The 72089-nt window shown below is 35.3% G+C and overlaps 1 protein-coding gene and 1 non-coding gene across 2 annotated transcripts; one reads left to right on the top strand and one right to left on the bottom strand.

The window, feature by feature from the left end:
* Nucleotides 1-58728: 58728 nt before the first annotated feature.
* Nucleotides 58729-58835, bottom strand: LOC131181048 (small nucleolar RNA R71). Its single transcript, XR_009149675.1, has one exon. It is a non-coding gene; the product is annotated as a small nucleolar RNA R71 (small nucleolar RNA).
* Nucleotides 58836-59570: 735 nt separating this feature from the next.
* LOC131180643 (uncharacterized) lies at nucleotides 59571-60875 on the top strand. The gene has a single exon (XM_058147990.1). The coding sequence runs from the start codon at nucleotides 59571-59573 to the stop codon at nucleotides 60873-60875; it is 1305 nt and encodes a 434-aa protein (XP_058003973.1).
* Nucleotides 60876-72089: the final 11214 nt, after the last annotated feature.

Here is a 72089-nt window from a genome sequence, read left to right as displayed (position 1 = left end):
ACACTAAAGGCCAGAAAAGACCATAAGCAAGTCAAACAGCTTGTACAAGTTCGGGTCCAAAAACTGGCCGAACCTAAAATGACCTAAAGTGACCAATTTTGATGCAATTTGACTAGCAATAGTAAAATGACCATAACTTGGTCTACATAACTCAGAATGACCTGAAATTTTGCCCCGTGTTCCATAAGACATAGATCTACAAGTTTGTAGTTTAGACCAAAACCCAAAAACTGAGGGAACTAAGTTGTCCGGCTAGATCAAACTAATATCCCGGAATCCAGCAAATTGCAAGAGAATGCAGTATACACGGAAATGAACTTGGTAACTTGTACCAATCCTAAAATACTATCGAATGTGACATATTAATAACATTAAAACCTAATTTAGCTACAATGCATCGAGGGTCAACATCTTAGGTTGACTAAGCAAATAATAGAATTCAGTGAATTAATTATCGAGCATTATCGTTAGAGACAGTTTAAATGAATACTGAAACACTTCAAATTGTGTTTCTCAGTTAGCAAAGACTCTGGGAAGGGAAGGAAACACTGAGTCAGAGCTAAGAGGCAATTATCAGAGGTTTGTGCATAATAAGTATTTCTTTTAAATTTTTCAATTGAAATAAATTATGATTATTTATATGTTATTGTTTTAAATTGTGTTTGTGCATAATAAGTATTTCTTTTGAATTTTTCAATTGAAATAAATTATGATTATTTCTATGTTATTATTTTAAATTGTGTTTGTGCACAATAGCTATTTCTTCTGAATTTTTCAATTGAAATAAATTATGATTATTTTGTATGTTATTGTTTTAAATTGTGTCCGTGCACAATACTTTTATATTCACTGCTTTTACTAGCAAATTTATTTGGAGAAATGAGTTATAAATAATTTTTGATTGTTTTGGTTTTGTGAATATTATTTGGAACTTATTGTATTGCCAACTTTGCAAATGGAAATTTTGAGATAAAATGTGATTTATGGTTTGTATGAAATAGTGTGATTTGAAATTGTTTTGATTCACATTTGGCATGACACTGTTGATATATTCCTCCCTCTTTGACCTATCAGTCTGGGCTGAGTGTGATTATGTTCCTCCCTCTTTGACTTGCCAGTCTGAGGTGAGTGTAGATGAGTACTCATTATTCAGCTAGCTTCCTCCCTCATTGATTTCGATTATTGGGGTGAGTGTGTCTTGTCGTGGTGTACAACACGGCATGTGCGAAAAAATTGTGTCATGGCCTAAATTATGTTATCGATTGGCAACATTGTATTATTCAGTTATTTGATCGAATTGTGTTATTGATTTGCAAAACGGTATTATTCAGTTATTTGATCGAATTGTGTTATTGATTTGCAAAACGGTATTATTCAATTATTTGATCGAATTGTGTTATTGATTTGCAAAACGGTATTATTCAATTACTTGATTAAATTGTGTTATTGATTGGCAAAACTGTGTTATTCAGTTATTTGATCAAATTTGTATTATATGAACTTCATAAATTTTGTGGACTATTTGATTTGTGAATTGTCAATAAAAGATTTATATATATCGCATTTCAAATTGTTATTGTGCACCACTGAGTAAATTTTACTCAGCGATAGCTTTTCATTCTTGTCCGCAGTAGATAGATCGACAGTATAAAGCAGACTAGGCTGCTAGTACTACATTGAGAGATCATCGGGTATATTAAGTATACCACATTTTTCATTTTGTACTGTAATGTATGTTCATTATATGTATATATTGTTCTTGGTTTTGAGCAGTTGTAAATTAAAATTGTACATTGAAGTTGTAAAGTAAATTATGAGTTATTTTGGCTTGTAAAATTTGTACTTTATTTCTTTTATCTCAGTCTTTGAAAAATTATTGTGGATTTGAGTTGAAAAACATATTGTGTTGAATTACGTTGGAGTTTGAGATTGAGAAAAATATTGAAGTGCTTTTTATAGGTTTTTGAAGAACTATTTTGTCCAAAATACAGATGGCACTCTGCCAAAATTTTTACAAAAATTATTAATAGTCCAAGTGTGTTAGCTGTTTTACTTCAGTTCAAAAAGGTTTTTAACACCTGTAAATAGTGCTCACCACTATAAAAAGAAGTAAGAAAAGTTTTAAAATCCCTTGTAGTGTATTTAATGGGTTATCAGTAGGCGAAGTTGGTAATTCATTAGGTATACTATGGGATCATGTTATGTCTTACAGAGGGGTAGGGTGTGACAATGGGTAATGACACAGGTATGTTGACAACTGTAAAGGTATGGTTGTCAAATACATTCTCCATGAAAGACTTAGGAGAGGTAACCTATATTCTTGGGATTCGCATTTATAGAGATAGAGCAAAAAGAATAATTGGTTTATCCCAAAGTCTATACTTGGAAAAGGTGTTAAAGAGGTTTTACATGCTTGATTCCAAGAGAGGATTGTTACCAGTGAGACATGATATCCATCTTTCTAAAGAGATGTCTCCAAAGACACCTGAAGAAAGAGATAAAATGGCCAGGATTCCATATGCTTTGACTATTGGAAGTTTAATTTATGCAATGTTGTGTACTAGGCCAAATATCGCATATGCTGTTAGTTTGACTAACAGGTATCAATCCAATCCAGGTTTAGAACGCTAGATAGCTATCAAGAATATCCTTAAATACTTGAGAAAAACTAAGGATTTATTATTGATCTATGGAGATGGAGACTTGCAATTGGATGGTTATACTGATTCTGATTTCTAATTAGATATCGATGATAAAAAGTCTACCTCTGGATATGTGTTCATTTGTAATGGAGGTGCAGTTAGTTGGAACAGTTCCAAACAGAGCATGACTACAGATTCCACTACAGAGGCTGAGTATATTGTTGCATCAGATGCTGCAAAGGAAGGTGTTTGGAAAAAGAAGTTCGTGACAGAACTTACAGTAGTTCCTTCCATTGAGTCAGCAGTTCCACTACACTGTGACAACAATGGAGCAATCATATAGGCTAAGGAACCAAGGCCTCACCAAAAATCCAAACACATAGAAAGGCGCTAACACATTATCAGAGAAATAGTTGGGCAAGGTGATGTAGCCATGCAGAAAATAGCATCAGCTGAAAATCTAGTTGATCCATTCACTAAGCCTATGTCACAGACTCAGCTAGACCGTCATCTTAAGAAGATGGGTCTAAGATATTGTAATGAATGGCTCTAGTGCTAGTGGGAGATTGTTAGTAGTATGCTCTAGAGCATATCATTTAATATGTATCTTGTACATATTTTTATTAATAAAAGGCATTTCCACTTTTCCGTTTACATAATATATTTATGTGTAATAGAAAAGGTCCATTGATATTTTGTTAGAAATTCTATTCTTAAGTTGTTAAGAATATGAGTGACAGTATTTCTAGTATAAAGTATCATAAATAGGTTCACAATCGAGGATACTTCATAATAAGGACATGACTTATCCAGAAAGATTGTACTCATGTTTGTTCCTAAGTTATTTATATGAGATATAAATAAGATGGAATGATGAGTCTCATGCCATATAGCAAACATGATAGGCACTTATAAATGATAAGTAGGCCAAACCAGTGACACTTATGACATGCACATGGAGTTTACTCTTGTCAATGTTTTGTCATAAATCATATCAGTGCATATAATCTTTAGACCTGAGATAGCACAGTTGTAACACCCTCCCTGTAGCAACTCCGTACATTCTACTGTTCCGGTGACCAGTGTCGGACCGGACAGCTTGAACGTCCGGAAAAATATTTAAACTAAAGTGAGGAACCATAATTAACTCAAATATTAATAAGAAAAATTTAGGAAAAATTTTAGAAATAAAATACAACCAAGTTAAATGAGCCAGTGCCCAAGCGATGGGTAACCTAGTAGGAAATTGCGGTTCTCGCAACTAGGAGCCCTAGACTTGGGGAAAAAATTCATAAAATAATTTTTGAGACTCCAGAGAAGGGTCATTGAGGTTTCTATGACATTAGAATGCCAAGAAAATACTTAGAAAAAATTTTCAATCGGTACAGACAATTTTGGTTTGTTAAGCCAAACGGAGGGCATTTTGGTCATTTCACCTTCAGAGGTGATTTTTGGCCGACTTGTCCAGTTAAGTAAATAATTATTATAACATAAAATATGAATAAATATTGCTAAAAATTAAATTGGAAATGAGTAGAGAAGAGAAGAAAAGAAAATGAAAGAAAATACCTAATTATAACATCATATGATGTCATTAAAAACCTATCCACCAATCACAATTAAGCACCACTTAAATTAACCTATTAAAGAGGATAATTGAGACAAAAAAAAAACAAAAGCCATCTGCTCTTCCTCACCCAAACCAGGCGTCACTTTCTCTCCCAAAGCCATTCCACCATGAAAGCTCACTAAAGCTCCCAAACCTCACCTTATTGCAACTTGAAACCACAAACTTGCTTCACAAAAAATTAACCTAGCAACTTGAACATCCTCTAGGCAGCCAAAAGAGGAAGAAAAAAAGAAGTTGGGTAGCTTGAAATTCTGCTCCATTCAAGGTTAGTGCCCTAAACAATTTCTTTTCTTTCTTTAATCTTGTAAGCATGCTAAATAAAGTAGAAATTGTGTGAAATTAAAAGAAAAACTTGAGTAAATGAAATCTCTAAATTTGGCAGCCATGAGAAAGTTTAAAGATTATTGGTTTTTGATGAAATTAAGTGGCTTAATTATGTTATTGATGAGTATAGATAATGGATAAAGTGATTTGGTATGAGTTTGGTGTGTGTATGCCATGAATTGGAAATTGGAGTTAGGGTTTAAGCATGAAATTGAGACTTTGATCATGTAATGATAAAAGTGAGTTTTAATGGTCAATTAGTGACCATTTGGTTATGGGTAAACAAGAAATGAAGTGTGTTTAGTGATAGGATTTAGGTTTAGTGTGGCTGCGCTAGGTGACCTGCAGAATTGGACATGAGTCCAGCAGGTTTGGGCAGCCATAACTTGAACTGTAGAGGTTCAATTGGTGCAAGGCCAATTGTACATGAAACTAGACACATAATGGCACAACTTTGGTGAAGAAACCATGCCCATAAAACCAAACCAAGTGGACCAAAAGCTTACCCAAATCCGGGTGACCTGCAGTCTGTTTCTGCAGAATGACCAAATAAACAGTGATTGTTCATTTGGCCATAACTCAGTGTAGAATGGTCCAATTGACCTGAAATTTTACCAGCAACAAGTTGAGATATAGAGCAACAACTTTCATGAAGAAACCTAACCCAAATTATGACGAGAACCTATCCAACAAGTGAGTTGCAATCACTGTTCACTGCACTGTAGATATGGTCAGTCCAGAAAAATTCCAATCCGGCCAGTTGTGGTTTTTGGACCATAACTTGAGCTAAAAAGCTCCAAATGGAGTGATTCAAAAAGGAAAATTCAACTAGACAAAATAAAAAACAACTTTCATGTCGACCATTTTGCCAAATTCCCACTGTAAAAATGACTAATGGAACGGTAAAGATAAGGTATGAAAACTGAAAATTCTGCTCAATTAACTTTAAACTTAGAAATGGTATTGGCAACCAATGCCAACAAGTTTTGAATGCAAAATGTGGTGTGTTGCGAGTATTAAAACCAATGTACCTATTGCCTATGCAAAAGTCAACATTTTTGTTGACCAATGAATGGAATAGTAACACTAAAACTTAATTCCAAAAATTGTGAAACTTAAAATTGTGAAATGCCCTAGTATACCTAACAAGTTTGGTTTGGATAGATTGGCATGCCAATAGGGTTCAGTTAGCAGTACTGCACATGGCATTATGCCATTCTATGATTTCATGTCTTTTATCCATTCTGACATTATGTTGGTACTTGGCCTTGTGCCTAATGTTATTACAGCTTATTAGTCGCTCAAGGTAATAATCGAGACACATATGTGACCGATGGTGTAACGGCCCAAGGTACTTGATACCCAGTGCCAGTTTACCCGTTTATCCAATCCAGTCATCCAGTATAGGTTACTTGGGCAACCAAAAATGAAAGTGGATAAATTTAATGAAATAATGAATATAACAAGTACAAAATAAGTAAGACTACAGATACTCAGTGAAAATTTATTTGCAATGAGACATCAATACATTCACTGCATATTTATTTTCTGTTATTTCTTTTTATTTTATTATTGGCACCACTAAGCATTATTGCTTAGCCCATTGCTTTTGCCACGCGTAGGTTCTGGAGATATTGACCGAGAGCCCAGTAGACCACAAACTGAGTGAGACCTCCTGCAGCTCTGCATAGTGTCCGTGTCACCTCACCATCTTCAGTGCATTGGTAGGACACTAGGTTTCATTTTGGTATTTTGTAACTAACTTTTATTTTCTCTTGTGTAATTGAGACTTATGTAATATATTTTGATGTTAATGTAAATAGTGAAAATTGTGTTTATGAATGGAAAATTGAGTATTTATTTATTGCTTATATATGAATACCATGAGAAATGAATGATTGAGAAATGGAAATGTTGTTGAAAAATATTGAGATTTTGATGATTATTGAAGTTTGAGAATGATTGGAAATGATTATTGGAAGTGATTTTCACAGGTTCTGAAGAACTGTTTTCTCCATTTTTAGCCGGTACTCTGTCGAATTTTCTATAAAATTTGCGGAACCTCAATAAAATTATGATTTCAATAAATGACTGAAATGAATATTATTTCACAAATTGTACTCTATAACTATGAAAAAAAAATTAGGAAGAATAAAAATGATTGAATTAAAATAGGGTGTTCCGGTACACTGTGTGGCATATCTTGCTCGGCTACACTGTAGACGGGTAAGGGGTGTCACAACAGTTATCTTGTACATAGGTAGTTTGAGTTTGATACTGCTTTCATACTTGTACAGTGTATGGGTATATGGGCATGTGTTGGACTACTAGTTATATATGGAGGTAGGTGTTAATCAAGATGGAATTTGTTCCTCTAAGTAAATAGAGATAAAATCCTATGTTCATTTAATTATTCTTGATGTTTCAAGTTCTTGGCCAGGACAGATAGATTTATTCAGAAAAGAGTTTTTGATGAGAAAAATCTTTTTAATCAAGAACTGGAATTAAAAGAGAACATAATATTCATAGCAAATGGAGTTTGACATAAACCATGACTCCAGCTTGAGTTGGGATTTTGTAACAGAGAGATTCCAGTGCATGGTAAAATATGATTATATGTTCATTTAAGGTAAACCTTATTACTGATTGGGTGGCCACGGCATGCTATGCTAGGTGTTAACCATGATCTATGAGGTGCATAAAATGATTTAGAGAAATCATTTATAGTAAGAAAGAGTTCTGATGATATTAAGAGTTGATATCATATCTCATTGCCAATTAGTGATGAGCCTAGTAAGTCACACACATACACAAGTTATCACCTAATTAAATATGATTTAATTAATTAATTAAAGAGTTTAATTGATTAATTAAATAGGTTTGGTTTGCAATTAGATTGCAAAGTCCCTAGCATGACTTTAAACCAATTCTAGATTATTGGATGTATAATATAAGTTAAATTTATATTTAAAGTGTTTAAATATGAATTTAATTAATGAGAAATTAATTAATAGAGATTAATTAATTAATTTATATTTGATATAAATTGATTAGAAGAAGAGAAATAATTATTTTGGGTTGAGAACTCAAAATTAAGTCACAGGGGCATTTTGGTCATTTCATAAGGTGACACGTGGCACCATGAGATGGTGACACATGGCATTACACATAAGCTTGCCAAATGTCTTTTAATCACGTAAGATGATTAAAATTAAGATTAAATATAGGTTTGACACTTGGTACAATGTGATTGGGTCAATTAAACCTAGAACCAATCAGAGGGTTTAATGTGGCAAGGGTTTAATGTATTGACTTAGCAATATAAGTGTTGTTATGAATTAAAAATAAGACAACCAGCAGCCACTCCTCCTTTTTCATGCCATTTTAAGGCTCTCCATCTCTTCTTCTTCATCGCTCATCAATTCAAAGAGATTAGCCATCAATCTCTTGAATTAAAAATACTAGAAATCGTTTCTAGTGTCCTGTTTACATCTTTAATCTTTTAAAAGGCAGAACTTGATTTTCTAATTAATAGAAAAAGTTTTAGAAGCTGTTCAAGGGCTGCCATAGGTGTTCTTAGTGTGGACAAGCTAGAGGGACAACATTTGGTGTCCTGAAGACGAATCTCAAAGGCGTAAATACGCTGCAATGCATTAAGAGGTTAGTGTAATCGTTCTTGATTTAATCTAGAGTTCTAAAATTAATCTGATTAATTTTAAAATCTTAAATGGAAAATACAGATCCAAAAACATATTAAAATAGTTTTAATACGTTGTTTATCATTGAAATCAAATAGATAAAAATAAATCTTGCATGATGCATGTGACCCTAGGTAAAAAAATTTTTGAATTCAATGGTATAAACTTCTGTTTTTCACACTTCTGTTCCTTCAGTAGCAGCCATTAATCAAGTGAGGTTAGTGTCATAACTCTCTTTTTTTGCCATGGTTAAGTAGGGATTTCTTGGATACACTAGGATAGAAGTGATTTGGGACTTAAGGAAGTGTTGAAAACCCTAATCTGTCAGTCAAGGATTCAAGACCAGATTACTTTGAAAATTCATAACTTGAGTTAGGAACATTGGATTTAGGTGATTTTTATGTCAATGGAAACTTTAGAGAGTTCCCTAAAACTTTTTAGTTTCGTACAAACCCTAATTCCTCTGTTAATATGAGGTTTTAGGGCAAAATTTTTGTTACTCGGAATTGAAAAACTGCCCTAGAAATTTTCTAGAACAGGACACCCGATTTTAAAAAATCATAACTTGAGCTATAAAACTTAAAATAAGGTGATTCTTGAACCATTGGAAAGCTTATTGAATGCTCTACAACTTTGTAGTTATGATCAAAAATTGATTTGGTTGGCTGCATGGTGAAATTCTCACATATTCTATTACTATTCTAACTATGACTGGAGTCCATAACAGTTTGCACATTTTCATTCATAACTTGAGTTGTATCTCTGATTTTGAGATGATTCAAATTGGAAATTGAATTACATATGAAACTTGCATTCTGGAGAATATGATGATGATACCCTGTTTCTATGATTTTTAGTGAAATTTCAAAGTGACTGCTCTTGCTATCCAGTTTGACTGGAGTTGGGAAATTGTGATTTTCATAATAGTTATTCTATATGAGTTGTGAATGAAAAAGGGAATTGGTGAGCATCATTGATTGAATAAATTTCATGTAATGTTCATAATATGTATGCCCATTATAAGCCTAGAGCTAGGTGGCATGATGAGGAAATTGACTAGTCAATGCTTGAAATTGTGCACAATTACTTGGCTTCATGCCATGATATAGTTACTTGGTTTTATGCCATGAGATGATTACTTGGCTTCATGCCATGATATGGTTACTTGGCCTTATGCCATGATATGATTACTTGTCACTTGAGTCATCTAGGCATTGTAATTAGGCTAATGAAACAAATGAAAAGAGGCATGTAAAGAATTATTTATGACACTATGGACTATAATTATAATTGTTTTATGTGATTAATTACTATGTCAAATTCCATTGGTTGTGTGGGAGTGCATTTAGTACCATTGAACTAAGCTAGTAGAAACATTTTTCATGAGACTATGTATGTTTAGCTTGGACACATATAGTATGATGTGTTATTTTTTTAAGTTATAGCACCACTAAGCATTTTGCTTAGCAGAAAGTTGTTTGAACTTTCCGTAGGTAATAAAAGTAAAGATCAAGAACCGACATGGGGGTGAAGGCCAAGAGAGAGATATTTTGCTCAAGACAAGAGAAGAGATGATGTGATCTTTTGTACACATTAGAAGATTACATTGTACTAGGCCTTTTGATTTGGGAATGTAATCCTTTAATGTGTAATTATTCAAATTGTATAAATTACATGGATGTGAAAAATAAGTCTTGCAGTTGTAAATATTTTCATATATTATGTAAGGAGAATTTTACAAGTATATTAAATTATTTTATTGGATGGGATGTTATATACCTTAATTTAATAGTATTGTGAAGAAGATTATGAATGAAACCATATAGGTTTCACATGTGTGGTGGATTGATATAATAAATGTGGACAGGGATATTCACAGGTCACTTACAATTATTAAAATATTAAGGGAAACTCTGTCCGTTTTCTGTTACAAATTTTAAATTAAATTTCACTAATTCGAAAATTTTAAATAAGTGAAACATTTATAATTTAATTTGTTTATGAATTAAATAAATTGAAAATTTGTAAATCTCCCTCTATTTCTTAAATTGAAGCATAAATGGAAATTAAAGTAAACCAACCCTCACCTTGGGGTGAGAGTGTTAACCCTTGATATATATTATTGGGTGTGTCTCGGGGGCATGTGCACACTGCTTTAACTGCAGATAGGGTTTGGGTGTGACAATAAAGTTATCAGAATTAACTCAAAATAAGACTTTAAAGAGTCAAAAGACAGCCTAACTTATGCTAGAAATCCGACGGAGTTTTCCCTGTACCTAGAACCTACCCAACCTACAAAGTAACTCAAATCACACTTTTAAAATCACAATTCTCAAATTTACATCTCAACAACATCATCTGGCCCTCCTTGGGCCCTCCAAACTAGTCAAAACTCACGTGCACAGAAAATTTAATTATAGTCCCTAAATTTTGTCTCGCGGTCCTTAACAATGTTATAAGGTTATTACAAAAAGAATTATAATTTTCTAGTCACTCACGAATATTTTGTGGATTTTATTCTAGATTCAGGATTAGGCAAAAATGAACAACTCGAAGTTCAGGTTTACCTATGCCAATTCTGAAGCTTGAAACGCATCTAGGGTATTTGAAAATGCTGGTGGGGACTATAATTTTGACCCGTTTTTAAAGCAGCTCCGGCAGCTTGCCTATTCAGCCCAAAAATGCAGATCCAGGCGTCAGTGAAATTCCATAAAATGAAAGTACCTACATGAAGCCCATGATACCAAAAGTTAGAATATAATTTTTATGAAATTAAATAGGCTGATCTAGAGCTCAGAAAAATACTGCGAAGTCCGTGGGACCCACCAAATTTTTGGTGTCAAAAATTTTGAAATGTATATCACTGTGAAGCTCTCGCTGAGTGGAGCATGCCAGTGCTCTCAGAATCTTTGTGGGGTTCCTAGTTTGAGAGAAATTTAGCCCAAAAATAAAAAAAGGCTAAAATTTCCCGAGCTTAAATCAGATAAATCACTCTACGAAAATTCATATTCTTGGTGTCTTTGGAAAGCTCTTGAAGTGTAGAAGGTCATTGGAATTGGACTTGGTCCAATTGGTGGCCTGATAGGCCAAATTTTGGCTAGGAAGTCAAAGAGTCGAGCACACTCATAAAGAGAGGTTTGGGTGCATTTTTCCAGCAAATCAGATGGTGGCCGGCAGTGAAGAGGCTCCCTGGTGGTGTGCCGACGAGATGGGGAGGAGGGGGAGGTAGTAGCCAGCGGTGGGGAGGAGAGAGGAGAGAGAAAATGGAGAGGAAGAGTGAGGAGGTCAGGGACGCAAGAGAAGGGAGAAGAAAAAGAAGAAGAGTTAGTCTGATTCAACCAGTCCGATTTAGTCCTGTTTGATTCGGCCAGTTCAATTCAGGGTACCCAAAATTGAATTTTTACTATATTCTAAAATTCAAAATGAGGCCTAAAAATTCTAAAAAAATTATAAAAAAATTAGAAAAATTTGTGGAGCCAAAATATATTTTTAGATTTGCCACGTGGTCTTCAAATAAAATTTTTAAAAATTGATAAAATTTATTGTTTTAAGAAAATCAAACCCGATTTTAAAAATCTAGAAAATTTCAAATAAATTTTCATAATATTTAATACAATAAAATATTATAATTTTCATATGAAATAATTATTTAACAATTTGGGGTGTCACAAGTTGAGGATGGATGGGAAAATAAGCAAGATAATGAAGACTATGACATTGAGGAGGGTAGAATGTCAATAGTTAATGAGAGGGGCTTTAGACCTAAAGATGGAGTTAAAAGGAAAAAGAATGAAAGAAGAGATAGAGTTGATAGAGTGGATGAGAAATGTGTTACTAAGGCAAAGAATGATGATTAGAATGGAAGGGATAAATTGGAAGGTGATGAGCTGAAAGGGGACAATGTTTTTCATACTAAATGCCTTATACAAGAAAGGGCTTGTAGTATGATAATAGATGGAATAAGTATATGCAATATTGCTAGCACTTTGTTGGTTAAGAAATTAGGATTATCTACTTTGAAGCACTTAAGGCCATATAAGTTACCATGGTTTAATGACTGTGGAGAAGTTAGGGTGACAAAACAAGTGTTCGTTTCATTTTCAATTAGGAGGTATATGGATAAGGTTCTTTGTGATCTTATTCCTATACAAACTTGTCACACCCTACCCCTCTGTAAGGCATAGTATACCTAATGAATTACCAACTCCGTCTACTGATAACCCATTAAATACACTACAAGGGATTTTAAAAACTTTTCTTACTTTTTTTACAGTGGTGAGCACTATTTACAGGTGTTAAAAACCTTTTTGAACTGAAGTGATAGAACTAACACATTTTAATTATTTGGAATTTCTGTAAAAATTTTTGGCAGAGTGCCATCTATATTTTGGATAAAACAGTTCTTAAGAAAAACCTGTAAAAAGCACTTCAATATATATTTCCAAATCTCAACTCCAACATGTTTCTCAACACAAATCCACAATAATTTTTCAAAGACTGAGATACAAGAAATATAATACAATTTTCACAAGTCCAAATAACTCATAATTTATTTTACAACTTTAATGTACAATTTTAATTTACAACTGCTCAAAACCAAGAACACTATATACATACAGTGAACATACATTACAATATAAAATGTAGAATATGGTATACTTAATATACCCGATGATTTCTCGCTGAATGTACTAGTAGCCTAGTCTGCTGCCCTGTCAATCTGTCTACCTGCGACAGCAATGAAAAGCTATCGCTGAGTAAAATTTACTCAGTGGTGCACAATAACAATTTGAAATGCGATATATAAATCTTTTATTGACAGTTCACAAATCAAATGATTCACAATTCCATTTCACAATTTACAAAATTCACCTAACATAAATTTGATCAAGTAATTGAATAATAACGTTTTGCAAATCAATAACACAATTCGATCAAATAACTGAATAATACCATTTTGCAAATCAATAACACAATTCGATCAAATAACTGAATAATACCGTTTTGCAAATCAATAACACAATTCGATCAAATAACTGAATAATACAATGTTGCCAATCGATAACATAATTTAGGCCATGACATAATTTTTTTCACACATGCCGTGTTGTACACCACGACAAGACACACTCACCCCAATAATCGAAATCAATGAGGGAGGAAGCTAGCTGAATAATGAGTACTCATCCACACTCACCTCAGACTGGGAAGTCAAAAAAGGAGGAACATAATCACACTCACCCCAGACTAATAAGTCAAAGAGGGAGGAATATATCAACAGTGTCATGCCAAATGTGAATCAAAACAATTTCAAATCACAATATTTCATACAAACCATAAATCACATTTTATCTCAAAATTTCCATTCAAACACATTTCCACAATTTAAAACAATAATGTACGAGTAGTCATAATTCATTTCAATTGAAAAATTCAAAAGAAATAGTTGTTGTGCACAAACACAATTTAAAATAATAACATAGAAATAATCATAATTTATTTCAATTGAAAAATTCAAAAGAAATACTTATTATGCACAAACCTCTAATAACTGTCTCTTGGCTCTGACTCAGTGTTTCCTTCCCCTCCCTGAGTCTTTGCTAACTGAGAAACACAATTTGAAGTGTTTCAGTACTCATTTAAACTGTCTCTAACGATAATGCTTGATAATTAATTCACTGAATTCATTTATTCGCTTAGTCAACCTACTATGTCGACCCTTGGTACATTCTAGGAAATTTAGGTTTTAACGTCATTAATATGTCACATTTGATAGTCTTTTAGGGTTGGTACATGTTACCAAATTCAATTCCGTATATACTGTATTTTCTTGCGATTTGCTGGATTCTGGGATACTAGTTTGACCTAGCCCGACGACCTAGTTTCCTTGGTTTTCAGGTTTCAGTCAAAACTACAAACTTGTAGATCTATGTCTTATGGAACGCGGGGCAAAATTTCAGGTCATTCTGAGTTATGTAGACCAAGTTATGGTCATTTTACTATTGCTGGTCAAATTGCACCAAAATTGGTCACTTTAGGTCATTTTAGGTCATTTTAGGTTCGGCCAGTTTTTTGAACCGAACTTGTGCAAGCTGTTTGACTTACCTATGTTCATTTCTGGGCTTTGGTGTCTTCATAAGACTTGTAGATATGGGTCTTAACTATTCATGGTTAAAATTTCAGGTCAATTGGACCTGTTTTGAATGAGTTATAGCCTAAATACTAACTGCTGCCCAAATGGTCAATTTTTAGGCCTCATTTGCACTTAATTTGGATTTGGTCATTTTTCAAGCTACCTTGCAAGCATAATTTTGGCAAGCTTCCTTCACGAAAGTTGGCACATTTTGTGCCTAGTTTTACCTCCAATTGGTCTCATACCAATTGGAGCCACACACTTAAAGTTATAGGCCTAAAACACAAACTGCCTTATTGCAATTCTTGCATACATATCAAACATCACTTTTAACACTCACCAAACTTAACAGTCAAACTAATTCTGGTTGTACCATGACCTAAACATAATTCACAACACATTATAGGTCATTTTGGCAGCTTACAATTACATTCAATGTGCACCAACAAGTGCAGAATTTACCCAACTAAATTTACAACAATTTAACTCCATAACCAAGCTCATTCACATGTCCAACCTTCACACCACTATACATACATTCAAACTGCCATAACAACCAACACATTTTAACATCATTATTCCATAAACCAAGCATGAATTCCAGCATTCTTCAAGGGTTAGCAATCTGCCACAATGGTACACTTACATTCCATTACTTTCCAAGCTTTAAATTTCATTTTACATTTACATATACTAAGTATACATCACCTAAACAATTTCCTACACAATATACATTTAATCAATCATTTAATTCACCATTTACAAGCACAAATAACCTGCCTTCAAGGTATTTCCATGGCTACCAAAATTACACATTCCCATTCAACATCAAACCTCAAAAATTTCTTCATAATTCAAACACCCATAACATGCTTACAAACTTTAACAAAGCAATATTCAAAAACTCAAACTTACCTATGGATGAGACTTCTTAAATCTTCACCAAAACTTCTTTTTCTTGCTTCCTACATGCTGCCCATGATGTGTAGAACAAGTTTAATGAAGAATAATTGGAGAAATTGTGGCTTGATCATTAGGAGTGGAGCTTGCATGCAAGGTGTGGCCATGGTGGACAATGGAGAGAAAATTCAATTGGGCAAAGTGAGGATTTGAGAGGAAGAAGAAGACATTAGTGGAGTAATCTACCCACTTAGTGAATTTTTAATTCCCATAGTGCTCCACTCATGCTAGGATAATCATTTAATAAGTTTTAAGTGATAATTACTCCATTTACACTCCATTTTTGTTATTTACATTAGGTACCACTAAATTTATTTTTTCATTATATTTTCTAAGTGTAATATTATTTATTTTTAATGGACATTTAGGTCAAAAGACAACTCGAGGTGTCAAATGACCACAATGCCCCTGTTCGGGTTGCATTCCTGATTTTTCGGTAACACCGGGTTTTGTCCGTTTTTCGATTTCTCACTTTTCTTTGTACTAATTATTTAATTTTTCTTTAATATTTCTTATGATATTTATACTTCAATAGGTGTCTCTTTAAGTCTTAAAAATATTTTCCAGGGTTCCCCTTGGTCCAGGGCTAGTCAACGGTCCACGCCGTGACTTCCCGATGTGGTCACCCATCGCTAGGGTTCTCGGCTCGCTTAACTTAGTTGCATTTCTTTACTATTATTTTTCCTTTATTTTTCTTGTATTTCATTATTTAATGTCTCCTCACTCATATCGAAGTGTAGTTCTAGGCATTCTAGCTGTCCAGACAACACTGGTCATCGGAACAGTAGAACGCACTACCAAACTTAAGGGTGTTACAATTCTCCCCCCCTTAAAATAAATTTCGTCCACGAAATTTTTCCCAATAGCCATCTTACAATAGTCATACGTTTATTTTCTCCTTTCTATATGATCGTATAATCTTCTTTCTCTCAAATTTGTATAAGACTTTTAACAATCTAATACAACATTTAATTTGTTTGTATAATACCAATCTTCTCTTACTATTGTCCTGTCTAATATTTCGATTCATGTTCCTTCTTGAATGACCCTTGAGGTCATGTTTGAATCATTTATCTAGTCATTGGTCCTCTGACCATTCTAGTCCATAGTCTTCCTCACCTTCGTAACATTTCTTTGTTATATTTGAACAAACTGTTCGAATTTTTACTTCCATAACTCTTTTTATCTGTCAATATTCTATAACTTACTTTCTTTTGTACTGAACTATAACCTTTCGATATTCTAACCTTTGAGTTTTAGATCCCTAAGTAGGATTTTCAAACTTATTTCTAACAATTAAATTCTATCATGGTATAACTATACCAAAACAGATGCCGTTGGCAACTATTCTTATCTAGGTGTACTATCGGGTAGTACGTAGCTCTACACAATAATCTCAAGTTAGTACTGTAATCTGCAGCTTACAGTATAAACATCAAGAACATTGCATAGTTACTATAATACATCCTAATAGATCAAATTTTCCTATCTTTTATCCTTTTCGAATTTACTAATATCCCGAACTTATTGTGATTACAATATCCATTAACAATTACTAACAGTGACATCCTTGCCCTCATCTAGAGCAATTCCATTACTGCATCTTACTTTTACGTTCTCTTGCCTTACATTAAGTAGGCTCGCCAATTAGCTTTATAATTTATGGTGTGTTAGAAAATACTTTTCGCCAATAAACTCTTTCAAAACTAATTTCACTTATTATCACAATCCTTATTTTAAAGGGCTAATCACTAATGCATCAAAATTTATTCCCTTGTAAAGGAATAACAATAGAACATATAGTTCTAACACTAACATAAAAGTATGCAGACCCCAGGTCAAACAATACATATATATATCTTAGTTACTATTTGAGAAAGTACCAGCAATAATATTAAAAGTCTAAGTCTTTTCTCTCTACCGTATAGCGTATACTCCAGCTGGAGCATCACCCTGTTCTGGCTGATTCACAGTACTCTGACTTCTAGGTGTACTACCCCTACCTCTACCTTTGCCTCTACTAACTGGTGGTGAACTCTTTGGGGTAGAAACTTGGGTTGATCCCTTTGGTGTAGTAAATGATCCAGAATGACCTGGATTTACACAATCCCTAGAAAAATGGCCAGTCTCTCCACAGTTAGAACATGCTCCTATGGCTCTATAACATACCCCACTACGTGGTTTACCACAAGTTTCACAAAGTCGATCTGACAGCGCATTCCTGGGTTTCTGTTGAGTTTGCTGATCGGATCGAGGTGGTTTCTGTCCAGAAGATCTATCTCTACCGGACTTCTTACTATCTCTGTTGTATCCCCCAAAGTTTTTCCTCTTTCCAGTAAGAACACTAGAACTCTGTTCTACTGACTTTCCCTCTTTTTCTGTCTTCTCCGATTTCTTTTCTGAAGTCGCTTCAGATTCAATTCTTTCTAATTCTAGTGCTTGAGAAATAAGTTCAGAGAAGTTGTTATGTTTGAATCCGACCACTTGCAATCTGATACTAGGCTTCAAGCCAGTTTCAAACCTCTTACATCTCTCCCTACTGGTAGAAAGTAGACTTACTGCATAATGGCTCAGGCGGAAAAATTCCCTTTCATATTTAGCCACCGATCTATTCCCCTATTTCAGACTTAGGAACTCTTGCAGTTTTTGATCTACATAAGCATCAGGGACATATTTTTGTCTGAATTCCCTGAGAAAGTCACTCCAGTGCAGGTTCTACCAAACTGTGGGGAATGGTTTTCCACCAGTCATAAGCATCCCCCTGTAGCAAAGATACTGAATATTCAAATTTGAGCTCCTCTGTGCAGTGCAGTTTCTTGAATACCCTATCCATCCTTTCTAACCACTGTTCTGCCTCTAGAGGATCTACTGTCCCCTTGAACTCTGTAGCCCCATATTTCATCAATTTGTCATATTGTTTAGCAGAAGACTATGGTTGTACCACTGGTGTCTCAGATTGGGGCTTGAGTAGGCACATTACCACCATTTGTTGGAACATTGCGTCACGAGCGAATCGAGCAGGAATCGCAGATCATGGGTGGTGTCTTGAACCATCGACATTATGTAGGGTCAGCATCCCTTGCACCTCAGCCTCTATAGATTGATCGACTGAATGATCACCCTCTTCCATAGTCAATGCGAGGATCTTAGACCTCCTAAACAAATAACACAAGGAGATTTCCTCCCGTTAGTGCATATTTATAATGTAATATACTGTATGTATCAGACAATGATATTGAGCAGTTGTAATATGAAGAAACAATATTCAAGTAACAAGTGAAAACAGAATTTAAAAAAAACTAGCTCTGATACCACTAAAACATGTCACACCCTACCCCTCTGTAAGGCATAACATGATCCCGTAGTATACCTAATGAATTACCAACTCCGTCTACTGATAACCCATTAAATACACTACAAGGGATTTTAAAAACTTTTCTTACTTCTTTTACAATGGTGGGCACTATTTACAGGTGTTAAAAACCTTTTTGAAATGAAGTGATAGAACTAACACATTTAAATTATTTGGAATTTCTGTAAAAATTTTTGGCAGAGTGCCATCTATATTTTGGATAAAACAGTTCTTGAAAAACTCAGAAAAGCACTTCAATATATATTTCCAAATCTCAACTCCAACATGTTTCTCAACACAAATCCACAATAATTTTTCAAAGACTGAGATACAAGAAATATAATACAATTTTCACAAGTCCAAATAACTCATAATTTATTTTACAACTTTAATGTACAATTTTAATTTACAACTGCTCAAAACCAAGAACACTATATACATACAGTGAACATACATTACAATATAAAATGCAGAATATGGTATATGTTAGTAGTATGCCCTAGAGCATATCATTTAGTATGTATCTTGTATATATTTTTATTAATAAAAGGCATTTCCACTTTTCCGTTTACATAATATATTTATGTGTAATAGAAAAGGTCCATTGATATTTTGTTAGAAATATTATTCTTAAGTTATTAAGAATATGAGTGACAATATTTCTAGCACAAAGTATCATATATAGGTTCACAATCGAGGATACTTCATAATAAGGACATGACTTATCCAGAAAGATTGTATTCATGTTTGTTCCCAAGTTATTTATATGAGATATAAATAAGATGGAATGGTGAGTCTCATGCCATATGACAAACATGATAGGCACTTATAAATGATAAGTAGGCCGAACCAGTGACACTTATGACAAGCACATGGAGTTTACTCTTGTCAATGTTTTGTCATAAATCATATCAGTGCATATAATCTTTAGACCTGAGATAGCACAGTTATCTTGTATATAGGTAGTTTGAGTTTGATAGTGCTTTCATACTTGTACTGTGTATGGGTATATGGGCATGTGTTGGCTCCTACTAGTTATATATGGAGGTAGGTGTTGATCAAGATGGAATATGTTCCTCTAAGTAAATAGAGATAAAATCCTATGTTCATTTAATTGTTCTTAATGTTTCAAGTTCCTGGCCAGGACAGATAGATTTATTCGTAAAAGAGTTTCGATGAGAAAATCTTTTAATCAAGAACTGAATTAAAAGAGAACATAATATTCACAAAGAAATGGAGTTTGACATAAACCATGACTCCAAATTTGAGTTGGGATTTTGTAACAGAGAGATTCTAGTGCATGGTAACATATGATTATAGGTTCATTTAAGGTAAACCTTATTACTAATTGGGTGGCCATGGCATGCTATGCTAGGTGTTAACCATGGTCTATGAGGTTCATAAAATGATTTAGAGAAATCATTTATGGTAAGAAAGAGTTCTGATAATATTAAGAGTTGATATCATGTCTCATTGCCAATTAGTGATGAGCCTAGTAAGTCACACACATACACAAGTTATCACCTATTTAAATATGATTTAATTAATTAATTAAAGAGTTTAATTGATTAAATAAATAGGTTTGGTTTGCAATTAGATTGCAAAGTCCCTAGCATGACTTGAAACTAAATCTAGATTATTGGATGTATAATATAAGTTAAATTTATATTTAAAGTATTTAAATATGAATTTAATTAATGAGAAATTAATTAATAGAGATTAATTAATTAATTTATATTTGATATAAATTAATTAGAAGAAGAAAATAATTATTTTGGGTTAAGAACTCAAAATTAAGACACAGGGGCATTTTGGTCATTTTGCAGTGTGACACGTGGCACCATGAGATGGTGACACATGGCATAACACATAAGCTTGCCAAATGTTTTTTAATCATATAAGATGATTAAAATCAAGATTAAATATAGGTTTGACACTTGGCACAATGTGATTGGGTCACTTAAACCTAGAGCTAATCAAAGGGTGACATGTGGCAAGGGTTTAATGTGTTAACCTAGCTATTTAAGTGTTGTTATGAGAAAATAAAACACAACCAGCAGCCACACTCCTTTGTCACGCCACTTTGAGGGTTTTTATCTCTTCTTCTTCATCTCTTATCAATTCAAAGAGATTAGCCATCAATCTCTTGAATTAAGAACACTAGGAATTGTTTCTAGTGTCCTGTTTACATCTCTAATCTCTTAAAAGGCAGAACTTGAATTTCTAATTAATAGAAAAGGCTTTAGAAGCTGTTCAAGGGCTGCCATAGGTATTCTTGGTGTGGACAAGCTAGAGGGACAACATCTGGTGTCCTGAAGACGAATCTCAAAGCGCAGACATTTGCGATTGCATCAAGAGGTTAGTGTAATCGTTCTTGATTTAATCTAGGGTTCTAAAATTAATCTGATTAATTTTAAAATCTTAAATGGCAAATACAGATCCAAAAACATATTAAAAGAGTTTTAATATGTTGTTTATCATTGAAATCAAATAGATAAAAATAAATCTTGCATGATGCATGTGACCCTAGGTGAAAATTTTTGAATTCAAATGGTATAAACTTGTGTTTTTCACGCCTGCCTTCAATTGGTATCAGAGCCACTATATTTGCCATTTAGATTGTTGATTATATTATTTAATTGTGTGTTTGATCATGAGATCAAATGTTCATTGCTGGTTGCAAAGCAAGTTGGTGGCATACTTGAAAAAAACACCATCAATGGTGCGCATGGTTTGGCTTCCATGGGTGGTTTAAGGTTTGGCTTTTAATTCTGCAATTGTTGTATGATCTAAGGCCTATTCTTTGACTAATTAAAGTGTTTAATTAGTAGTTTTTATCACACAATTAAATTATGATTCAAATCAGAATTTTAAAAATTGTTTGAATGTGATTCAAATCTGAATTTTTAAAGTTGTTTGAATCATATTTAAATCTGATTTTTTAAAATTGTTTGAATAAAATTCAGATCTGATTTTTTAAAAAATGTTTGAATGTGATTCAAATCTGATTTTTTAAAAAATGTTTGAATGTGATTCAAATCTGAATTTTTGAAATTGTTTGAATGTGATTCAAATCTGAATTTTTAAATTTGTTTGAATGAGATTCAAATCTGAATTTTTAAATTTATTTGAATCATATTCAAATCTGAATTTTTAAGTTGAATATGAGATATTCAATTTAATTTAAGTATGTATGTTTTATTTAATTGTTAAATAGTGATATGCATGATGGATGATCATGGACTATAAAATACCAATGTGATTGGATTTATTTCTTTTATGTTTCTTTGGAATTGTAAATTAATTAATTTATTTTGGGCATGTATTATTAAGTTTGTAATAATTTTTGGGTTGTAATTTCATTTATTTAAGTTCTTGTAAATTCGCCTTGGTATGCCAAGGATTACTATGTAATATTGGATTGCAAGAAGTTCAAGGAGGTCAAGAGCATTGGTGGGACCAGTGGGAGGAATTCAAGATCAAGTGTTGATTATGTACTCCTTCAGCAACTCTTCTAAAATGAATGAATGAAATGCACCTAGGAATGCCCTGATTCAATTCTTGGTGGCTCAGAATTGAATCCCTTAGAAAGTCCATGATCATACCATATTTACTGCTTATCCATGAATGCATGAGATGTATGGGAATGTATGCAATTATATGATATATTCATGCTAAATGGATAATGTGCAAAGTGAGACCTTAATAGTAAATAGAATGACCATAAAATCTTCCAAACAAATGATTAAGTTGGAAATGCTATAATTAAAGTAATTATAACATAGGCCCTCCATTGGGGCAATTATTTTAAGAAATTTTAAATAGTTGCATAAGATGCAATTTATTTAAGAGATTTTCTTAAGAATAATTGTTAAGCATGAGATGTTGTAAATATGTAAATGGTTTAGTGGCCAATATTGGATGTACCTGAGGACATTAAAATTATTTGCATAATTACTGGCTCAATGGGATCAACTTAACTAATGCAAGATAAGTCAATAATGGATGTACTTGAGATTTTGAGCATTAGGGGTTAGGTAAAGATTGAACCTCACATGAGATGTGATGGGCAAAGAGTTGCTCACTTATAGTTTATTGTAATTCCAATAATAGATGTACCTGAGGATGATCAATAGAATTATAAGAATTCAATCACCCACTAGAAATCCATCTAACTAGGATTTCCGTTTTCTACTTTGGAAGTGTAGGATTCGCTAAGTTAGTGGGAGGACCAATTTGATTAAAAGACCATAATCATTTTGGTTAATTACATGATACATTTACTAATTAATCTGGTTATTTTCTGCAGTTAATTTTCTGATAAAAATGATCACAAAACAACCACCACCATCCAATATCCTTGCAAGCATACTTGATCACAATAGGTTGACAGGACTTAATCTGTCTGATTGGCTAAGAAATTTGAAACTTGTCCTGAACCTTGAACATATAGGATATGTTCTAGATTCAAATGTTCCTGGTCCCTTACCTCCAGAGGCCACACAAGAGGGACATGAAACTTTGGACAAGTGGAAGGAGCATGATATGAGAGCTAAGTGTTACATGCTTGCTTCCATGAGTAATGAGTTACAAAAGCAACATGAGAACATGCAGAGTGTGAGTGAGATCCTCCTTAACCTACAAGAGTTGTATGGTGAGCACAGCAGGAATGCTAGGTATGAGATATCTAGGCAGCTATTTCGCATGAGGATGTCTGAGGGACAGAATGTTGGGGATCATGTCCACAAGATGATTCGGCTGATTGAGCAGTTGGAATATCTTGACTTCAACATGGATTTCCAATTACAGAAGGATTTGATCCTTCAGTCCCTTCCTGGGTCTTTTGGGAAATTTTGTGACAAATTTCCATATGACTCAACAGGAATGCACCTTAGCTAGTTTACTCAACATGCTGGTTATTGCCCAAAAGAATATGCCAGGCAATAAAGGAAAAGAGGTAGCTTTGTTGCATCTTCTTCACTGGAAAGTCCAACAAGAAGAAGGGCAATAAGAAAAAGAAACCTCAGATTCCTGGTCCTTCTAAGAAAATAGCTAAAGAAAAGGAAGATTAAAGCTGATGAAGGCAAAGGAAAGTGTTTCCACTGCCAACAGGAAAGTGTTTTCATTGCCAATAAGAAAGTGTTTCCATTACGAAGAAAGTGTTTCCACCGCCGAGTATAGCAATCTAAATGAAAGCAATGCCGTGGTGAAAAACAACTCAAGTTCAAAATATATTTGGCACTTAAGGTTATGTCATGTTGCAGAAGATAGGATTACAAAATTGGAGAAAATAGGGATTCTATCCTTATTGGACTCTGAGCCTACTCCAACTTGTGAATCTTGCCTTCAGGGCAAAATGACTAGATCACCCTTTGTTGGACAGGGGCTAAGAGCTGAAAATTTTTTGGTGCTAATACATAGTGATGTATGTGGTCCATTTAAAGAAATGGCTAGAGGGGGCTTTCATTATTTTATTACCTTTACTGATGATAAATCAAGGTTTGGGTATTTGTATTTGATGAAATACAAACATGAATCTTTTGAAAAGTTCGAAGAATTTAAATCTGAAGTAGAAAATCAAACAGGAAAGAGTATTAAAGCTCTTCGATCAGATCGTGGAGGTGAATATTTGAGTACTGAATTTGATGAATACTTGAGAGAGCATGGCATTGTTTCTCACCGACTCTCCAGAACACCACAACCGAATGGTGTATCCGAAGAGAAATCGTACCCTATTGGATATGGTACGTAGTATAATGAGCTATACCGATATGCCAATCTCCTTTGGGGATTTGCATTAGAATCACTTTGTATATTCGAATAGGATTCCATCAAAATCGCTTTCTTCCACACCTTATGAGATATGGCATGGAAGAAAACCAAGTCTTAAGCATGTTAAGATTTGGGGTTGTCCAGCTTATATCAAAAAGCTGAACACTGATAAATTGGAGACCAGATCAGAAAAGGGTTGATTTGTTGGATATCTAAAAGATAGTTTTGGATATTATTTTTATTTGCCTACTTCACAAAAGGTTGTGATAAGTAGAGATGGCACATTTCTTGAACAACAGTTTGTTCAAGAAGGAGGCAAAGGAAGGCAAATAGAGTTAGAATTGGAGAATTCTGACCAACCAACATATCAGATGGATATAGATCCATCTAGTCAACCTATACCCGTTGATGAAACATCTACAGCTGTTCCTCGTAGAACAACCAGGGTATCTCACCCACCAGTGAGATATGGTTTTCTTCATGAAGAAGAACAAGAGTTGTCTACTCATGAAGAAGTAGATCATGGAGATGATCCACTTACCTATGAAGAAGCTATATCAGATATAGACTCTTCAAAATGGATTGATGTTATGAAATCCGAGATTGATTCCATGTATAAGAATCAAGTTTGGGACCTTGTTGACCCACCTGAAGGTATTGTACCTATAGAGAACAAATGGGTTTTCAAGAAGAAAATTGGTTCTGATGGAAAGGTAGAGACCTATAAGGCAAGGCTAGTAGCGAAAGGGTTTTGCCAAAGGCAAGGAATCGACTATGAGGAGATTTTCTCACCTGTTGCCATGCTTAAATCAATTAGGATTTTATTAGCAATAGCTGCGTACTATGATTATGAGATTTGGCAGATGGATGTCAAAACAGCTTTTCTCAATGGATACATTGAAGAAAACATTTTCATGGAACAACCTAGAGGATTTGAATCCCAAGATGGTTCCAAGGTATGCAAGCTAAAGCGATCCATTTATGGGTTGAAACAAGCTTCGAGGAGTTGGAACATCCGTTTTGATGAAGCCATTAAATCCTTTGGTTTTATCAAAAATGAGGATGAGCCATGTGTATATAAGAAGGTTAGTGACGGTGCTATCACTTTCCTTGTCTTATATGTGAATGACATACTATTGATGGGTAATGACACAGGTATGTTGACAACTATAAAGGTATGGTTGTCAAATACATTCTCCATGAAAGACTTAGGGGAGGCAACCTATATTCTTGAGATTCGCATCTATAGAGATAAAGCGAAAAGAATAATTGGTTTATCCCAAAGTCTATACTTGGAAAATGTGTTAAAGAGGTTTAACATGCTTGATTCCAAAAGAGGATTGTTACCAGTGAGACATGGTATCCATCTTTCTAAAGAGATGTCTCCAAAGACACCTGAAGAAAGAGATAAGATGGCCAGGATTCCATATGCTTCGGCTATTGGAAGTATAATGTATGCAATGTTGTGTACTAGGCCGGATATTGCATATGCTGTTAGTTTGACTAGCAGGTATCAATCCAATCCAGGTTTGGAACACTGGATAGCTGTCAAGAATATCCTTAAGTACTTGAGAAGAACTAAAGATTTATTCTTGATTTATGGAGGTGGAGACTTGCAATTGGATGGTTATACTGATTCTGATTTCTAATCAGATATTGATGATAGAAAGTCTACCTCTAGATATGTGTTCATTTGTAATGGAGGTGCAGTCAGTTAGAAGAGTTCCAAACAGAGCACGACTGCAGATTCCACTACAGAGGCTGAGTATATTCTCGCATCGATGTCAGAAGGAAGTCATTTGGATAAAGAAGTTCATGACAGAACTTACAGTAGTTCCTTCCATTGAGTCAGCAGTTCCACTACACTGTGACAACAATGGAGCAGTCATAAAGGCTAAGGAACTAAGGTCTCACCCAAAATCCAAACACATAGAAAGGCACTACCACATTATCAGACATATAGTTAGGCAAAGGCGATATAGCCATGCAGAAAAATAACATCAGCTGAAAAAATTCAGCTGATCCATGCACTAAGCCTTTGTCACAAGCTCATTTAGACTGACATCTTGAGAAGATGGGTCTAAGGTATTGTAATGAATGGCTCTAGTGCTAGTGGGAGATTGTTAGTAGTATGCCCTAGAGCATATCATTTAGTATGTATCTTGTATATATTTTTATTAATAAAAGGCATTTCCACTTTTCCGTTTACATAATATATTTATGTGTAATAGAAAAGGTCCATTGATATTTTGTTAGAAATATTATTCTTAAGTTATTAAGAATATGAGTGACAATATTTCTAGCACAAAGTATCATAAATAGGTTCACAATCGAGGATACTTCATAATAAGGACATGACTTATCCAGAAAGATTGTATTCATGTTTGTTCCCAAGTTATTTATATGAGATATAAATAAGATGGAATGGTGAGTCTCATGCCATATGACAAACATGATAGGCACTTATAAATGATAAGTAGGCCGAACCAGTGACACTTATGACAAGCACATGGAGTTTACTCTTGTCAATGTTTTGTCATAAATCATATCAGTGCATATAATCTTTAGACCTGAGATAGCACAATTATCTTGTATATAGGTAGTTTGAGTTTGATAGTGCTTTCATACTTGTACTGTGTATGGGTGTATGGGCATGTGTTGGCTCCTACTAGTTATATATGGAGGTAGGTGTTGATCAAGATGGAATATGTTCCTCTAAGTAAATAGAGATAAAATCCTATGTTCATTTAATTGTTCTTAATGTTTCAAGTTCTGCCAGACAGATATAGATTTATTGAAAAGAGTTTCGATGAGAAAATCTTTTAATCAAGAACTGGAATTAAAAGAGAACATAATATTCATAGCAAATGGAGTTTGACATAAACCATGACTCCACTTGAGTTGGGATTTTGTAACAGAGATTCTAGTGCATGGTAACATATGATTATAGGTTCATTTAAGGTAAACCTTATTACTAATTGGGTGGCCATGGCATGCTATGCTAGGTGTTAACCATGGTCTATGAGGTTCATAAAATGATTTAGAGAAATCATTTATGGTAAGAAAGAGTTCTGATGATATTAAGAGTTGATATCATGTCTCATTGCCAATTAGTGATGAGCCTAGTAAGTCACACACATACACAAGTTATCACCTATTTAAATATGATTTAATTAATTAATTAAAGAGTTTAATTGATTAATTAAATAGGTTTGGTTTGCAATTAGATTGCAAAGTCCCTAGCATGACTTGAAACCAAATCTAGATTATTGGATGTATAATATAAGTTAAATTTATATTTAAAGTGTTTAAATATGTATTTAATTAATGAGAAATTAATTAATAGAGATTAATTAATTAATTTATATTTGATATAAATTAATTAGAAGAAGAAAATAATTATTTTGGGTTAAGAACTCAAAATTAAGACACAGGGGCATTTTGGTCATTTTGCAGTGTGACACGTGGCACCATGAGTGGTGACACATGGCACCATGAGTGGTGACACATGGAATAACACATAAGCTTGCCAAATGTTTTTTAATCATATAAGATGATTAAAATCAAGATTAAATATAGGTTTGACACTTGGCACAATGTGATTGGGTCACTTAAACCTAGAGCTAATCAAAGGGTGACATGTGGCAAGGGTTTAATGTGTTAACCTAGCTATTTAAGTGTTGTTATGAGAAAATAAAACACAACCAGCAGCCACACTCCTTTGTCACGCCACTTTGAGGGTTTTTATCTCTTCTTCTTCATCTCTTATCAATTCAAAGAGATTAGCCATCAATCTCTTGAATTAAGAACACTAGGAATTGTTTCTAGTGTCCTGTTTACATCTCTAATCTCTTAAAAGGCAAAACTTGAATTTCTAATTAATAGAAAAGGCTTTAGAAGCTGTTTAAGGGCTGCCATAGGTGTTCTTGGTGTGGACAAGCTAGAGGGACAACATCTGGTGTCCTGAAGACGAATCTCAAAGGCGCACGCCGCAAAGGCATCAAGAGGTTAGTGTAATCGTTCTTGATTTAATCTAGGGTTCTAAAATTAATCTGATTAATTTTAAAATCTTAAATGGCAAATACAGATCCAAAAACATATTAAAAGAGTTTTAATATGTTGTTTATCATTGAAATCAAATAGATAAAAATAAATCTTGCATGATGCATGTGACCCTAGGTGAAAATTTTTGAATTCAAATGGTATAAACTTGTGTTTTTCACGCTTCCGTTCCTTCAGTATACTCAATATACCCGATGATTTCTCGCTGAATGTACTAGTAGCCTAGTCTGCTGCCCTGTCAGTCTGTCTACCTACGACAGCAATGAAAAGCTATTGGTAAGTAAAATTTACTCAGTGGTGCACAATAACAATTTGAAATGCGATATATAAATCTTTTATTGACAGTTCACAAATCAAATGATTCACAATTCCATTTCACAATTTACAAAATTCACCTAACACAAATTTGATCAAGTAATTGAATAATACCGTTTTGCAAATCAATAACACAATTCGATCAAATAACTGAATAATACCATTTTGCAAATCAATAACACAATTCGATCAAATAACTGAATAATACCGTTTTGCAAATTAATAACACAATTCGATCAAATAACTGAATAATACAATGTTGCCAATCGATAACATAATTTAGGCCATGACACAATTTTTTTCACACATGCCGTGTTGTACACCACGACAAGACACACTCACCCCAATAATCGAAATCAATGAGGAAGCTAGCTGAATAATGAGTACTCATCCACACTCACCTCAGACTGGGAAGTCAAAGAGGGAGGAACATAATCACACTCACCCTAGACTGATAAGTCAAAAAGGGAGTAATATATTAACAGTGTCATGCCAAATGTGAATCAAAACAATTTCAAATCACAATATTTCATACAAACCATAAATCACATTTTATCTCAAAATTTCCATTCAAACACATTTCCACAATTTAAAACAATAATGTACAAGTAGTCATAATTCATTTCAATTGAAAAATTCAAAAGAAATAGTTATTGTGCACAAACACAATTTAAAATAATAACATAGAAATAATCACAATTTATTTCAATTGAAAAATTCAAAAGAAATACTTATTATGCACAAACCTCTAATAACTGTCTCTTGGCTCTGACTCAGTGTTTCCTTCCCCTCCCTGAGTCTTTGCTAACTGAGAAACACAATTTGAAGTGTTTCAGTACTCATTTAAACTGTCTCTAACAATAATGCTTGATAATTAATTCACTGAATTCATTTATTCGCTTAGTCAACCTACTATGTCGACCCTTGGTACATTCTAGGTAATTTAGGTTTTAATGTCATTAATATGTCACATTCGATAGTCTTTTAGGCTTGGTACATGTTACCAAATTCATTTCCGTGTATATTGTATTTTCTTGCGATTTGCTAGATTCTGGGATACTAGTTTGACCTAGCCGGACGACCTAGTTCCCTCGGTTTTCGGGTTTTGGTCAAAACTAAAAACTTGTAGATCTATGTCTTACGGAACGCGGGGCAAAATTTCAGGTCATTCTGAGTTATGTAGACCAAGTTATGGTCATTTTACTATTGCTGGTCAAATTGCACCAAAATTGGTCACTTTAGGTCATTTTGGGTCATTTTAGGTTCGGCCAGTTTTTGGACCCGAACTTGTGCAAGCTGTTTGACTTACATATGGTCATTTATGGGCTTTGGTGTCTTCATAAGACTTGTAGATATGGGTCTTAACTATTTATGGTTAAAATTTCAGGTCAATTGGACCTGTTTTGAGTGAGTTATGGCCTAAACACTAACTGCTGCCCAAATGGTCAATTTTCAGGCCTCATTTGCACTTAATCCGGATTTGGTCATTTTTCAAGCTACCTTGCAAGCAGAATTTTGGCAAGCTTCCTTCATGAAAGTTGGCACATTTTGTGCCTAGTTTCACCTCCAATTGGTCTCATACCAATTGGAGCCACACACTTAATGTTATAGGCCTAAAACACAAACTGCCTTATTACAATTCTTGCATACATATCAAACATCACTTTTAACACTCACCAAACTTAACATTCAAACTAATTCTGGTTGTACCATGACCTAAACATAATTCACAACACATTATAGGTCATTTTGGTAGCTTACAATTACATTCAATGTGCACCAAGAAGTGCAGAATTTGCCCAACTAAATTTACAACAATTTAACTCCGTAACCAAGCTCATTCACATGTCCAACCTTCACACCACTATACATACATTAAAACTGCCATAACAACCAACACATTTTAACATCATTATTCCATAAACCAAGCATGAATTCCAGCATTCTTCAAGGGTTAGCAAACTGCCACAATGGTACACTTACATTCCATTACTTTCCAAGTTTTAAATTTCATTTTACATTTACATATACTAAGTATACATCACCTAAACAATTTCCTACACAATATACATTTAATCAATCATTTAATTCACCATTTAAAAGCACAAATAACCTGCCTTCAAGGTATTTCCATGGCTGCCAAAATTACACATTCCCATTCAACATCAAACCTCAAAAATTTCTTCGTAATTCAAACACCCATAACATGCTTACAAACTTTAACAAAGCAATATTCAAAAACTCAAACTTACCTATGGATGAGACTTCTTAAATCTTCACCAAAACTTCTTTTTCTTGCTTCCTACATGCTGCCCATGATGTGTAGAACAAGTTTAATGAAGAATAATTGGAGAAATTGTGGCTTGATCATTAGGAGTGGAGCTTGCATGCAATGTGTGGCCATGGTGGACAATGGAGAGAAAATTCAATTGGGCAAAGTGAGGATTTGAGAGGAAGAAGAAGACATTAGTGGAGTAATCTGCCCACTTAGTGAATTTTTAATTCCCATAGTGCTCCACTCATGCTAGGATAATCATTTAATAAGTTTTAAGTGATAATTACTCCATTTACACTCCATTTTTGTTATTTACATTAGGTACCAGTAAATTAATTTTTTCATTATATTTTCTAAGTGTAATATTATTTATTTTTAATGGACATTTAGGTCAAAAGACAACTCGAGGTGTCAAATGACCATAATGCCCCTGTTCGGGTTGCATTCCCGATTTTTCGGTAACACCGGGTTTTGTCCGTTTTTCGATTTCTCACTTTTCTTTGTACTAATTATTTAATTTTTCTTTAATATTTCTTATGATATTTATACTTCAATAGGTGTCTCTTTAAGTCTTAAAAATATTTTTCAGGGTTCCTCGCGGTCCAGGGCTAGTCAACGGTCCACGCCGTGACTTTCTGGTGCGGTCACCCATCGCTAGGGTTCTCGGCTCGCTTAACTTAGTTTCATTTCTTTACTATTATTTTTCCTTTATTTTTCTTGTATTTCATTATTTAATGTCTCCTCACTCATATCGAAGTGTAGTTCTAGGCATTTTAGCTGTCCAGACAACACTGGTCACCGGAACAGTAGAACGCACTACCGAACTTAGGGGTGTTACAAAACTTCTCATTTGTGGCTTGGTCGTACTTGGCAATTAGACAGGAGAGTTACTCATGATAAAAATAAGAATAGGTATTCTTTTGAGTGAGATGGTAGAAAGGTTACTTTGTTATCATTATCTCCTATGCAAATGGATGCGGATTAAATGAGAATTAAGAGAGCAATTGAAAGGGAAAGCGAAAATAGAGAGAAAAATGAAAAATATAGAAAGAGAGGAGAAAAATGAGATTGAAGAAAAGAAGATGAGTAAATTTGCAAAAGGAAAGTGTTCAGGGCAAAAGGAGAGCCAAAAAAGAAAAAGTAAAAACAAAAATGCTGAAATTGAGATAAATGAGAAAAAAGAAGAAAACCAAGAGGAAAATGTTGAAAAGAAAGAAAATGAGAGACAAGAGGAAAGTGAAAGTGATCTTTATGATAAAAAGTATGACCTTGACATTTCTTCGACTTTCAACTAGTTTTATTGCTTCTATTTTGCAGGAATGTGAATGTGTCTTTCCAAGTAAGGAGTCAAGTGATTTACCACTTATTTGAAAGAAGAAATTAATGGCTAATGTCATTCATGATAATTAAGAAAAAAAGTCTATAAAAGTTGAAATATCATCTAATAGAAGGAGTACTTTTAATCCTATTCTTAAAGCTATACTATTAGGATTTGACTTTGTGGAAAATATTTTTTCAAATGATGATGATTTTGTTGGAGTGTTTGTAAAGTTTGAGAAAAGTGCATCTTAGGAGAATTATATTCATGGTGGATTCTTGAGTAAAAAAAAAAATTGTGCATAAATGTTTCATGCGTGATTTGCTTATGAATTTTAATGACAAAGTGAAAGATAATACAAATATGCATGAACACTTGAAAAGTTTGAATTGTGTGATGAATGTGATTAAGAATAGGCATGCCATAAATTTGTTGACAAAAGATAGATTTTGTATGTTTAAGTGTCATATGTATGAATTGAATGAATAAGGATTACATCATTGTAGTTTAACTTATCGTGTTGAGAATGCCAAATTTATGGAGTTTGTGAAGGAACATTCTTTTTGTATGCATCATTTGATAGGCAATCTTGATGTGATGAGAAAAGAAAATTTGAATTTTAAGTTAAAGAATTATTTGTGAATGGAAAAAGACATTTTTGTGCATGATGTGATTAGTATATATCGATTACATAATTACTATAGAAAATTTGTGGAAGAAAAGGTTGAAAAACATGATGAATTAATGTGGGACAAAAAATAAGAATATACATGTGATATGTTTAAAAGGAAATCTTGTTCTATGCCATTATTGAGTGAGATTGATAAATTCATTGAGCTTGAATGTGAAGCTTTTAGAATTGGATATCATTTCCTTATTAATTGTGTTGTTATTTATAATGTTTGTAATCCTTTCCTTTATTATCGTAAAGGTGTAAATTCGAGGATGAATTTCTTTGAAAAAGGAGGGTATGATGTGATCATAAGAGCACCAAGTTTCAAAGAATTTCTTTAAGGATTCATTCATGCAAGGGACGTGAGATTGACGAACTTGGCATCATGCAGTGTAACACCCTTATAATAAGCAGTCCTGTGCATTCTACTGATCTGGTGACCAATGTCTGTCCGGATAGTTAGAATGTCTAGAGTTAAACTTAAATCACATAGAGAAGTTGAAACACCACCGTTTGCATAGCCTGGTATATTTCACTGTTCTGGTGACTGGTGTCGATCTAGGCAATTAAGGGGATTAGAACCATACTTAAGACAACTAGATAAACCATAAACACAAATAATTAGTAATGCCCAATTAGTTAAGTATAAATAAGAAAAACAGAACATTAGAAGTTAAATGAGCCGAGAATCATAGCGATGGGTGACCGTCTCGGGAATGACTGCGAAGCCATTTTAAACTCAAATTTCGAACCGTAAAATGTGACACTGCGGTCCTTAGGACCATTATGAACACAGTGGAAAAGAGAAAATCAAGAAAAAGAACTGTTAAGCCAGTCAAATAATTAGGTCAGGGAGCCGGAAGAAATATGGAATTAATTGCAAACCGGGATGAACCGGCGAGGGGCAATTTGGTCAATTGACCCCGAGAGCTGACTCTTGACCTAACTGTCAAATAAAATCGGACAAAAGAAAATTTTAGAATCGAGAATTAAATTAAAGAACTAATAGAAAAAAAAAAAGAAAAAGAAAAGTTGAAAAGGTGATGACATCATCATGATGATGCAATTATGGCTTCATAATTAATTTTAATTTAATTAACTAATTGACTAAGTCAAATTAAAGAATAAAAACAAAATTGAAAAGCCAAATTTTATCTTCTTCTTCTTCTTTTTTTTTTCTCTCTTTCCCGTAGCTTCTCATCTCTCTCCCTTTTCTCACTAAATCCTCCATGGCTACTTAATTTCAAGCTTTTAAAGCTTGAATCAACCCCATAAATCCCACAATTTTCCTAAATAAAACTTGTTCTTGGATTTTGGCAAGCTTATTAAGAAAGAAATTTGAAGGAAAATAAAAAAGGAAATTGAAGCTTTGGGAATACTTCCTTAAAGGTTAGTCAAGAATCCTCTCAATTCTCCTTATATTCATGAAATTGCACTTGAAGTGAACTAGTATTGATGAAAATAAAATAAAAACAACATATTTAGGAATATAGTGAAATTCAGCCAGCTTAGAGGTAAATTGAAATTGATGGATTTTGATACAATTAAAAAGGTAGGCAAGCTTGATTGAAGGTGTAGTTGAGGTTTATATAGTTTAATTGCATGAAAGGAGCTAAACATGGAAGTTAGGGTTTTGGACATTAGGGTTTAGAAACCAAAAATTTGGAAAAATTTGTAAATGGTGCCTTTGACCTATTTTGAAGTAAAAAATGGTCATTTGTGATCAAATGAGGTGTGTTAGAAGTGTTGGAATTAAAGTCAAATTCGGATTGGGTATGCACCATGATCAAAAGTCAACTTTGAGGGACCAAAAATGGAATTTTACAAGTCCAATTGGTATGGGACCAATTGGGACTGAAAATAGGCACTAAATGACACAATTTTCATTTGGGAAGCATGCCTAAAAAGTGACCAAAACCTAGTAAACAAACTGACCAAACTTGAAAATCTGCAGTATGAACAGTACACATGAACAGTAATCGTGTTTGGGTCATAACTTGAGCTAGGAAGGTCTAAATGACCTGAAATTTTACCAGTGGTTAGATGAGATATAGACCTAAAACTTTTATTGGAACACAAACCCAAATTATGCCATTAACCAAGTCATTTGGCCACCCCAAGTTGGTGACTCAAATCTGCCAGCACCAGAAAATTACCTAGAATTCTGGGATGTGTCCAATTCGGCAGCCATAGTTCAAATGGCCATAACTTGAGTTACAAAACTCCAATTGGGGTGATTCAAAAAGGAGAATAAACTTAAGACAATAGGGAACATTTTCTATGAAGAAAGTTTTGCTAAATTCCAACAGTAAACTGACCAATGAAACAGTACAACTAGGGACACTAAAACTGAAAATTTGGCAATTTTGCCTAAAAGACCAAAGTTTTGAGAAAATGACCAAAACCAACAAGTTTGGTGATCAAAATGTGGTATGTGGGTAAATTTGGAATTCCCATACCTATTAAGCCTTAGAAAGTCAATAATTTGACTTAAATAGTGTAGTGAATAGTAACCCAAAACACAAAATTTCAAGAACGTTGAGTTTAACACATTAGAGTTAGGTAAAAGTGAAGCTAAATTTATTTTGGATTTATGTTAAGTTCTAGTACTGAAACATTGTGAAATTGTGTATTTCAGTTGAAAAGAATACCGGGAAAGAACCCGAGGAACCGAGTCGAAGCCAAGAGGTGACTCGCTTGAGGTTTGTGCACAACGTATACTTTTTATAATCATTTTTTGCATACTATTTTGAATAATGTGAAATATTGGATTATGGCATTCTTATGATATTTGATTTAAATTGTTGAAAGTTATTATGTTTATTGAAATGACAATGTTTAGCAAATTGTTAAGATAAGTTTTGAAACTACAGTGTCATGACCATATATTTGAACACCTCACTAGCACGACTAGTGGGGGTAATTAGTTTCAAATTTTGATTCCTTCTTTTGAGAAGTGTTGAGGTGTGCCAGTAGAAGAGGATGTGAATGGATATCCATATATTTGAGCTAGCTAGCCTTGTGATGTGATTTGCCTTTAGCCTCTGGCTATTGAGATTCTATTTGTTTCGAATGGCATGATCTAACTGTGGGTTTTATGAAATGTGTTTTGATACTTTGAAATAAACTTGGTTTGCATTAAAATCTCATAATTCATGTTTTGTGTTTAATGCTCATGTTTAGTCAATTTTTTTGAATAAATGTGATTTAAGTTTTGCATAAAGATTATTTTAGTATGTTGTGCACCACTGAGTCCTAGTACTCAGCGATAGCTTTTATTGCTTTCATAGATACAGAGACTAGAGGAGCAGCAGACTGAGCTACTGAGGTGTGAGGAGCTATCAGCTTAAAGTCATCGGGTATAATTTATACCCTAATTGTAAATATTTCTTTTGATGTATGTATTGCATATAAAAGTATGGACATGTAAATGGGTCTTGAGCAGTTTGTATAAAATTTGTATAAAGTTGTAATATATATTGTAGTTTGAAATTCTCTTAATGTAAATTTTGTAATGATGTATCTAAATTGTTTTGTCTCTAATGAAATATGAGTGGAACTATTTTATTTAATTTAAATGAAATGTATTACTAGTATTTTGAGGATTATTAAATTTTGAACTCGAGAAATTGATTGAAATGATTGTGGAGTTATTGAAATGGATTGAGTGTGATTGTCACACCCTACCCCTTTGTAAGGCATAACATGATCCCGTAGTATACCTAATGAATTACCAACTTCATCTATTGATAACCCATTAAATACACTACAAGGGATTTTAAAAATTTTCTTACTTCTTTTTACAGTGGTGAGCATAATTTTCAGGTGTTAAAAACCTTTTTGAACTGAAGTAAAACAGCTAACACAATTGGACTATTAGTGACTTCTGTAAAAATTTTGGCAGAGTGCCATCTGTATTTTGGATAAAACAGTTCTTCAGAAAACCTGTAAAAAGCACTTCAATATTTTTCTCAATCTCAACTCCAACAGTTAAACACCACAATATATTTCTCAACTCAAATTCCCAATAGTTTTTCAAAGTCTGAGATAAAAGAAATACAGTACAAATTTTACAAGCCAAAACAACTCATAATTTATTTTACAACTTCAATGTACAATTTTAATTTACAACTGCTCAAAACCAAGAACAAAATATACATACAGTGAATATACATTACAGTACAAAATGCAAAATACGGTATACTCAATATACCCGATGATCTCTCGCTGAATGCACTAGCAGCCTAGTCTGCTGCCCTGTCCGTCTGTCTACCTGCGACAGTAATGAAAAGCTATCGCTGAGACAATGTCTCAGTGGTATACAATATTAACCAAATACAACTTTAAATCACAATTCATAAATCATATAAATGATGGATACGTAAAACCAGAGTTAAATTCAAGACAATGAATGTCATAAGGAATTTAACACATTATCACAATAAATCTCAGTAATCAAACATAGTTAAATTCAAAAGACAGTGAATGTTAATAAGAATTTAAACTCCATTTCACAAATTATCAAAGCTCATAATAACACAATTTAGTCAAATAATTTAAGAATATAGTGTTGCCAAATCATACATAACTTAAGCCATGACACAATTTTTTCGATCAATGCCGCGTTGTACACCACGACAAAGCAATCACAACCCCACTAATCGAAATCAATGAGAAAGGAAGCTAGCTATATAATGAGTACTCATCCGATCTACAACCTCAACTGGTAAACCAGAGAGGGAAAAAAAATAAATGATCATAACCCCATAAATGGAGAAGGAATGATGTGATACTGTCATACTAAGTGTGAACACAAAATCAATTCCAAACATTTTATTCAAATGATTCGTGAGAATCCAATAAATTTCCAAAGTCATAATTTCATTCACAAAATGGCAACACAATTCATAGTTAACTTCAATTTTCACAAATCACACTAAATCAATTTTTTCACAGTTTCAAACCATTTATAATGCTTTTCAAGCAATAAGTATCCATTCAAACACATTTCCATAATTGAAAACAATAATATACAAATAGTCATAATTTTTTTCAATTAAAAAATTCAAAAGAAATAACTGTTGCGCACAAACCTCTGATAACTGTCTCCTGGCCTTGACTCAGTGTTTCCTTCCCTTTCCCTGAGTCTTTGCTAGCTGAGAAACACAATTTGAAGTATTTCAGTTCTCATTTAAACTATCTCTAACGATAATGCTTGATAATTAATTCACTGGATTCTATTTCTTGCTTAGTCAGCCTAATATGTTGACTCTCGATGCATTCTAGGTAAATTAGGTTTTAATGTTACTAATATGTCACACTCGATAGTCTTTTAGGGTTGGTACACGTTACCAAATTCATTTCCATGTATCTTGCATTTTCTTGCAATTTGCTGGATTCCGGGATACTAGATTGACCTAGCTGGACGACATAGTTCTCTCAGTTTTTAGGTTTTGGTCAAAACTAAAAACTTGTAGATCTATGTCTTATTGCACGCGGGGCAAAATTTCAGGTCATTCTGAGTAATGTAGACCAAGTTATGGTCATTTTACTATTCTGGTCAAAATGCATCAAAATTGGTTACTTTAGGTCATTTTAGGTCAATTTTGGTTCGGCCAGTTTTTGGACCCGAACTTGTGCAAGCTGTTTGACTTGCTTATGGTCATTTTTGGGCTTTGGTGTCTTCATAAGACTTGTATATATGGGTCTTAACTATTCATGGTCAAAATTTCAGGTCAATTGGATCTGTTTTGAGTGAGTTATGGCCAAAAAACTAACTACTGCCCAAATGGTAAATTTTCAGTCCCTAATTGCACTAATCCGAATTTGGTCATTTTTCAAGTTACCTTATAAGCAGAATTTTGGCAAGCTCCCTTCATGAAAGTTGGCACATTTTGTGCCTAGTTTCACCTCCAATTGGTCTCATACCAATTGGAGCTACACACTTAAGGTTCCAAGCCCAAAACACAAACTGCCCTATTGTATTTTGTTCATACTCAGCAAAGGTCACCTTTAACACTTACCAAACTTCACATTCATGCCCATTCTGGTTTGTACCATAACCTAAACATATTTTACCACATATTGTTGATCATTTTGGTAGCTTATAATGTAACACCCCTATTTGTATAGCCTGGTATATTTCACTATTCCGGTGACCGGTGTCGGTCCAGACAATTAATGGGATTAGGGCCATACTTAAGACAACTTGAGAAGCCATAAACACAAATAATTAGTAATGTTTAATTAGTTAACTATAAATAAGAAAAACAGAACATAAGAGGTTAAACGAGCCGAGAGTCACAGCGATGAATGACCTTCTCGGGAACGACTGCGAAGTCATTTTAAACTCAAATTTCAAACCGTAAAAAGTGACCCCGCAGTCCTTAGGACCCTTATGAACACAGTGAAAAAGAGAAAATCATGAAAAATAACTGTTAAGCCAGTCAAATAATTAGGTCAGGGAGCCAGAAGAAATATGGAATTATTTACAAACCGGGTTGAACCGGCGATGGGCAATTTGGTCAATTGACCTCGAGAGCTGACTCCTGACCTAACTGTCAAATAAAATCGAAGAAAAGAAAATTTCGGAATCGAGAATTAAATTAAAGAACTAATAGAAAAAAATAAGTAGAAAAAAAAAAAGAAGATGGAAAAGTCAAAGGTGATGACATCATGCATGATGTCATAAAGGATTAATTAATTTATTTTATTAAATTGGGATTTTTGGTCTTCTCAAAGGGGATAATTACTAACAATTAAAAAGAAAAAAATCACTTTCTTCCTCCCCATGTCCAACCGTCCCTCTCTCTCACCATTTCTCTCAAAAATCCTCCATTGATGAATATTTGAAGCTCATAAAATCCTAAATTTTCTTCATAATTCCCATAATTCCCAACACCAAATCTTGATATTAGACCTTGGTTAAGAACTTAAAAGCAAAGAAAGGAAGAAAAAGTGAAGAGATTGAAGTTGGGAAAAGCTTCAACAAAGGTAAGTCTCCCTCTCCTAACTTAAATTAATTTATACTTATGAAAATGATGTTGAGCAAGTGAAAATTTAATGAAAAAAGGAAAGAAATATTGTGTTGAGGGAAAAAGGGAAATTCAGCCAACTTGATGGGGGTTAGGGTTTGATGGAATTGATAGAATTGAACATGTAATTGAGGTTTGATGCATTAGAATGAGTTTAAAAGCTTTAATTAGTTGAATGGTTAAGTTGAAATTCTTAAATGTGATTAATTGCAACAAAGTAGTGAGATTAGGGTTTTGAGGCAAAATTTGGAGAAATGCATAAATGATGACTTTGGTCTATTGTGAGATGAAAAATGGTCAATAATGACCAAAAGAGATGTGTGGAAATTGTGAGAATGGAAGTTAAATTCGTAGGTCAAATGGTCATGTTGCTGGCAGCATGACCAAACCAACTTTGAAGGACCAAAACGGAAATTTTACAAGTCCAATTGATATGCCACCAATTGGAGATGAAAATAGACATAAAATAGCACAATTTTCATTAAGGAACCATGGCCAAAAACTGACTAAAACTTGGTGAACCAATTGACCAAAGTGAAATGAGAGCAGGCTACCACTGCACCAAACTGACCAAATTGGTCATAATTCTAGCTAGACAGGTCAAATTGACTTGAAATTTTACCAGCAATTAGATAAGATATAGATCTAAAACTTTCATGAAGAAAACCAACCCAAATTATGCCATTAACCCATTCAAATTATTGAGCAAAGTTGAGTTACTATACCTATAAAACTGCAGGATTACCATTTGAGCAGTAATGTTTGAATGGCTATAACTCTCTCTAGAAAACTCTGATTTAACTGATTCTTAAACCAATGGAAACCTAAGATATAGTAGAAAATTTAATATGAAGAAAGTTAGACCAAATTATGAACTTAACTTGATCAAATTACTGAACAAAGTTGGATCAAAAACCTACCAGAACCATAGTTGCAGTATGAACAGTGCACGTGAATAGTAATTGTATTTTGGCTATAACTTGAGCTACAAAACTCCGATTGAGGTGATCCAAAAATGAGAATACACTTAAGACAATAAGGAACATTTTCTATGAAGGAAGTTTTGTCAAATTCCAACAGTAGATCGACCAATGAAACAGTGCAACTTTGGAGCACTAAAATCGAAAATTGGCAATTTTGCCAAAATGACCTACGCTTTGAAAAAATGACCAAAACCAACAAGTTTGGTGACCAAAATGTGGTATGTGGGTGCAGTTGGAGTTCCCATACCTATTAATCCTTAAAAAGTCACCAATTTGACTTGAATAGTATAGTGAATAGTAACCCAAAACACAAAAACTTTGAGAACATCGAATTTAACGCAATAGAGCTAGCTAAAGTGAAGTTAAATTTATTTTTGGACTTATGTTAAGTTATAGTACTAAAATACTATGAAATTGTGTGTTTCAGCTGAAAAAGACTTGGAAGCTCGGAGAGACTGAGTCAAGGCCGAGAGGCGACTCTAGTCAGGTTTGTGCACAATAAATTTATGTAATTGTTTTCCAATTGAAAATTTGAGTTGCTATACTTTATGAAATCGCTGTGTTATTTATGAATTGTGTTGCCACTTTGTGAATACAAAAATGACTTTGAAAATTGTTTGGGATCTCTCATAAATTATTGAAAATAATTGTTTTAAATTGATTTTGGATTCACACTTAGCATGACAGTATCACACTTCCTTCTCCATTTATGGGGTTGAGATCGTTTATTTTCGTCCCTCTCTGGCTTGTCAGTTGAGGTTGTAGATCGGATGAGTACTCATTAGCTAGCTAGCCACCTCCCTCATTTATTTCGATTAATGGGGTTGTAGATTGCTTTGTCGTGGTGTACAACGCGGCATTGATCGGAAATTTTGTGTCATGGCTTAAGTTGTGTATGACTTTGGCAATACCGTGTTTATGAAATTGTTTGACTAAACTGTGTTTAATAGATTATTTGACAAAATGGTGTTATTAGGAACTTTGATAATTGTTGAAATGTGTTTGAGAAACATCTGAATTATGTTTGGCAATGAATGATTTAATTATTGTATTTTAAATTTTTATTATGCACCACTGAGTAATTTTATACTCAGCGATAGTTTAATTTACTGTCGCAGATAAGAATAAGGAGAAAGCAGCAGAGTGAGCTGCGGGATTGACAAGAACTTCTTGATCCCTTTTGTACGGGTATTGTTTTATACCCTTATGGTTATTTTGATGTAAATACTGTAATGTCATAAGTATCAATGTAAATTGAGCAGTTGTAAATAAATTGTAATAATATTTTTCTTTGATTTACTTCTGTAAATCTAATATTTGTACATATGAATTTACTACTTTATGTTTTGTTAATGAAGATATTAAATATTTTGAGATGAGAAATCTTGATTTGTATTGTGAAATTATTTGAAGTGCCTTGTATTGAGTTAATTTGAGAATTATTGGTGGTTGGGAGTTGTGAAATATTTTGGAAGTGTTTTTTTTTTTTCAGGTCTTTGAAGAACTGGTTTCTCAAAATACAGAGGGAACTCTGTCAAAATTTTTATAAAATTTGCGGCAAAATTTAAATGGATAAAAATTTTTACTAGTCCTTAAGCTTTGAATAAATGGTTTTTAATTCTCACTAAAATGCTCACCACTTCCAAAATATAAGAAAATTGTTTTAAAATCCCTTGTAGGGTACTTAATGAGTTATCGGTAGGTGAAGTTCGGTAGTTCATTAAGTATTCTATGGGATCATGTTATGCCTTACGGAGGGGTAAGGTGTGACATGTTTTAGTGGTATCAGAGCATGTTTTTTTTTATAAATTTTGACTATGTGTATGAACATTTTATTGATAAGTACAACTGCTCAAGTGTCTTTAATTGATACATATGACATATTTACATCATGAATATGCACTAATGGAGGTCAACCTCCTTGTGTTTGATCTCAGGAAATAGAAAATTGTGAAAAACGGAATGGAAGGAGGAGATCATTCCGAAGAACAATCTGTTGAGGCTGAGGTTCAAGGGGAAGCCCCAGCACTCTAGAATGTGAGTGGGTCAGCCACTCCAGCTCCTGCTCCAGCACCGCAGTTCCCTGCTCAATTTATACAGCAGATGGCTGCGTTCTTCCAGCAAATGGTGGGTAATGTGCCACCCCAAGCTCAGATGCCAGTACTTGCAGCACAACCACAGCCCTCAGCTCGGCAATATGAAAAACTGATGAAATTTGGGGCCACCGAGTTTAAAGGCAATGTGGATCCACTGGAGGCAAAACAGTGGTTGGAAAGAATGGAACGAGTTTTCAGGAAGCTACAGTGTACAGAAGAATTGAAGTTTGAGTATTATGTTTCCTTGTTGCAAGGGGATGCATTTGAATGGTGGAAGACCATCCCCCACAGCCTGGTTGAGCCACCTGTGCTGACATGAACAGACTTTTTGAGGGAGTTCCGACAGAAATGGGTTCCCGATGCATATGTGGATATGAAGTTGCAAGAATTTTTGAGTTTGAAACAAGGGAACTGAACTGTAGCAGAATATGAGAGAGATTTTTCGAGGCTAAGCCACTATGCTGGAAGCTTAGTCTCCACCCCCAGAGACAAATGCAAGAGGTTTGAGTTTGGGCTAAGGCAGAGTTTGAGAATGCAAGTTGTGGGTTTCAGACATCAGAATTTTGCTAAATTGATCTCACAAGCCTTGGAATTAGAAAGGATAGAATCCGAAGGGGCAGTGAAGAAGGGTTCACAAGAGAAAGAGAAACCTGAAAAGACTACTAAACAAGCATCTGGAAGTGGTTCTGGGAAGAGGAAACAGTTTGGGGGATCTAGCTCCCGTAGAGGCAGAGGCAGATTTTCTGGCCAAAGACCACCCCGGTCTGGTCAGCAGACCCAGCAGGCACCCTGAGGAGCTCTATCGGTCCGGCAGTGTGAAACGTGTGGTAGAACTCATGGTGGGGTTTATTTCAAGGCTACTGGTGCATGCTTTAATTGTGGAGGAAGCAGACATTTCGCTAAGGATTGCACTAGTCCGCGCCGGTCTGGATCTTTTGCCACACTTGAAGAATCAACTCAAATCTCTGCACCCAGAGGGTCACAGTCAGCTGCTAGAGGAAGAGGCAGAGGTAGGGGTTCTGGTAACACCCCTGGAAGTCAGAGCACTGTTAACCAGCCAGTACCTAGTGGCGCACCAATCAGAGTGTATACTATGCGTCAGAGGGAAGAGGCTGAAACATCAGATGTTGTAGCTGGTATTTTGTCCATCCTTGACCAAGATGTGTATGTGTTATTTGATCCTGGCTCCACACATTCATATGTTAGTGCTAGTGTGATGTGCTCTACTGCTATTCAGTGTGTACCAATGGACTATGATGTGCTAGTAACTAGTCCATTAGGTCAGGAGGTCAGGGTAAATAGGCTATATAGGGACTGTCCTTTGGTGATCCAAGGACATACTTTTCTATCTGATTTAATTGAAATGCCCTTCAGAGATTATGACATTATCTTGGGCATGGATTGGTTAGCCAGGCATCATGCCATGATTGACTGTAGACTGAAGACAGTCACTTTTGGTCTCCCTTTATACGGTGATGTGGTAATACACGGGGAGAGGCATTTACTGCCATCAAACATGATTTCAGCTGCACTGGCCAGAAAAATGATTAGGAAAGGGTGTGAGATGTATTTGGCACATGTGATAGACACCCAAGTGGGAAGTCCAGCACTAAGGGACATCCCTACTGTATGTGACTTTCTGGATGTGTTTCCTGATGAATTGCCAGGATTACCTCTAGAAAGAAAAGTGCAGTTTGAAATTGATGTTATGCCTGGTGTGGACCCAATCTCCATAACACCATACAGAATGGCACCTGCAGAACTAAAAGAATTGAAAGTACAATTGCAAGAGTTGCTTGATAAGGGCTTCATCCGCCCTAGTGTGTCACCTTGGGGAGCGCCAGTATTGTTTGTTAAGAAGAAGGATGGCACTCTCCGGTTATGCATTGGCTATCGGCAGTTGAATAAGGTGACGATAAAGAACAGATATCCATTACCCCGTATTGATGACTTATTTGATCAGTTGAGGGGTGCAGCTATATTCTCCAAAATTGACCTGAGATCAGGTTATTATCAGCTGAAAGTACAAGAGCAGAGTATTTCAAAAACTGCCTTCAGAACCCGTTATGGCCATTATGAGTTCTTGGTCATGCCATTCGGGTTAACTAATGCTCCGACTGCTTTTATGGATCTGATGAACACTATCTTCAGACCATACCTCGACCAATTTGTTGTGGTATTTATCGATGATATATTGGTCTATTCGAGGAATGCAGAAGAGCATGATAGACATCTGCGGATTGTACTGCAGACTTTGAGGGAGAAACAGCTATATGCCAAATTGTGGAAATGTGAATTTTGGCTGAAGGAGATATCCTTTTTGGGGCACATAGTATCAGCAGAGGGTATTAAGGTAGATCCTAGCAAGATTGAAGCTGTCCTTAATTGGAAGCCACCCAGAAATGTCACAGAGATTCGCGATTTTAGGGTTAATGGATACTACCGTAGATTTGTGAAGGGATTCTCTATGTTGGCATCTCCATTGACCAAGCTACTTAGAAAGGATGTGAAATTTCAGTGGATGGACAAATGCCAGCAAAGTTTTGGTGAATTGAAAAGATGTTTGACAGAGGCTCCAATCCTGACTTTACCCACACCGGGTAAAGAATATACAGTTTACAGCGATGCTTCTCACAACGGGTTAGGTTGTGTGTTGATGCAAGATCGAAATGTCATTGCCTATGTATCACGCCAGCTAAAACCGCATGAGAGGAATTATCCGACACATGATTTGGAGCTTGCAGCCATTGTGTTTGCTCTTAAGATCTGGAGACATTATTTGTATGGGGAGAAATGTTACATCTACACAGATCATAAGAGTTTGAAGTATTTGGGCACCCAGAAAGAGTTGAATTTGAGACAGAGGAGATGGTTAGAGTTGATAAAAGACTATGATTGTCTGATAGACTATCAGCCAGGGAAAGCTAATGTTGTGGCTGACGCCCTAAGTCGTAAGACTATGACAAGTCTACAAGTTACTCCTTTGTCTTTGATACATGAGTTGAGATCATTACATGCCAGTTTAGAGATTAATGATGATGGGCAGGCAGCAGTTGCATAGCATGTACAGCCAGTGTTAATTGATCAGATCAGAATGGCTGCTCAGAATGATGAAAGGTATCAGAAGCTATTGGAAGAAGTCAGACAGGGCAAGAAACCAGAGTTCTCAATCAGAGATGATGGTTTACTGCTACACCAGGGCAGAATGTGTGTTCCTAATGATGTTGATTTTAGGCAGATCATTTTGAAGGAAGCACATGAGTCTCCTTTTGCTATGCACCCTGGTGGTACAAAAATGTATAGAGGGCTAAAGGAGCATTACTGGTGGATGGGTATGAAGAGAGATGTGGCAGAGTTTGTATCAAAATGCCTAACTTGTCAGCAAGTAAAGGCAGAGCATCAAGTGCCAACTGGGTTATTACATCCACCGGTGCTGTAATGGAAATGGGAAAGAATAACAATGGATTTTGTGATGGGACTTCCGAGAACACAGAAGAGTCATGATGCAGTATGGGTCATTGTCGACAGACTAACTAAGTCTGCTCATTTTTGCCAGTTCGAATGGACTACAGTTTAGACAGATTGGCTAGGTTGTACATTGATGAGATTGTGAGACTTCATGGAGTGCCAGTATCCATTGTATCAGACAGAGATCCTAGGTTCACTTCTAGATTCTGGGGTAGTCTTCAGAGAGCCCTAGGAACTAGATTGAACTTCAGTACTGCATTCCACCCACAGACAGATGGCCAGTCTGAGAGGGTAATTTAGATCTTGGAGGACATGCTACGGACTTGTGTGATTGAGTTTGAGGGTAGTTGGGATACACACTTGCCTTTGATTGAGTTTGCTTACAACAACAGCTACCAATCAAGCATTGGAATGCCTCCATATGAAGCTTTGTATGGCTGAAAATGTAGAACCCCATTATGTTGGGATGATGTGGGTGAAAGAAAAATGATTGGACCCGAAATTGTTCAACAGACTAAAGAGAAAATCAGGGTGATCAAAGGTCAACTTAAAGCTGCATCAGACCGTCAAAAGTCCTATGTTGATTTGAAAAGAAGGGATATTGAGTATGCAGTGGGTGAGAAAGTGTTCCTCAAGGTTTCTCCTTGGAAAAGGATTATGAGATTCGGCAGGAAGGGGAAACTAAGTCCTCGTTTTATCAGGCCATATGAGGTATTGGAAAGAGTAGGTCCTTTGGCTTATCGTTTGGCACTACCTTCAGAGTTAGAGAAGATACATAACGTCTTCCATGTGTCGATGTTGAGGAGGTATCGATCAGACCCATCTCATGTACTACCAATAGAAGAAATAGAAGTGAATCCAGACCTCACATATGAAGAAGAACCCATAAAGATTCTGGCTTATGAGGTGAAGCAGTTGCGGAATAAGCAGATACCATTGGTAAAAGTGCTGTGGAATCATCATTCAGGCCAAGAAGCTACTTGGAAACGAGAGGAGGAAATGAGGAGACAACACCCACAGCTATTCAGAAATTGATACCAGGTAAAATTTCGAGACGAAATTTATTTTAAGGGGGGGAGAATTGTAACACCCCTATTTGTATAGCCTGGTATATTTCACTGTTCCGGTGACCGGTGTCGGTCCGGACAATTAATGGGATTAGGGCCACACTTAAGACAACTTGAGAAGCCATAAACACAAATAATTAGTAATGTTTAATTAGTTAACTATAAATAAGAAAAACAAAACATAAGAGGTTAAACGAGCCAAGAGTCACAGCGATGAATGACCTTCTCGGGAACGACTACGAAGTCATTTTAAACTCAAATTTTGAACCGTAAAAAGTGACGCCGCAGTCCTTAGGACCCTTATGAACACAGTGGAAAAGAGAAAATCACGAAAAATAACTATTAAGCCAGTCAAATAATTAGGTCAGGGAGCCGGAAGAAATATGAAATTATTTACAAACCGAGTTGAACCGGTGAGGGGCAATTTGGTCAATTGACCCCGAGAGCTGACTCCTAACCTAACTGTCAAATAAAATCGGAGAAAAGAAAATTTTGGAATCGAGAATTAAATTAAAGAACTAATAGAAAAAAATAAATAGAAAAAACAAAATAAAAAGAAGATGGAAAAGTCAAAGGTGATGACATCATGCATGATGTCATAAAGGATTAATTAATTTATTTTATTAAATTGGGATTTTTGGTCTTCTCAAAGGGGATAATTACTAACAATTAAAAAGAAAAAAATCACTTTCTTCCTCCCCATGTCCAACCGTCCCTCTCTCTCACCATTTCTCTCAAAAATCCTCCATTGATGAATATTTGAAGCTCATAAAATCCTAAATTTTCTTCATAATTCCCATAATTCCCAACACCAAATCTTGATATTAGACCTTGGTTAAGAACTTAGAAGCAAAGAAAGGAAGAAAAAGTGAAGAGATTGAAGTTGGGAAAAGCTTCAACAAAGGTAAGTCTCCCTCTCCTAACTTAAATTAATTTATACTTATGAAAATGATGTTGAGCAAGTGAAAATTTAATGAAAAAAGGAAAGAAATATTGTGTTGAGGGAAAAAGGGAAATTCAGCCAACTTGATGGGGGTTAGGGTTTGATGGAATTGATAGAATTGAACATGTAATTGAGGTTTGATGCATTAGAATGAGTTTAAAAGCTTTAATTAGTTGAATGGTTAAGTTGAAATTCTTAAATGTGATTAATTGCAACAAAGTAGTGAGATTAGGGTTTTGAGGCAAATTTTGGAGAAATGCATAAATGATGACTTTGGTCTATTGTGAGATGAAAAATTATCAATAATGACCAAAAGAGATGTGTGGAAATTGTGAGAATGGAAGTTAAATTCGTAGGTCAAATGGTCATGCTGCTGGCAGCATGACCAAACCAACTTTGAAGGACCAAAACGGAAATTTTACAAGTCCAATTGATATGCCACCAATTGGAGATGAAAATAGACATAAAATAGCACAATTTTCATTAAGGAACCATGGCCAAAAACTGACTAAAACTTGGTGAACCAATTGATCAAAGTGAAATGAGAGCAGGCTGCCACAGTACCAAACTGACCAAATTGGTCATAATTCGAGCTAGACAGGTCAAATTGACTTGAAATTTTACCAGCAATTAGATAAGATATAGATCTAAAACTTTCATGAAGAAAACCAACCCAAATTATGCCATTAACCCATTCAAATTATTGAGCAAAGTTGAGTTACTGTACCTGTAAAACTGCAGGATTACCATTTGAGCAGTAATGTTTGAATGGCTATAACTCTCTCTAGAAAACTCTGATTTAACTGATTCTTAAACCAATGGAAACCTAAGATATAGTAGAACATTTCATATGAACAAAGTTAGACCAAATTATGAACTTAACTTGATCAAATTACTAAACAAAGTTGGATCAAAAACCTACCAGAACCATAGTTGCAGTATGAACAGTGCACGTGAACAGTAATTGTATTTTGGCTATAACTTGAGCTACAACACTCCGATTGAGGTGATCCAAAAATGAGAATACACTTAAGACAATAAGGAACATTTTCTATGAAGGAAGTTTTGTCAAATTCCAAAAGTAGATCGACCAATGAAACAGTGCAACTTCGGAGCACCAGAACCGAAAATTGGTAATTTTGCCAAAATGACCTACGCTTTGAAAAAATGACCAAAACCAACAAGTTTGGTGACCAAAATGTGGTATGTGGGTGCAGTTGGAGTTCCCATACCTATTAATCCTTAAAAAGTCACCAATTTGACTTGAATAGTGTAGTGAATAGTAACCCGAAACACAAAAACTTTGAGAACATCGAATTTAACGCAATAGAGCTAGTTAAAGTGAAGTTAAATTTATTTTTGGACTTATGTTAAGTTATAGTACTGAAATACTATGAAATTGTGTGTTTCAGCTGAAAAAGACTTGGAAGCTCGAAGAGACTGAGTCAAGGCCTAGAGGCGACTCTAGTCAGGTTTGTGCACAATAAATTTATGTAATTGTTTTCCAATTGAAAATTTGAGTTGCTATACTTTATGAAATCGCTGTGTTATTTATGAATTGTGTTGCCACTTTGTGAATACAAAAATGACTTTGAAAATTGTTTGGGATCTCTCATAAATTATTGAAAATAATTGTTTTAAATTGATTTTGGATTCACACTTAGCATGACAGTATCACACTTCCTTCTCCATTTATGGGGTTGAGATCGTTTATTTTCCTCCCTCTCTAGCTTGCCAGTTGAGGTTGTAGATCGGATGAGTACTCATTAGCTAGCTAGCCACCTCCCTCATTGATTTCGATTAATAGGGTTGTAGATTGCTTTGTCGTGGTGTACAACGCGGCATTGATCGGAAATTTTGTGTCATGGCTTAAGTTGTGTATGACTTTGGCAACACCGTGTTTATGAAATTGTTTGACTAAACTGTGTTTAATAGATTATTTGACAAAATGGTGTTATTAGGAACTTTGATAATTGTTGAAATGTGTTTGAGAAACATCTGAATTGTGTTTGGCAATAAATGATTTAATTATTGCATTTTAAATTTTTATTGAGCACCACTGAGTAATTTTATACTCAGCGATAGTTTAATTTACTGTCGCAGATAAGAACAATGAGAAAGCAGCAGAGTGAGCTGCGGGATTGACAAGAACTTCTTGATCCCTTTTGTACGGGTATTGTTTTATACCCTTATGGTTATTTTGATGTAAATACTGTAATGTCATAAGTATCAATGTAAATTGAGCAGTTGTAAATAAATTGTAATAATATTTTTCTTTGATTTTCTTCTGTAAATCTAATATTTGTACATATGAATTTACTACTTTATGTTTTGTTAATGAAGATATTAAATATTTTGAGATGAGAAATCTTGATTTGTATTGTAAAATTATTTGAAGTGCCTTGTATTGAGTTGATTTGAGAATTATTGGTGGTTGGGAGTTGTGAAATATTTTGGAAGTGTTTTTTTTTTTCAGGTCTTTGAAGAACTGGTTTCTCAAAATACAGAGGGAACTCTGTCAAAATTTTTATAAAATTTGCGGCAAAATTTAAATGGACAAAAATTTTTACTAGTCCTTAAGCTTTGAATAAATGGTTTTTAATTCTCACTAAAATGCTCACCACTTCCAAAATGTAAGAAAATTGTTTTAAAATCCCTTGTAGGGTACTTAATGAGTTATCGGTAGATGAAGTTTGGTAGTTCATTAAGTATTCTACGGGATCATGTTATGCCTTTCGGAGGGGTAAGGTGTGACATATAATCACATTCAACATACACCATAATGTGCAGAATTTGTCAAACTCAATTACAACAATTAAACCATCTATTCATGCTCATTTACATGTCCAACCTCACACCATCACACATATACCCAAGCTGCCATAACAACCATCACAATTCAATATTATTATACCATAATCCAAACATAAAATAACATCCTTATGGTTCACCAAACCAGGCTGCCGATTCATGCATTTACATTCCATTAATTCCCAAGCTTTAAATTTCAAATACACATTCACATATACTAAGTATACATCACCCAAATAATTTCCTACACATATAAATATTTAATCAATCCTTTTAATCCACCATTTACAAGCAAAAATAAACTGTCTTCAAGGAGTTTCCATGGCTGCCAAAAATACCGCTCTCCCTTTAAACATCAAACCTCAAAATTCTTTCCACAATTCAAGTACCCATAACCTACTCACAAACTTTAATGAAACAATAATCAAAAACACAAACTTACCACTTTGGAAATTCTTCAAAACCTCACCAAAACTTCTTAAAATTGCTATCAAACTCTTCCTTGCAAGGTGAGGATAAAATTTAATGAAGACAAGTGTGGGAAAAGATGGCTTGATCATGGAGTTGTAATCGCTTGAAGGTGGGCAGCCATGGGAGAGGTTTGAGAGCTTTCATGCGTTTTCAATTGAAGAAGATGAATTTCAGATTTGTTAGTGGATCTTTCTGTCCACTTAATGTTTATTTAGCCCCATAGTGCTCCACTCACCATAAGTTAATTAACTAAATAATCAATTTTTCATTTTCCCACATTAAGCTTCTCATTTTTGTTATTTACATTAGGTACCACTAATTTAATTTTTCATGACAATTTCCAAATGTAATATCATATATTTTTAGTGGACATTTAGGTCAAAAGACAACTCGGAGTGTCAAATGACCTCACTACCCCTGTTCGGGTTGCATTCTCAATTTTTCGGTAACACCGGGTTTTGTCCGTTTTTCGATTTCTCACTTTTCTTTGTACTAATTAATTAATTTTTCTTTGATATTTCTAATAGCATTTATTCTTCAATAGACATTTATCTAAGTCTCAAAAATATTTTCCGGGGTTCCCCGAGGTCCAGGGCTTGTCAACGGTCCACGCCGCGACTTCCCAGTGCGGTCACCCATCGCTAGGGTTCTCGGCTCGCTTAACTTGGTTACATTTCTTTGCTATTATTTTTCCTTTGTTTTTCTTGTATTTTCTTTTATCGTATTTCATTATTTTATGTCTCCTCACTCATATTTAAGTGTAGTTCTAGGCATCCTAGCTATTCTAATAACATTGGTCACTGGAACAGTAGAACGCACTACCGAACTTAGGGGTGTTACAATTCTCCCCCCCCCCCTTAAAATAAATTTCGTCTCAAAATTTTACCTGGCATTAGTCTCTGAACAGCTGTGGGTGCTGTCTCCTCATATCCTCTTCACGTTCCCAAGTAGCTTCCTAGCCTGAATGATGGTTCCACACACTTTAACCAAGTGTATCTGTTTGTTCCTCAGCTGCTTCACCTCATATGCCAAAATTTTTATGGGTTCTTCCTCATATGAGAGGTCTGGATTTACCTCAATCTCTTCAACTGATAGTACATGAGATGGGTCTGATCTGTACCTCCTTAACATGGACACATGGAAGACACTATGTACCCTTGCTAACTCTGGAGGTAATGCCAACCGATATGCCAAAGGACCCACTCTTTCCAAAACCACATATGGTCCAATGAAATGAGGACTCAGTTTTCCCTTTCTGCCAAATCTCATAATCCTCTTCCAAGGAGAAACTTTGAGGAATACCTTATCACCCATTGCATATTCAATATCTCTTCTCTTCATATCAACATAGGACTTCTGACGGTCTGATGCAGCCTTGAGTCTATCTCTGATCAATCTGATCTTTTCTTCTGTCTGCTGAACAATTTCTGGCCCAATCATCTTCCTTTCACCTACTTCATCCCAACATAAGGGACTTCTACACTTTCTGCCATACAAAGCTTCATATGGAGGCATCCCAATGCTTGATTGATAGCTATTGTTATAAGCAAACTCAATCAAAGGCAAGTGTGTATCCCAACTACCTTCAAACTCAATCACACAAGCCCGTAGCATATCCTCCAATATCTGAATTACCCTTTCGTGATCGCCATCCGTCTGCGGGTGGAATGTTGTGCTGACGTTCAATCTAGTTCCTAGGGCTCTCTGAAGACTACCCCAGAATCTAGAAGTGAACCTAGGATCTCTGTCAGACACAATTGATACTGGCACTCCATGCAGTTTTACAATCTCATATATGTACAATCTAGCCAATCTTTCTAGGCTATAATCTATCCGAACTGGCAAAAAGTGAGCAGACTTGGTCAGTCTGTCAACTATAACCCATACTACATCATGACTATTCTGTGTCCTTGGAAGTCCTATAACAAAATCCATAGTTATTCGTTCCCATTTCCACTGCATCGCAATGGATGTAACAAACCACTGGACTTGATGTTACGCTTTACTTGCTGACAAGTTAGGCATTTGGAAACAAATTCAGCTATATCTCTCTTCATACCCATCCACCAGTAATGCTCTTTCAGCCCTCTGTACATTGTAGTTCCACCAGGGTGCATAGCAAAAGGAGACTCATGTGCTTCTTTCATAATGATCTGTCTTAATTCAGCATCATTAGGAACGCACATTCTGCCCTGATGTAGCAATAAACCATCATCTTTCACAGAAAATTCAGGTTTCTTGCCCTGCTGGACTTCTTTCAGTAGCTTTTGATATTTATCATCACTCGAGCGCCATTCGACCGATCAATCAACACTAGCTGTACATGCCATGCAACTACTGTCTGTCCCTCATCATCAATCTCTAAACTGGCATGCTGTGCTTTCAATTCATATACCATGGACAAAGGAGAAACTCTGAGACTTGCCATAGTCTTGCAACGTAAGGCGTCAGCCACCACATTTTCTTTCCCTAGCTAATAGTCTATTAAGCAATCATAGTCTTTAATCAGTTCTAACCATCTCCTCTGCCTCAAATTCAATTCCTTCTGGGTGCCTAAGTACTTCAAGCTCTTGTTATCTGTGTAAATGTAATATTCTCCCCATACAAATAGTGTCTCTAGATCTTCAGATCAAAAACAATAGCTGCTAGCTCCAGATCATGTGTTGGGTAATTCTTCTCATGCGGTTTCAGTTGGCGTGATGCATAAGCAATGACATTCCGATCTTGCATCAGTACACAGCCTAACCCATTGTGAGAAGCATCACTATAAACTGTGTATTCTTTACCCGAAGTAGGTAAAGTGAGGACTGGAGCTTCAATTAAACACCTCTTCAACTCATCAAAACTTTGCTGGCATTTATCTGTCCACTGAAATTTCACATCTTTCCGAAGCAGCTTGGTTAGTGGAGTAGATAACATAAAAAACCCTTTCACAAACCGGCGGTAATATCCAGCTAAACCCAGAAAACTGCGAATTTTTGTGATATTTCTGGGCGGCTTCCAATTAAGGATAGCTTCTACTTTGCTGGAATCTACCTTGATTCCTTCAGCCGACACAACATGTCCCAAAAAGGAGATTTCTTTCAGCCAAAATTCACATTTCGACAATTTGGCGTATAGCTGTTTCTCCCTTAAAGTCTGCAGTACAATCAGCAGATGTCTGTCATGCTCCTCTGCATTCCTCGAATATATCAAAATTTCATCAATAAACACCACCATAAATTGATCAAGATATGGTTTGAAGATAGTGTTCATCAGATCCATAAAAGCAGCTGGAGCATTTGTTAACCCGAATGGCATTACTAGAAACTCATAGTGGCCATACCGAGTTCTGAAAGCAGTTTTTGGAATACTCTGCTCTTGCACCTTCAATTGATAATAACCAGATCGCAAATCAATTTTGGAGAATACAGCTTCACCCTGCAACTGATCAAACAGATCATCAATGCGAGGCAATGGATATCTGCTCTTTATTGTCACCTTATTCAACTGCCGGTAATCTATACATAAGCGGAGAGTACCATCCTTCTTCTTAACAAACAACACTGGTGCTCCCCAAGGTGACACACTAGGGCGGATGAAGCCCTTTTCAAGTAGTTCTTACAACTGTATCTTCAACTCCTTCAACTCTGCTGGTGCCATTCTGTATGGCGTTATGGAGATTGGATCCACACCAGGCATAACAATAATTTCAAACTGCACTTCTCTTTCCGGAGGTAATCCTGGCAATTCATCAGGAAACACATCTGGAAAGTCATATACTGTAGGGATGTCTTTCAATGCTGGACTCCCCACTTGGGTGTCTACTACATGTGCCAAGTATGCTTCACACCCCTTTCTGATCATTTTTCTGGCTAGTGCAGCCGAAATGGTGTTTGATGGCAATAGCTGCCTCTCCCATGTATTACCACATCACTGTACTGAGGGAGACCAAATGTGACTGTCTTCAGCCTACAGTCAATCATGGCATGATGCCTGGCTAACCAATCCATGCCCAAGATGATATCGTAATCTCTGAAGGGCATCTCAATGAAATCAGACAGAAAAGTGTGTCCTTGGATCACCAAAGGACAATCTCTATACATTCTATTAACCCTAACCTCCTGTCCTAACGGACTTGTTACTAGCACCTCAAAGTTCATTTTTGTACTTGGAACAGCAATGCAATCAATGATGCTAGCACTCACATAAGAATGGGTAGAACCCAGATCAAATAACACAAACACATCTTGATTAAAAGTTGAGAAGGTACCAGCCACAACATCAGATGTCTCGGCCTCTTCTCTCTGTCTCATTGCATAGATTCTGACTGGAGCACTATCTTTCTCTAAATGTTTCACTGTGCCTTGGCTGCCTGCTGGGCTACCTCTACCCCTGCCTCTACCTCTGCTGGGTGGTTGTGAACTTCTGGTGACAGGGCTCTGAACTGACCCTTGTTACACTCATTTCATATAGACATTTTAGGGTGGTTTTGCATCCATTTTGCCCTTATATTTTAGTATATTTTATGTTTTTAGCTTTATTTTAGTTTATTTGTTAATTTTAGATACTTTATATTTGATTTTTGTAATTTTGTTGTTTTTGATAGGATTTTATGGCAAATCGAGGATCAATGAGTGCATTAGGAAGTGATTTGAAGAAATTTGGGATTCTTTAAGCATGGAGGAAAGTTGAAGAAATCAAGCCTTGAAAGAGCAAACCAGCCAAAATTTGCTTGAGACCTTGCTTAAGGTCATGCTCAGGGTAAAGCGGCAGTAGTTAAGGAGCAGCACAAGTCAAGCACCAAAGAAAAGAGTCCATTCTACTCTAAGTCCGCCGAGATTTCTCAAGGTCCGCTTAACCTTAGCATGCGAAGCGACTGCAGGCTAAATTTGCTAAGAAGTCGCTTAGGTTGCCAACCCTGCGTAATGCCCGTAACGTGAATAGTGTCACGACTTGGATAATTTTACACCTCATTTCCTATCCACTCCTTAGTTGTTATTTACTTTTAGGCGACTTTTGGGACCATATAAATTCATCATTTCCTTATTTTTGCCACAAGAGGAAGAAAGGAAAACAAAAAGGAAAGAAAATATATATAGAAAGAGGAGAGAAGACGCCATTCTCTAGGAAGAAGGAGTCACAGACGAGTTTGGAGCTCCAGAAACCAGAGAGATCTTGGTTCTTCCACCTGGGTTTTCCCATTTCAGTCCTTTTATCATGTTTTTCTTTATTCTTCCATCTATATTTCTTGTAAATACCATCATGAGTGAGTAATTTCTTTAGATTTCAGTTGGGAAATTTGTTTTAGATTAATTTGTGGATTTGGATTGGGTATTTCCTTATTTTATATGAATATGAGTTTTGATTCCTTCCTTGTGTGCTTGATTTACTTGCCTAATGTTGGTACCCATTGGGTATTGTGTTAATCTTTGATTGAAGGACCGAAAGGTGAAGGTCATTGATAGTTAATCAAGGATTGAACTTAAAATCACCTAGATTTAGAAATAAACTAGGACTTTAAGAGGAATTAATTATTGGTTACAAAACTTAATGGGTTTTAAAGTAATCAAATACATACGAAAGTAGGTTTGGTTATTTTAGAATACACTTTGATTTGCTTGAAAAAGATATCAAAGGAATTTAGAATCAATTTCCTTCAAACTCTATTTTTCCCTAAAAATTGGAATGCCTAAGACAAATCCCAATTAATTTATGCATAAACCCCCAACTCTGGAATCACTTTTACCATAATTAGACTTTCGTTTAAATTACCCATTGTTAATTTTAGTTTAATTGCGAGCTAGAATTAGAATTTATTTGTTTGCTCTTTACCCATTTCAATTAGATTAATCAATTTACCTTGCTCATTTACATTTACCATTTATTCATTAATCATTAGCCCAAATAATCGCTTCATTCATAGTTTAGTAATCAAACAGCAAATCCTCGTGGGAACGATACTTGATTCATCACTTTATTACTTGAGACGACCCGTATACTTGCGGATAAGTTACCATCAAGTTTTTGGCGCCGTTGCCGGGGATTTGATTTTTGCTTGATATTGAACGATTGTTTGTTTGGTTAATTTGGGCATTTTATTTTATTTCTTTTTACAATTTTACTTTGAGAATTTGTTTATTTTTGTTTTTCAGGTGGTTTATTTTATGAGAAGGACAAAAAGTGAAGAAATCAATCTATTCTTTGACCTAGAAATAGAGAAGACAGCAAAAGCTTTAAGAGCAGAATCTAAGAGGAGAAAAGCTGAAATTAAAGCTCAACAACAACAAGAAAGAGCACAAGAGCAAGAGCAATTACAAGAAGAAATGGCTGACAACAACAACAACAATAATAACAACCGCTCTGTGAAGGATCATGCCTATCCTAACATTGGAGATTTCATGCCAAGTATCACAAGACCAAGGGTAGAAGCTAATAATTTTGAACAGAAGCCTGCACTCTGTCAAATGGTACAACAAGCACAATTTGGAGGAAATCCAAGTGAAAGTCCACATGTGCATCTGGCACACTTTCTTGAGATCAGTGATATGTTGAAGATAAATGGAGTTTCTGATGATGCAATTCGACTCAGATTATTTCCTTTTTCTCTGAAGGACCGAGCTAGAGAGTGGTTACATTCTTTGCCACCGGGTTCTATCACAACATGGGATGAACTTTCTCAAGCATTTTTGGCTCAATATTTTCCACCAAGCAAGACAGCTAAGCTGAGGAATGAGCTGACTTCTTTTAAACCTAGAGATGATGAGAGCTTGTATGAAGCATGGGAGAGGTACAAGGATTTGCAAAGGAGATGTCCACATCATGGGATTCCTAAGTGGATGCTTGTTCAACACTTTTATAATGGAGTTTCACCAGCTATTAGGAGTACAATTGATGCATCTTCTGGAGGTGACCTTATGGAGAAATCTGAAGATGAAGCTTTTTCTGCTCTTGATAAAATTGCTTATAACAACTACCAATGGAGTTGTGAGAGGAATGAGATCAAGAAACCAGCTGGTATGTTTGAGCTTGATGCCATGAATATGATTAATGCTAAGTTTGATGCTTTGACAAAGAAGATGGACAAGTTAAGTATGAAAGTAGATTCTTCATAGGAGGTTCCGGTAATACACTAGAAATTGAGCTGCAAATGTCAATTGTGCAGCAGATTTTCTGCACTAAATCAAGATTTTTCAAGTGAGCAAGTGGATTATGTGGGAACTACAATCAAAGACCAGTGGTAACCCATTTTACGCAACTTATGATCCAAAGATGGAGAAACCACCCAAATTTCTCTTGGGGAGGTAGACAAGGGCAAAATCAGAATTTTCAAGAACCTTACGGATATCAACAACATCAGAACTTTCAGCAGAATAGAGGTCCTCCTCCTGGAATTTCTAAACCTCAAAATGCACATGCTCCACCTCTACCACAACAAGCACAACTAGACAAGACAGCTAGATTGGAATCTATGATTGAAACTCTACTTGTGAGCCATCAAAGTCAACAAGAAATGATTTCTCAATTAGCATCTAAAGTGGATCAAATGGCAACACACAACAAGATGTTAGAGAATCAAATAGCTCAACAGGCTAGCTCTTCAAATAGCAAAGCTTTTGGGAAGCTTCCTAGCCAACCTGAGAATCCAAGGGAGCAGTGCAATGCTGTTACTTTAAGAAGTGGAAAGGTAATGGGGGAAGAACACGAAATTGAAGTAAAGTTGAAAGAAAAGAAAGATGAGTGTGAGAGTGAATCCACTTCAACTAAAGCTAAAGCTAGTAAGGAAGCAAATGAAGAGAAAGAAGATAAAAAGAAAATAGAAGAGAAATATGTGCCTCCTGCGCCGTACAAGCCACCATTGCCCTTTCCTCAGAGGTTTCATAAAGCACAATTAGATAAGCAGTTTGGGAAATTTCTTGAAGTTTTGAAGAAGTTGTATATCAACATTCCATTCACCGATGTCATTTCTCAAATGCCTTCTTATGCTAAGTTTTTGAGGGAGATTTTATCAAATAAAAGAAGGTTGGAAGATTATGAAACTGTTGCACTTACTGAGGAGTGCAGCGCTTTATGCGAGAACAAGCTCCCACCTAAGCTGAAAGATCCTGGAAGTTTTTCCATACCATGTCACATTGGAGAAACAAGTATTGAGAGAGCATTATGTGACTTGGGGGCTAGTGTTAGCTTGATGCCACTTTCCATATGTGAGAAGTTAAAGATTGGAGATCTAAAGCCCACAACTATTTCTTTGCAGTTAGCTGACAGATCTATAAAGTATCCAGTTGGGATTTTAGAGAATGTACCATTAAAAGTTGGGAAGTTTTTCATTCCAGTGGATTTTATTGTACTAGAGATGGAGGAGGATGTAAGAACGCCCATCATACTTGGAAGGCCATTTTTAGCCACTACAGGAGCTAATATAGATGTAAAGAATGGGAAATTGAAGTTGACAGTGGGGGAGGAGGAAATAGAGTTTAATTTATTCCAACATTCCAAGGAACCAGCTGTGATGAATTCTTGTTATAGGGTAGATGTTATAGAGCATGATGCTGAAACTGAAGTTACTAAACTAGAGGAAAATCAAGCTATTCCAATGCAATGCAATCAGCATAAAGTGCGAAAGAAAAAGTCAGCTTCACCATCTCATTTGGTTAGTAATAAAGCTTCAAAAGTTAAGCTCAAGCCTCCATCAAAATCACTCAAAAGAGGAGATTCATCTAAAGTTTGTAAGAATATTCTTCAAGACATAGTTGGGATTCTGAACAAAGCAACAGGTATTTTCACATATAATGGGAAAAAGTTGAAGTATAAATTCATTTCAGCACCTATTGTGAAGGGAGGTAATATTTTCCAATTCCAACCACCATGAGCTTTGAAAAGAAGGTCAAGCTTAAGACCTTAAACAAGCGCTTCTTGGGAGGCAACCCAAGCGTATCCTTTTATAGTTCATTAATTTTCCATTTCATTTTCATTTTAGTTTTCACCCTCATTAAACTCAAAAGTGACATTTGCTTATCTTTTGTAGGTCATTCATGAAGATTGGGCAAGTTTACACTTGTTGCAAAAACAAAGAATTGAAGGGAAGCAAGTATAAGCAACATTCTGCACTTTATGCAAGACTGTGAAACGATAACACCTTTAAACATGTGCTAAATTGCTCAAATTGCAGTCTACTTGATAGCATATGTTTGATTTTGTGTTTTGTGTAAATTCTGTGAAATGCAACTTGAATGAGGATCAATTTTGATATTTAGGACTGATGAGGACTTTATTGAAGTGCAAAAATAATGTTTGTTAAGTTTCACCTTTTAGTGTATATATAATTTTGTAGTCTGATAGGAATTTGCATGCTTTTGTTTAGAATTGCTGCTAATTTTTTGCAATCTGTGATTTTTGCTCTGTTCATCCGCTAAAAGGTCAATTTCTACATTTTTTTCTGCAATTCTTGGTTGATTGGAACTTGTCTGAAATGCTGCTGAAAATATGCTTTTGGTGTAAGTTTAGAAAGGAGACCATTTCATTTAAATGTGCAAAAAGGATAGTCACAATTGGTGCTTAAAATGAACAATGATTGCAAAAGCTAAATGAACATGTGCTATGCTTAGTAAGTTTATGAGAGAGATGAACTGAAATCCCTAAATTTTATGGTGTTTGTGTGTATTTGGTAATTGCTGAGGGTTACAATAGCATTCCATAACTTTTGGACTGATTTTGGTAAGCAAAACCACAATTTTGCCCAAAACACTGAAACTTGTTGATGACATTGCTTGTCAAGCAAAGTCTTAAGCAACCTGTGAACATTATGCCTAACAATAAGCATTGCCCAAAATACCACATGTCTACCCCACATTTTAAAAGGCCCAGCATTTCCGCCAATTTTCCAAAAACCTCGCCAACACTCCCGATAAACCTCGTCGACTTCCTTCCTCACGCCATTTTTTCCGGCAAATTTTTACAGGAAGCCGAAAGGTTTCCTCCTTTTCATTAAAATGGTAAGAACCAAAATGTGGTCCTCTCACAAACCTAAACTCACTGGACTTCGACATTCTGTCAAATCTAAAATGGGTACTCCATCCTCATTACCCATCAACCCTAACTTGACCCATCGCCACTACCTCAGTCCCCACCACCACAAACGCCGCCATTACCCCAATCACCACCACCTCGCCACCCCCTCCAAGCCAAATACCACCTCTCATTCCGCCGACTCCCCTCTCGCCGCAATCCGAGCCGCCAAATGAAACACCAATTACCGATACCCATTCCCCAGAACCAACGCCTGACCCTGTTCCTACCCAAACAAAAACAAAAGGAAAAACAAAAAGGGCCGCAGGTAGACTCAAAGAAACCCCTGTCGGGAAAAGGAAACGAGTACCCTCTGTCCCTTTCGATTTAAACTCTCCACCTCAGTCCTCTGAACCAGTTAGCAAAAGGACTGAGTCCTCCTGCAAACCCCAAAGACCAAGGTCAAACACCAAGAACCAGTCTCCCTTACATTCTCCAGCACCTGCGTCATCTGCAGATACTATAGAGGAGGTAATTTCTCCATTACCTTGGGCTTTTAGGGATATGGATATGAAAAAGGCATATGAGAAATTACTTTCTAAAAATATTTTGGCAAACAAGTATATGGATGAGCAGATTTTGAAAGAATTAGGCATTTATGATTCTGTATTTGCCTATTTGGATGTTATTAGCTGGGTTGATTTTGCTAAAATTAGGGAACCAGTGTACAAGGACCTAACCCTCGAATTTTTGAGTTCCCTAAAGTTGAGTTTCAAACCAACAGTGCCTGAACATAAAGATATGATACATTTTCGATGTGCTGGTATTGATAGGGAGTTAGACATGGGTGCTTTGAATGCCATTTTTGGTTTTCAGGATTCGGGGTATAAAAACATTGAGTGGCAGCAAACTGTTTATGACCCTGTTCAATTCTGGAAAGATATTGCACCATTTGGAGGTTATTATAGACAGAGGACTGCAAAAGCCTCTAGAATAGTTGACCATGTATTAAAATACCTCCATAGGTTCATTACTTACCTTTGTTTTAGGAAGGGGACACGATGTGATATTGTGGGTCTTTGGGATTTGTTTCTATTGTGGTGCATGAAGGAGAGAAAACAAGTAAGTACAGCCCATTTCATAGCTGCTCATTGGCACCAAATTGTCACCAAGCATACTAAAGGTAGTATTGTTTTTGGGGGGTACATAACTGCCATAGCAAAATCATTTAGCTTTGATGCTAGTCTATATAAATTGCTGCCAGTTTCTGGGGAATCATACATAGACAGCACCATGTTGCTGCTGATTGATGTTTGTGAGAAATTTGGCCATACATATACTCTATTCTGTGACACCACGATACTGACTCATGAAAACCCCACCACTTTTGCAAGCTTTGAACCACAACCAACCTCTACCCCACACTTCTCGTGGACATGTTATCCATCTTAAAATCCTTGGAATCCAGGATAACAAATTTCACTGTCCAACCATCTGCTCCCTCACCTGATACCACAGAAATTCTTGCTTCCTTGAAAAACTTAGAAATCAAAATTGAAGCCATGGGTCAAGAGCAGGTTAACCAAAAGAAGAAGCTAGAAAAGAAACTTAAAAAGAGATTTTTATCTCTTAAAAAGAAACAGAAGCAACATCAACTTCAAATGCTGGAGCTTTACAACACACTGGCCCAATCCTACAACAATTTATATCATTGGGGCCAAGCCATGTTTCAAGAAATGAAAGACTTAACAGAAAACTTGGAAACTGCTTCTGAAGCTTCGGATCACAATGAACCTACTGCAGAACCTGAAGCAGACCCTGATGCAGCAACAAAGGCTTGATAACAGAACTTGATCAGTAGCAGCAGTTTTAATTTTTGTTTTTAAGTTTATTTTGTAATCTGTTTATTTTAGCTTTCAAACTTTGGTCATGGTTGTAATATTTTGGTACTTAGTTTTTATTATTATCTCTGCACTTCTTTCCTTTGGTTTACTTTATTTTATTTTCTCTTCTGATATGGACATAAACACTCTGTGAATGTTTCTTAGTTTAATTTTGATTTAACTGTTACATTTTATTTCTTTACACTCTTTCATTTTCTTGACCATTATTTTTGCACTTTATCTTTTCTTCAATCCTAATTTTGCTGACATTAACGAGTTGCATAATTTTCTCTGAGCCACACCTGTTCCACATCAGTTGGACGTAACAGCTTACCCTTTTACTATTTATGCTTATGGTATGTTGCCAATGCTTATGCTTTCGCTTTACCCTACGCAGCAGGTTAAGCAACATCTTAAGCAGTGTAAATTCATACATTTGGGATACTTTTTCACATTTTTTTCTCTCTAAAGCTTCATTGTTAATATCATTTTGAGCTAATTTTGAAATACTTGAGCTTATATTGATTTAATCCCCAATTGTATATATTTCATTAATTGATTAGTTCACACAATTTTGCCCATCTTTGCATTCATTTTAGACATTGAGGACAATGTTTCATTTGAGTTTGGGGGTGAGGGCAAAATTTTTGCAAAATTTTTTAAAATTTTCTTTCATTCATTTATTGCATTTCATTCATTCATATATAGATAATCCACACACTTATACATATACCACACACATGTCTATACTCATACACATATATTTGCATATAGTTTTCATATAGATTACACTTAGTTTTAATTTGATTTGTGCATTCATTTTAGGATCATGCATATCATAAAAAAATAATTTTTTTTACCTTGTCCTTAGAGGATTGAGAATTGCTTTGAAGAGCAATTGAGCTTACTTTTAGAAGGGTTTGGTGGATTGAAAGTTCTAGATAGGTGCAAAGTTACTAGATTCTTGCTTTAGTTTATATCTTCTTAGCCAAGGGCCACCCAATCAATTGCATTGACTTTGAGTGCCTAGAGAAAACTCTAAGGTGAGAAGTAGCTAATTGATGTCTCACCAATCCTAGAACAATCTTCCTAAACCTTTCAAGGCGAAATCATAGCATACACTTGAAAAAGATATGATCTAGGCATTCTTTGAATTTTAAATCCATATTTTAGCCTTAGCCAACCTCACTTAAAAATTTCCCTTTGGAACCAATTTGAGCCTACATTTATCCCTCTTATTCCTTTAGAACCCACATTAATGCCTAGCCATAAACCCAAACACTTACCTACCCTCTATGAGATAATCCTTTGAGTGATAGATACAATTAAAAAAATAATAATAATAATAATAATAATTAGTTGGGAGAAGTGACTAAAAAAAAAAAAAAGAGAAGGGCTAGCAAATTCAATTATGGTATGTAAAGTAATTCACCACCCAAGTACACAAAGAAATGAGTTTGGGGGTGAATTGAAAAGGGACAATTGTAATTCAAAGTCAATATCATTTATATAGTCCCTCTAAAAGCTTCAAAATTATATGCTAGCATTGGTGAAAAGTTGTAAAGTTCCTTCTCCCAATTGATTTATAAAAAAAAAAAAAAAAAAAAAAAAAAATTCGTGTATCTTGATCTTTTAATAATTTGATTATTCTCATATTTTGTTACCCTTATCCCTTTCTTGTTAGCCACATTATCACCCCCTTAGCCCCATTACAACCCTTGAAAGTCCTTTTGATCTTTTGATGGTGATTTGCTACATTAGTGGAGATTGGAATAGGAGAATTGCCTATGGGATTGTGATATCATTAATCCATTCATTTACTTCCATCATTATTTGAGACACTTTAGCTTATGGATTACCCTATAGTCTATTTAGGCATGATTATTCTTTGTGATTGATTGGTTTGGGTTTAATGATATGGATAATTGACCCAAGGCTAAGCGGTGATAACTTTGGTAAGGATTAAACTCTTTGTATCTTGAAAGTGGGTATATGGTTTGTTGGTGGCTAAAAGTAAGCTTGAGAGTTTGGATAAGTAATTTTCATAAATTTAAGGTAAGGTACCCCAAATAGTTTTAATTGTTTTTAATTTGCTTGAGGACAAGCAAAGATTTGAGTTTGGGGGAATTTGTTACACTCATTTCATATAGACATTTTAGGGTGGTTTTGCATCCATTTTGCCCTTATATTTTAGTATATTTTATGTTTTTAGCTTTATTTTAGTTTATTTGTTAATTTTAGATACTTTATATTTGATTTTTGTAATTTTGTTGTTTTTGATAGGATTTTATGGCAAATCGAGGATCAATGAGTGCATTAGGAAGTGATTTGAAGAAATTTGGGATTCTTTAAGCATGGAGGAAAGTTGAAGAAATCAAGCCTTGAAAGAGCAAACCAGCCGAAATTTGCTTGAGACCTTGCTTAAGGTCATGCTCAGGGTAAAGCGGCAGTAGTTAAGGAGCAGCACAAGTCAAGCACCAGCAAAAGAGTCCATTCTACTCTAAGTCTGCCGAGATTTGCTGAAGGTCTGCTTAACCTTAAGCAGACAGTGCGACCAGAGGCTAAATTTGCTAAGAAGCTGCTTAGGGTTAAGCCGAACCCTAAGCAGAATGCCCAGAACGTGAATAGTGCTGCTGACTTGGATAATTTTACACCTCATTTCCTATCCACTCCTTAGCTGTTATTTACTTTTAGGGCAGCTTTTTGGGACCATATAAATTCATCATTTCCTTATTTTTGCCACAAGAGGAAGAAAGGAAAAACAAAAAGGAAAGAAAAATATATAGAAAGAGGGAGAGAAGACGCCATTCTCTAGGAAGAAGGAGCTGCTGCACGAGTTTGGAGCTCCAGAAACCAGAGATCTTGGTTCTTCCACCTGGGTTTTCCCATTTCAGTCCTTTTATCATGTTTTTCTTTATTCTTCCATCTATATTTCTTGTAAATACCATCATGAGTGAGTAATTTCTTTAGATTTCAGAGTTGGGAAATATGTTTTAGATTAATTTGTGGATTTGGATTGGGTATTTCCTTATTTTATATGAATATGAGTTTTGATTCCTTCCTTGTGTGCTTGATTTACTTGCCTAATGTTGGTACCCATTGGGTATTGTGTTAATCTTTGATTGAAGGACCGAAAGGTGAAGGTCATTGATAGTTAATCAAGGATTGGAACTTAAAATCACCTAGATTTAGAAATAAACTAGGACTTTAAGAGGAATTAATTATTGGTTACAAAACTTAATGGGTTTTAAAGTAATCAAATACATACGAAAGTAGGTTTGGTTATTTTAGAATACACTTTGATTTGCTTGAAAAAGATATCAAAGGAATTTAGAATCAATTTCCTTCAAACTCTATTTTTCCCTAAAAATTGGAATGCCTAAGACAAATCCCAATTAATTTATGCATAAACCCCCAACTCTGGAATCACTTTTACCATAATTAGACTTTCGTTTAAATTACCCATTGTTAATTTTAGTTTAATTGCGAGCTAGAATTAGAATTTATTTGTTTGCTCTTTACCCATTTCAATTAGATTAATCAATTTACCTTGCTCATTTACATTTACCATTTATTCATTAATCATTAGCCCAAATAATCGCTTCATTCATAGTTTAGTAATCAAACAGCAAATCCTCGTGGAAACGATACTTGATTCATCACTTTATTACTTGAGACGACCCGTATACTTGCGGATAAGTTACCATCAACCCTTCTGCAGTAGTAGGAGATGGTCCAACTCTACGACTAATGGTGCAGTCCTTGGCAAAGTGTCCTGTGTCTCCACAGTTATAACAGGCTCCAATAGCCTTATAGCATATCCCACTATGATATCTTCCACAAGTTTCACATTGGCGGGAAGGGTAGGAACCTCTGGTACTCTGCTGACCAGATAGAGGAGGTTTCTGTCCTAAATGTCTTCCCCTACCAGACTTCTTGCCACCTCTGCTGTGTCCCCCATAATTCTTGCTCTTTCCAGTAGGACCACTAACTCTGTTCTACTGATTTTCCCTCTTTCTCTGTCTTCTCTGATTTCTTTTTCTCAAGAGCAGCTTCAGACTCAATTCTTTCCAACTCTAGGGCTTGAGAAACAAGTTCAGAGAAGTTAGTGTGTTTGAATCCGACCACTTGTAATCTGATACTGGGTTTCAAGCCGGTTTCAAACCTCTTGCGTCTCTCCCTACTGGTAGCAAGTAAACTTACTGCATAATGGCTCAGGCGGGAAAATTCTCTTTCATACTCAGCCACTAATCTGCTCCCCTGTTTCAGACTTAGAAACTCTTGCAGCTTCTGGTCTACATAAGCATTAGGGACATATTTTTGTCTGAATTCCCTGAGAAAGTCATTCCATGTTAGCACTGTAGGTTCTACCAGACTGTGGGGAATGGTTTTCCACCAGTCATAAGCATCCCCCTGTAGCAAAGATGTAGAGGATTCAACTCTGAGCTCCTCCGTGCAATGCAGCTTCTTGAATACCCTATCCATCCTCTTTAACCACTGTTCTGCCTCTAGAGGATCTACTGTCCCCTTGAACTCTGTAGCCCCATATTTCATCAATTTGTCATACTGTCTAGCAGGAGACTGTGGTTACACCACTGGTGTCTGTATTGGGACTTGAGTAGGCACATTACCAGCCATTTGTTGGAATATTGCAGCCATCTGCTAAGCGAATTGAGCAAGAAACTGCGGTACTGCGGGGGCTGGTGTTGCTGAACCACTGACATTGTGTAGGGCTGGGGCATCCCCTTGCACCTCAGCCACTATAGATTGATCGACTGAACGATCACCCTCTTCCATAGTCAATGCGAGGATCTTAGACCTCCTGAATAATTAACACAAGGAGATTTCCTCCCGTTAGTGCATATTTATAATGTAATGTACTGTATGTATCAAACAATGATATTGAGCAGTTGTACTATGAAGAAAGAATATTCAGATAACATGTGAAAATAGAATTTAAAAAGTCGCTCTGATGCCACTTAAACATGTCACACCCTACCCCTCTGTAAGGCATAACATGATCCCGTAGTATACCTAATGAATTACCAACTTCATCTATTGATAACCCATTAAATACACTACAAGGGATTTTAAAACTTTTCTTACTTCTTGTTACAGTGGTGAGCACAATTTACAGGTGTTAAAAACCTTTTTGAACTGAAGTGAAATAGCTAACACAATTGGACTATTAGTGACTTTTGTAAAAATTTTGGCAGAGTGCCATCTGTATTTTGGATAAAACAGTTCTTCAGAAAACCTGTAAAAAGCACTTCAATATTTTTTCTCAATCTCAACTCCAACAGTTAAACACCACAATATATTTCTCAACTCAAATTCCCAATAGTTTTTCAAAGACTGAGATAAAAGAAATACAATACAAATTTTACAAGTCAAAATAACTCATAATTTATTTTCCAACTTCAATGTATAATTTTAATTTACAACTACTCAAAACCAAGAACAAAATATACATACAGTGAATATACATTATAGCACAAAATGCAAAATGCAGTATACTCAATATACCCGATGATCTCTCGCTGAATGCACTAGCAGCCTAGTCTGCTGCCCTGTCCGTCTGTCTACCTACGACAGCAATGAAAAGCTATCGCTGAGACAATGTCTCAGTGGTACACAATATTAACCAAATACAACTTTACATCACAATTCATAAATCATATAAATGATGGATACGTAAAACCATAGTTAAATTCAAGACAATGAATGTCATAAGGAATTTAACACAATATCATAATAAATCTCAGTAATCAAACATAGTTAAATTCAAAAGACAGTGAATGTCAATAAGAATTTAAACTCCATTTCACAAATTATCAAAGCTCATAATAACACAATTTAGTCAAATAATTTAAGAATACAGTGTTGCCAAATCATATACAACTTAAGCCATGACACAAATTTTCCGATCAATGCCGCGTTGTACACCACGACAAAGCAATCACAACCCCACTAATCGAAATCAATGCGGAAGGAAGCTAGCTATATAATGAGTACTTATCCGATCTACAACCTCAACTGGTAAACCAGAGAGGGAGAAAAATAAACGATCACAACCCCATAAATGGAGAAGGAATGATGTGATACTGTCATGCTAAGTGTGAACACAAAATCAATTCCAAACATTTTTTTCAAATGATTCGTGAGAATCCAATAAATTTCTAAAGTCATAATTTCATTCACAAAATGGCAACACAATTCATAGTTAACTTCAATTTTCACAAATCACACTAAATCAATTTTTCCATAGTTTCAAACCATTTACAATGCTTTTCAAGCAATAAGTATCCATTCAAACACATTTCCATAATTGAAAACAATAATATACAAATAGTCATAATTTATTTCAATTGAAAAATTCAAAAGAAAAAACTGCTGTGCACAAACCTCTAATAACTGTCTCCTGGCCTTGACTCAGTGTTTCCTTCCCTTTCCCTGAGTCTTTGCTAGCTGAGAAACACAATTTGAAGTGTTTCAGTTCTCATTTAAACTATCTCTAACAATAATGCTTGATAATTAATTCACTGGATTCTATTTCTTGCTTAGTCAGCCTAATATGTCGACTCTCGATGCATTCTAGATAAATTAGGTTTTAATGTTACTAATATGTCACATTCGATAGTCTTTTAGGGTTGGTACACGTTACCAAATTCATTTCCATGTATCTTGCATTTTCTTGCAATTTGTTGGATTCCGGGATACTAGTTTGACCTAGCCGGACGACCTAGTTCCCTCAGTTTTCGGGTTTTGGTCAAAACTACAAACTTGTAGATCTATGTCTTATTGCATGCGGGGCAAAATTTCAGGTCATTTTGAATTATGTAGACCAAGTTATGGTCCTTTTACTATTGCTGGTCAAAATGCATCAAAATTGGTCACTTAAGGTCATTTTAGGTCAATTTTGGTTCGGCCAGTTTTTGGACTCGAACTTGTGCAAGCTGTTTGACTTACTTATGTTCATTTCTGGGCTTTGGTGTCCTCATAACACTTGTAGATATGGGTCTCAACTATTCATAGTCAAAATTTCAGGTCAATTGGACCAGTTTTGAGTGAGTTATGGACAAAATACTAACTGCTGCCCAAATGGTAAATTTTCAGTCCCTAATTGCACTAATCCGGATTTGGTCATTTTTCAAGTTACCTTACAAGTAGAATTTTGGCAAGCTTCCTTCATGAAAGTTGGCACATTTTGTGCCTAGTTTCACCTCCAATTGGTCTCATACCAATTGGAGCCACACTTTTAAGTTTCTAAGCCCAAAACACAAACTGCCCTATTGTCTTTTGTTCATACTCAGCAAAGGTCACCTTTAACACTTACCAAACTTCACATTCATGCCCATTCTGGTTTGTGCCATAACCTAAACATATTTTACCACATATTTTTTATCATTTTGGCAGCTTATAATCACATTCAACATACACCATAAAGTGCAAAATTTGTCAAACTCAATTACAACAATTAAACCACCTATTCATGCTCATTTACATGTCCAACCTCACACCATCACACATATACCCAAGCTGCCATAACAACCATCACAATTCAACATTATTATACCATAATCCAAACATAAAATAACATCCTTATGGTTCACCAAACCAGGCTGCCGATTCATGCATTTACATTCCATTAATTCCCAAGCTTCAAATTTCAAATACACATTCACATATACTAAGTATACATCACCCAAATAATTTCCTACACACATAAACATTTAATCAATCCTTTAATCCACCATTTACAAGCAAAAATAAACTGTCTTCAAGGAGTTTCCATGGCTGCCAAAAATACAGCTCTCCCTTTAAACATCAAAACTCACAATTCTTTTCACAATTCAAGTACCCATAACCTCCTCATAAACTTTAATGAAACAATAATCAAAAACACAAACTTACCACTTTGGAAATTCTTCAAAACCTCACCAAAACTTCTTAAAATTGCTATCAAACTCTTCCTTGCAAGGTGAGGATAAATTTTAATGAAGACAAGTGTGGGAAAAGATGGCTTGATCATGGAGTTGTAATGGCTTGAAGGTGGGCGGCCATGGGAGAGGTTTGAGAGCTTTCTTGCACTTTCAATTGAAGAAGATGAATTGCAGATTTGTTATTGGATCTTTCTGTCCACTTAATGTTTATTTAACCCCATAGTGCTCCACTCACCATAAGTTAATTTATTA

Source organism: Hevea brasiliensis, chromosome 6 (assembly GCF_030052815.1).
Source record: "Hevea brasiliensis isolate MT/VB/25A 57/8 chromosome 6, ASM3005281v1, whole genome shotgun sequence".
Classification (NCBI taxonomy): Eukaryota; Viridiplantae; Streptophyta; class Magnoliopsida; order Malpighiales; family Euphorbiaceae; genus Hevea; species Hevea brasiliensis.
The sequence above is the reverse complement of the archived record's forward strand: the minus strand, read 5'-3'. Positions and strand labels throughout refer to the sequence as shown.

Coding starts and splice junctions, on each gene's coding strand:
- LOC131180643 (XM_058147990.1), top strand. CDS start 59,571: ATGTTAGAGAATCAAATAGCTCAACAGGCTAGCTCTTCAAATAGCAAA.